We start from the raw sequence: 72,089 nt of genomic DNA, 5'->3' as shown, positions 1-72,089 counted from the left end.
CATCTATGGAAAAATAAAAGATGCTCGACAGCAAGACATGTTGACAGTTATGTGAAAATGTTTGACATTTTGAAATGAGGTACTTCAGTGGCATTAATTTTAATTTATTCCGATGTTTGTGTACAAAAATAATAATACACATAACTGCTAGATCCTAGTGCCACGTAACTTTGATAAAAAAAGTTGTCAGGCAAAACCGTGGATCTGTAAATACACAATCAAAAATTGAGGACCCTTCACTGTAAAAGACACACGCAGGGGCCCGAACACCGTTGTACAGCGTGAAGTCAAAGTACATCTGACGTATGGCTAGACAGGCCTCCAACGGCATGTCTGGTAGGAAGCTAATAACTGTGACATAATAAGACAACTGCGACAACAATTTGTCTGTCAGTTGACTTTCTCATTTTTTAAAATGAGACGTGCACACCGGCACCTCCAGATAATGGCATGAAATGTGTCACGGGATGTCAGCTAAAGAGGAAATTACAGGAAATGTAATCACGCCAGTAGCGAAGTGGAAGCCTCCCCTCTGCCATATGAAGCGTGTGTGTGTGTGTGTGTGTGTGTGTGTGTGTGTGTGTGTGTGTGTGTGTGTGTATATCATGTCACCGCCAGGATAATACAGGTGCCGTTCGTCTGGCGCCGGTTGAAAACAATCGTCTCCTCCCCCACCCTTGTGTAAATTCATTATTTAGGAAATGGGAAGAGCAGAAAATTACTGATCAAAGACGTACCAACTCTCTGACTTCTTCAAGCTGTTTGTCGACATTTAGAACCAGCTGCGTCTTCTCTTCTGAAAGGGGGAAGAAAACACACAGACACACACACACAAAAAACACAGCAACATATTGATCAGTCGACGGAGCAGCAGTGCTTCATGACAAAACCAAACTCCCCCGCAATGGAGAGAGAGAGAGAGAGAAAGGAAACAACACACGAGGACGCATTTGAAGATATATTTACACATTCTCTCAGCACGAAGAGCCCACATTTGATGTCTCTTATTTATTGGCGTGTACGAGAGGGCCTTTGTTGGGGCTGTGTTGAGGAGAGGCACTGAGACACCTCGTGCCTGACTCAAAGGGAGAGGGAGGTGTCAGCTTTGCTCGCTTGCCAGAAGTCTTGAGTCCCACTCAGGATGACTAAAGCGCTGTTCGGCGCCTCACCCCGTGGCTGCACTTCACATTACCCGTTGAAACTCATTAGGACTTGCCAATGTTCCTAAGAAGCCTCTGTGTGTGTGTGTGTGTGTGTGTGTGTGTGTGTGTGTGTGTGTGTGTGTGTGTGTGTGTGTGTGTGTGTGTGTGTGTAAATGGTGCATTTATATATATATATATATATAGCGCCTTTATCCAAGGCGCTTTACATAGATTGTGCATTACATTCACCCATTCACACACACATTCATACACCGATTGCGGCGGAAGCCATGCAAGGTACCAACCAGCACATCGGGAGCAATTTGGGGTTCAGTGTCTTGCCCAATACAAGGACACTTCGACATGTATAGACAGGAGGAGCCGGGATTCGAACCGCCGACCCATGGATCATTGGACGACCTGCTCTACCTCTTGAGCCACAGTCGCCCCAGTCGTGTGTGTGTGCGTGCGTGCGTGCGTGCGTGCGTGCGTGCGTGCGTGCGTGCGTGCGTGCGTGCGTGCGTGCGTGCGTGCGTGCGTGCGTGTGTACACTGTGTGCCCGTTCTGTGCTATGCTGAACATTGTTGTATGAGAGGTAACGTGAGTAGCATACTAGCGTTATAAGGTGCCACTTGATTGTTTAACAAATTAAGCCCCATTTTAGAAATTGTGAGAAGAGCAGATGCATTTTGATCTTGTACATCTATTTTAGCTGTTTTTGACAATTTTATGGACGCCATGGTAATGGATGACAGTTGAGTGATTAGGCGAGTCAATTTTAGTCATCAACATCTTATGCGATTGTTTTTGTCCGTTTATAGGTGCCTGTTTAATCTATATGGATGGATGTGTATGATTTTAAAAGAATGTTATGGTTCTATAATGATCTATATACTGTAGTCGACTGTCGACAATAGCGTTGCACGGCCCGGTCCGGGCACCTACAGTAGGGTACGATATAGCCTAGGTGGATTCGAATCCACGTCTAGATGGAGACGTGGATTCTTCTATACAGCATACAATGTTTTTCAGCTTCAGTCTGTTTACCTGTGTCACATAGTCAACTCTTGCATGAGAAGTTCAGAAAATACTAAAATAGATTGAAGAATTAAACTTTTATCAAACAAATAGCCATGTAGCCAAGAGCACTGAATATGGGCTTTAAAATTATTCGCATTTATCTCCATTAGTGTTGCATGTTGCTCATGCTTGTATATCTATGACTCACGAATGACACCAAATGTTTATTTTCATCTCAGCCCCAACAAAGATTTCGATATACAAGTACAGTTACAAACAGACTAAGAGGCCTAAAGGTACCGCTAGCTGTGCTATCCTCCCTGAACAAATTCAGCAGCTGCTGCTTGAATCCTTACTACTACCAAGAAAGTGGATATAACTCTGTCCAGTTCTTAGGTCTTTACACTGTCTCCCTCTCTATCAAATACTTTATCCGGCGTCCGTCACGTGACACGTTCCATATATCATGGCCAATAAAGAATCAATTAATTCCATAATCTGATCTGACCGCATCAAACCCTGTTACACTCAAGACACGCTCCATATATGGCCAGGACCGAATTCATTCCATATGTTGATCTGACCTCATAATGATCACTCAACCAGCTCAACAGAATGATTGATCTGCAGATCTGAACTCACGGACACCAGATTAATAGTTTAACTCCTGCTTCTTAACTGTGCCGTATTAAGAAGCTCTGTTGTTTCAGCCCTCAGGGCGTCTTACTGGTAATATGGATTATGGAGTGTGTTGTCCAACCTCAATGTGACATCATGGCATCAGGCGCAAACAAATCAGTCAGCTCCATATATGGGCACAAAAAGGACCAAGCCCATTATGGTGATATACTGATGACATCAGGATCTCCAATTCTCCATATGGGCATAAAAGGGACGGGGACTAAAAAGATACAGAGATCTCCATGGGCATATCGGTTGGATCCAAGGGGCCAGTGAGGCGCTCCAACGTTGAAGCACTGGGCCCTAGTGGTAAGAGGAAGGACTGCAGGCGGACCCGTGCTTTAACATACGTCACCATACGTCACCCCGGACCTCAAATTTGAGGTCCGGAGGAGGTACTTCCGGCAGTCTTCGGGGTGCTTCAAAACGCCACTGAGCAACTTCATCGAAATGAATAGCTTGGGGGCGGGGCTAGTGCTCCAGTTCGGTCTCTATCCTTTATATACTCTATGGTTGGATCGGTGGTGCGCCTCTAGCAGGCAAAAATATTCAGAAGGTTTCAAAAATATAGTAGCCCTAGTTGGTTTGTAAAGCCGTATAGCTTAGGGCCAAAATAGATTTCTGATCTTGTGAACCATCCAGACTTTTCAAGACTGCTTTCTGAACCCAGGGTCACAATACAACTCAACTTGGAGAAACAACAACATTCAGTTTGTATGTATGCACCACATATCCTGAACACCCTCTCAGAACACTGTGGCCAGGACTGCTACAACTCTTATTGACTCGTTATTCAAATGTGCTATACAAATAACCTTGTCGTGACCTATGGGTGGCGCCAGAGGGAAGGTCATGGACCACCAAAATAAGCAGGTGTCATCCTCAAGGAAGTATGAAGGTCAATCCGGAGATATCTTGTTTGGGTCTTTTCCCTTCAACTACCCTGAACTCCATAATCTGAAACTTTCCATAAGCCATGAAGTTCTGATTTAGAGAGAGATAGATAAAAAACAACAATTTATCTACATACATTACAAACAGTATGTTGTTTTTATTGATCTCTCTCTCTCTTTCTTCCAGATTGGATTATCAGCTGCAATATTGAATAATATAATAACAGTACAAAGGATAATCACTGTGATACATACAGTGTGATTACTAAAATGTTACTATATATTGCCAGGTTGGGTGTACAGCGAAAACGTATAAATTCAATCTATGCAAGAACAAAAACAAAGTTTGTGCCTCCAGGGAAATCATTAATTTACTTACACACAATCAATGACCACTTATCGTGACTAAATAATCACAATATAATGCATTATTTACATTTTGGACATCATTCCCAGATGTGACTGTTCAGCTGACAATAATTACTGGATCAGCTATCCATCACTGGTGAAACCTTTCTGTCCACCAAAGTTGGATAAATAATTACCAGCATTTTCAATAATTGAAAGGCAGACTTGACAAAACTTCCAGCTCAAAGACGAATCACAAGGCTATCAGTGGTGGGATAGCAACAACCAACGCAAGAAAAAAACAACAACAAACAACCAAGATCTTCATTTCTTAGACCTTGTGGGTCTACGTTGCCTTTTGCCAGTCCTCAAATTCATTTTTAAAACCTGTGTCCAACCTCACAGCCTACACGGTAAACAGCCAGAGGCGATTCTCTGCAAGGTGAGACGGTGCTCATTCTCTGTGCGGATTCGGGCCTGAGAGGTAGGGCCGTGAAATATGCATGGGTATTTACTGGGACTACAGCCCGCCGCACGGACGCATTGGATGGACAGATGGAGCAAGAGTTTTGTAAATAGGGTGCAGGACAGGTGAAAAATGAAAATAATATATATAAGGTTGGGCATGGCGAGTGAAGATTTTTTATTTCATCTGCACTCAATATTTATGCACTGATGATTGACAGGCTTCTCTCTTAGTCTTTTCCATACACATTCCTAACAAGAGGGGAGAGAATATTTACTTTCAGGTTTAAGGATGCGAATGGCATCGTATTGTTGTTCCAACCTTTCCTTTGACCATACATTTTTGGTAGAGGTGGGCATCAGAACAAAATTAATATCCAAACATGCATTAATTTGATTCTTGCAATGTTCCATGAATGTACTGTATACATGCAGTCAAAGACCGTCATGGGCATTTCATTTCTCATGATGCTCAGTTCATCATCAGTGCAGAATGCTACAGACATGCAAACAAATTACACAATGACCCTTTGTGTGTAGCTGTTGCCTCCGAGGGCTTTTGAGCCATGGGCAAAATTGAGACATCAGAATAGAAAGCAGAGAAAGCTCTTAATCAGCAAGATCATTTACATTTGAGTGCAAACTATTCTGCCGGTAGCAGAGGACACAGGACAATGATTTTTTGACAGTGATGGCTTTACTGGCTTTGTACGTACATTCATACAGTAGGTGCTTATTTGACACAGTGGGGTGACAGGAGACGACGTGGAATAGCTGCTCAAGAGAAGTTGAGCTATCGCATTTCTGCAAAATGACTATCGAGTATGGTGAAATTTGGAGGAAAGCTCAAGTGGGAGCCCAGCAGTCCACAAGCAGAAGGAGCCTGGTGTTTGTCCCAATTATGAGCAGTACTACCAAGCAGTGTACACATACACAGCTTGCAGAAAAGAGGCAACCTGCAGATTGCAAACAGCACTGTAGTACTGTAATTGTGCCGTGTAAACATGCGCTGGTCCCTACACAGTACTGCAAATGAAAACAAGTGTGCAAAACAAGGGGTGATGGTACGATTTGAATAGCCTGCATCTAATATGCCCTATTTTGGGAATGTTATTATATGTGAAATGAAAAATGACAGCTGTCATAATAATAATAATAATAATAATAATAATAATAATAATAATAATAATAATAATAATAATAATAATAATAATAATAAATAGAAAGAAAACTGCTGGTCAAACGCATGCTTTAACTACATTAGTGATGCAGCGTTTATTTCTGTAAGGGGATACTGTTCTTGACTGTAGTGTATCTCCATCTATGATGACTACTGTGACTGATCATCATAGAGCATGACAAAAAAAGACCAGACCATGCATTGTTAGAAGTCCAGTGGCAATCCAGTGGCAATCAAAGCATTGATTTCTGTTTGGTGTGTCATTTTGTGTCATTTTATAAGTCTGACACAAAGTATGCTGGTGAAAGTGACTTGGCTGAGGCACAAATGAAAAACAATCTAGGTATTATCTTATAAACAACAACAAAAGGTTATTGGGCGACAATCGAGTTTAACAGTCATGTTTGGTTCAAGTAAAAGAAAGCTCAAGTGACACTGACAGTATGAACCACTCTCAAATACAGGAGATCTAGTCTTGATCTGGCATGAACATAAGCCACACAAGAACTCAGAGCCCCTGGGCTTGGCTTTGGTCTTTCTTTCCTGCGGCTCAACTCAGACATGGTCATGATGCTGTGGATCTACAAGCTTCTTGATCCTCCCATGAACCTGGCCATGTTGTTTCACAGAGAGTACAAAGTTTAATAATCCACTGGCACTGACAATATATCACACCGGGAAACTTTGAGTCCCACTCACACATTAACTTGCTAATGTTGAAAATGCAAAGTAAGACTTTTGGGGACAAAAGATGCAAATACTAGGGGGTGAGGGGGAAAAAAAGTAATAAGTAATCAGTAACTAGTTACTAGTTACTTTTGGCAGGGAGTAATAAGTAGTGTAACTATATTACTTTTTTAAAGTAATAAGTAATACATTACTGTTTTGGGCTGAGCTCACACCTTTCATGCAATTCTCTGTGCTCGTTGGGTGTTGTGTCATGGCCGCCCAGCGGCCCAATGCATTTCCAATGGAGGTCACATGGTTTGACCCAACATTGTGTTGTGTGAGGGGGAGGGGCGGACGACTGCGCCCCTCCCCCTCACACAACACAATGTTGGGTCAAACCATGTGACCTCCATTGGAAATGCATTGGGCCGCTGGGCGGCCATGACACAACACCCAACGAGCACAGAGAATTGCATGAAAGGTGTGAGCTCAGCCTAAGAGTAACTTTGACAACACTGGTGATGGCCAACGCAACAACTGCAGCTTGAGAACTATAAAGAATGGTGGGAGAGCATAAACAAATAAATACACTTAAGATTACCTGAGATGCTTCAAGCAGGCCCCACAATTTCATAAAGCAAGAAACGGTATTCTGACCTTGTTTATATTTCCGATGTGGACACACCCTCCACACACCAACTAAGTCCCTAAAGTCTCTATCTATGACAGTCTGTCCATTTTTCACTGTTATTTATCTGTGGATAGCTTGTTGACACTTCAACCAGTCTGTCATGCCAGCTCAACATCAGCAACATTCAAGCCTCATTTATACATACAAACATGCGCCCTTTTTCTCCTTTTAGCATCATTGTATAATCGTAGTCGTACCACTGTACTATTTTTGCAAACTGTTATTATTCAATGAATCGATCAATAACAGGAGTACAGGGTAGCCTTCAAGCCACTGAAGCCAGTGACACACATCACAACCCAAAAACAGGACATCCATAGTTCTGTCCTACAGGATTTAGAGTGGTCTATGGCAGTGGTTCCCAAAGTGGGGTCCGGGGACCCCCAGGGGTACCTGAGGGAGTTCCAGGGGGGACCCAGCTAAATTATAGTTTGGAACCAACTGGACCATTATGGGTCTGTAACTCAGAGAGTGTACAAATGGAACCAAATTGACCCTAACAGGTCCATTTGGTTCCATTTGTACACTCTCAGAGTTAAATTAGCAGTGGTTTTACAATATAAATTGGGGTACCAGAGATAGAAATGCCATTAAATCGGGGGTCCGTAGCATAATGCGTGTGAAACGGGGGGTCCATGAAATTAATATGTTTCGGAATCACTGCTAGAGCCGTAGAAATCCACCTTTATCAAGGTCACTGGCATATGTTTTCAAATGGGGGGTCCGTGGCCTAATAAATGTCGATTTGGGGGTCCTTGACACGAAAAAGTTTGGGAACCACTGGTCTATGGTAAGAAGAAAGTGGGTTACAAGTACAACTACAGGCCAGGGGTAGTCTGAAATAAAGGACAGACCACATTGAGGAGTTTTTTAGTAATTTGCCATGTACGTGTTATTGGCCAGTAAACTGTTCTGTTTTGTGGTGTGATTGGAAGGCCACATCAAGACGAGGGATTCTCATACACAACAAACAACCAAGGAGGATTGAACTAAATAGTGAAAGTATAAACAGCTAGAAAATAAAACATGATGCACCTGGAAAACCAACTAAAAACAAGATCACACAATAACCTACACACATGATGCTTTTGTAAGATTATGCATAAGTGCCGATATGTTTGTTGACATTTAGCTACCCTGAATTTCAAAGTGACAAGGTGGTCTTTATTGTTACTAATATTTACAGCAACTGTCTTAACATGCTATAAAATGACATTCTTGGCAATCGTGGATAATCAAAATGGTAATAAATAACATTACATTATTCTATGTAAAAGTAACTTACATCTGCATATACAGTCTGTATATTATTTTTTTCTCTGATCTTCCTGAATAAATACAGAACTCAAAATGTACATTTGTTCTGAAATTAGACTTCTGAATACAGTAACAGGATAAACCATGCACGTCCCTAATATCGCAATATTGTGGACATGCTGGTTTGGTGAATTATTAACTCTTGTCATGGTACAATGAAAATGAAGAAATCTATATATTGATAGATAGCCGATCTGTCATAATAAATCAACATATATTCCCCCCACCCCCGATACAGTAACTACAGTAGCATACTGAGCTGTATGAATGTGATAATGAACATTAATTCGACAATAATCTTGTAGGACATAATTGTCATAAGACATGCGACGTTACCGCATCATAACAGTTATATAACCGTTATATGGGTGAAATAGGACGAATGCCTTATGCTGGTTTCCATTACATTACAGCTAAATTAGCTGTCCTTCATTACGACTTAATCATTCTTACCTCCAGCTAGTTTCGGGATTTTGCCGAGTTTATTGGTGAGTTCTGCAGTGAGAGTGCTGAAGTCCTGCTCGTATGTTTGAAAGTCTGAAGACATTTTGATGCGGACGTTTGAAACGTTTTAAACAGGTGGTTTGAGCTGCGTGACTGTTTGTTTGATAAGATGACAACCTAGATGACAACAAACACAAACGCTCAGATGGAGTCAACTTCCGGGTTGTGTTACAGTAAACCTTGCTCGGCGAGGACAGATTTTCCTTCAGGGAACATCACATGAATCGTGTTATTGCATAACGTGAGAGACTGAGTGCGTTTAAGATTTGTGGTAGCTCATGATAAATAATAATAATAATAATAATAATAATCATAATCATAATCATAATAAAAACTTTATTTTGTATTTTCAACATGAAGTAAAACAATACAATATCCAAAAAACAAATGCATTGGAAAATAATGCAATGACGTAGGCCTATATGGTAGATTCTGTACATAAAAAATATAACATTAAATATTTATAAAAAATATATATACTGGTGTGGTGTTTGGTAACACTATATTTTAAAATAATAAATTGGCCTCAGTGCCTCTATGTCAGTGGTTTTCATAGTGGGTTCCAGGGACCCCCAGTTTTGTAAAAATGTTAACAACAGTAAATTGTACGGGGAGCATATTTTCAAATGGGGATCCAGATACATTCTGGGATCCTTGACATTAAAAAATATATACACACACACACACACACAGGTTTATGGCAGTTATGTATGATTGTTGCTTTGCCGCCACCTACTGGATGGATGTGATATCTTCAAAATGCAAAGCAAACTACAGCCTCATTCATATTGTCCACCCAAAGTGATGCCACATTCACAAATCACAATACAGTCCATTGACCCATTCTAGAACCCTTCTACTATCTCCACTTATGTCCATGATGATGTTAATTGTGCAGATGCTGCCCTTTCATTTCCCCCTCGAGCCCATCCATGCAGGCCACAGTGCTTCCTTGGGTTCAATCCTTTTAGCATTGTATTTGTATTAAACGGTGTTTTTTTTGCAAACTGTTAATAAACTATATTCCTCCTTCCCATCTCATCCCATCACGCCCATCCTCTTTTTTTTCTCCCAAATCGAAACATTTCAAGCGATCCTAATCGATGTCTCCATTCCCGTCTTTCTTCTAACATACATTGCTTGTTACTTTCATCACTCGACGAGCTAGTTCTTGTTATTTTAGGTCCTTCTCACAGTTTGATGTTAATTGGCTCTTAGCTTAAATTTATATACTCTAGGGGGCTTTTAGCAATATTAATATCGGCCATGTTTTCGCCTCTGCAATCAACAACGTCCTTTCCGGTGTCCCAGCTCCGCCGATAATGTGGTTCCGTAGCTCACGATGCTCAGGATGAGAGAGGTTCCGCTTTTCGTCACCGAGGAGCTGAAAGCAAAAAGCAAGGAAGTGTCCATGCATCCAGGTTGGTTTATTTAAAGTGACAGCTTCGGGATTCATTCGTGAATCTGAACTTGTAGTCGTGCCAGTTGGCTTTTATTTACCTCGCAAGATGTAATACTTTATTCTCAGAATTCAATGGAGCGGTTTGGTCAGAAATCAATTGTTAAATCCATATGAAACTGCCGAGCAAGCTAGCCAGGATTCGCTAACTAGCTTAGCTGCTGTTTTTGCTTGCTGGTGCTGCTGCTGATGATGATCATGGGTGGTGGTGGTGAGTCAACAGGAGACAAAATAAATACTCGACTGATCTGGGTTTGATAGTCCAAGCGCCTCTTCTATGTTATGTATATGGATAGATTGCTACCATCTACACATAACCCTGGTCTGTGCAGTGCTAATGGTCTGAATGTACATGAGGATTCTTTAGCTGGAATCTGTCTCGACACAGTATAGTAAAGTGCTCCAGACAGTTCCATTAAAAAGTTCGTAACGGTCACATAAGTGTAATCCACATTGACGTCGCGGTTAGCGCTGTCAGCCTTAATATATTTCTAGGATTAGTGTTACAGTAGCAGCCAGCCCAATAGTAGCCAATGTTGTATGGGAAGGGGGTCTGGTTGGTCGGATTCTTTTCAGTAAGGATAATGTTTATGACGGGAAGTTAGGGTGGCTATATTTAAGCAAAACAAAACCTATTGTTTACCATACACCTTATTATGCTGTTGTTATATTGTAACTGTGATACTAAGGTAAATATAATAAACTGCTTTGTTATGACCTGATTTAATAGGCCACTGTCTGAACACATGTCATCAGCGTGACACATTAGGAATCATTTTGATATCTGCCTAATACCGAATCCGATGCATTTTGAAACCTTAAAATTAAAAAATGAGCGAAAAAAATAGCCGATCTACAAGCTGAGCTTGTATATCGGCTATGAAGTATGTGTAGTGGCCCTTCTGGACACGTAATTTTCGGCCAATACTAATATCATCATGACACTTATATCATGCTCTGTTCTCCTTTGCTTGTTGGTCTCTTAGATGGGGATCGTGCAGCGGTCACAGGGATAGTGCACCCCCAGGATTAGCGAGAGAGGATGCTACTTTTCACCACCGCAAAGAACAGTGGGACACGGAACGCCTCTATGACTCACAGCCCAGCCAGTCGCTGGGTGTTCAGAAGACGAGAGAGAAGATGTGCAACGCCTGCGTTGACTGTGCGAGCAGATAGCAGTGGAAGAGAGTAGTCAAAACGGTGTCATTACATTTCAGGAACTCGCCAAATAAAATACTAACCTTGTAAAAGGGGGGAAAAAAGCAATGAATTTCCTGTCAGCCATTGTGACTTTTGAGAACCTCCATGAGGTGCGGAGGTTGTGCCACTGGGGTCCGGTGATAGCGCTGTCTGTCATTGCGGTATGTTCCACCATGGCCATTCTAGATTCCATCATATGGTACTGGCCCCTGGACACTACGGGAGGAAGCATTAACTTCATTATGCTCATCAACTGGACCGTCCTCATCCTCTATAACTACTTCAATGCCATGTTCGTCGGACCCGGGTACATCCCTCTAGGATGGAAACCAGTAAGGCTCTCTCCTTGGAAAGAGATAACTTTTTGTTAGCATTAAGGCTGAGTTATACTATACCTGAAAATAGCTGACAATGACAACACATTGTGCACATGTATGTCTGCTGAAAATAATCTTGATTCTTGAACTGTAGGGTGCTTGTCGAAGGGACTATTCATATTTCAGACATTTGACTTGTTTCTTTCGCTCAACAGGAGAACCAACAAGAATTACAATACCTCCAGTTCTGCAGAGTGTGTCAAGGCTTCAAGTCTCCCAGGTCCCACCACTGTCGCAAGTGTAACAGGTAGATCAAACAAACGGGAAGCGAGGAACGCAGGCGTTGTTGCCTGGATCAACGACAGGTCTCCTCCAGGTCTGCTCAAGAGCGGCGCAACAACGCAAGCGTAAAAAAAAAGCGAAACAGTATCCAGGTCTGGTGAGTCGCGGGCGTGTGCACGAAACAAGCACGTGCGCAACAAATTCACGGGACCGCGCTCACATAAATACGCTTGCGTTGTCGCACCGCGACACTGCTCCCCAGTGCTCCGTGCAAAAACGCAGGTCTCATTGAAAATTATTAAATTAACGCTTCATGTTTGAAAGGCCCTTTAGGATGGATTAATGTTGACAAAATTCATCATGATTCACTAATTTCCTACTAACAAATGCTAATAATTAGTTGGTGTATGAGAAGAATGAAGAAAATATCCACTTACAATATGAATGTAACTGCCGTAGAGAGAAAATATAAGCATAAAATCGTGGTCAGGTGGGAAAAAAATCCAAGAGCAGATTATTAACCCTGGTGTCCCTATTTTGGATACATTTAAGAAAAATACAAATTTCTCTACAAGTAATTATATACTGTAATTATATACTGTATATACCGGTCGGCGGTTTGAATCCCGGCTCCTCCTGTCTACATGTCGAAGTGTCCTTGGGCAAGACACTGAACCCCAAATTGTTCCCGATGTGCTGGTTGGTACCTTGCATGGTTTCCGCCGCAATCGGTGTATGAATGGGTGAATGTAGTGCACAATCTATGTAAAGCGCCTTGGATAAAGGCGCTATATAAATGCACCATTTACCATTTAATGCTTCATATAAACAGCGTATTCCTCGCCTTTTTCCTGTCTTAGATGTGTGATGAAGATGGACCATCACTGCCCCTGGATCAACAACTGCTGCGGTCACCAGAATCACGCCTACTTCACCAGCTTTCTGCTGCTCGCTCCGATGGGCTGCTCCCACGGCGCCTTCATCTTCATCATGACCATGTACACACAGCTGTATGAGAGGGTCAGTAGAAAAAGACACATACCCACATAATCTATACGTATTGATATTCTATATTGTTGTGTCGTTGATTTTGTGACATTATTTTGTCCAGTTGAATGTTTAATGGACCACAATGGAAGCAAGCCTCTGGCTTTTTCATCCATTTGGCGTGTTTTTAACTGATTGTACTGCAAGTCTATACAGTATTCAATCAATTGATCTCTCTCACATAAACACACAGGCTAGAATTAGAATGAAAGACAGAACCTGTGTTCACGTGGCTCCTTTCAGGACGGTGTGTTGATGTGCAACAGTTGATTAACTTGATTTGTTACTTTTGAACCCCACTTTGGAGAGTTCAGAGTCTATGGGGACCGTTTACAAAAGACAGACTATAGACAGGTTTCTACTTGCGTACTTGCTACATGATTTTGCACTTGTAAGTCATTGAGGATAAGCCTAAATTGTAAAATGAAAAGTTGCGTGTCCTGGCTGTCACTTGCTTGGCAATCCTCATTAGATCTGAATCGGTACTTGTGATGATGTAACGGATGTGGATGGCCTAATTTATGCCTAGTGGTTTGCTAGCCATAAACTAGGCCACCCAGTCACCATTGTAGTGTTTACTACGAAATACTAAAAATGGTAAGTTTTCAGATTTTTTTTTAAAGGTTTTTCCAAAAGTTAAGTTTTTGTGTGTGCATTATCTGAAATTACCAATAAGTAATAACTTGTGATTTTATGTTTGGTCATTGTGGATAATGCTTTTCTAGGTGGCTTGCAGGCTTCTCTCGAGGTACAGTTTCTAGCCCCGCTGGAGTTGTTTGAAATTTAACATTGGATGTGCAAAGCCATTTGTCTATTCTATTTATATTTGTCTGATGTATGAAATACTGCATGGATACTTGACCAAACACCAATTATAACAACTTTGTGCATATGTTAAGTATAAACCAAGTCTGAAATTAGAGTAATTGCCTGTGTCAGCCCTGATCATACTGTAGTCATACATTACATTTATTGTGGTTTTCACTTTTCAGAGATTGGATGTTTTGAAGTGTTCTCTTTTCTATTTTGAGATGTGTGTAATGTGTATAACTTTGCAGAATCGTGTATGTACTAATATTTTGCTACAAAATGCTTCATCTTAAATCAATAGTGTTTTTATTGTATCAAATCTAATCATGGCTTATAGGCCTGATTGCAAACAGACTGTACAACCTGCTTGATTTGCTTCCACCAGATCTCCTTTGGCTGGAGCACTGTGAAGATAGACATGAGCGCTGTGCGGCGTTTCCAGCCTCTCATGCCATTCAGTGTACCCGCCTTTGCTGCCACGCTCTTTGCCTTAGGCTTGGCACTGGGTACCACCATCGCCGTTGGCATGCTGTTCTTCATACAGGTAAGCCTCTGTGGCCTCATTTACACTGCCAGCCAAATCCAGCCTGAATCAGATCTGAGCCACATCCAGATTGGAATCTGATTTGTTTAAATGAGTCATGTGACCATTTAAACCAATGAGATTTCAATCCTGATGTGGCACAGATCTGATCCAGGCTAGATTTGTCTGGCAGTGTAAATGAGGCCTAAAAGACCTCAGGCAGATTCTAAAAGATCGTCTAAATCCAGTTTTCTGTAAAAGTTTGTTTGTCAGTGTTTCTCAAACCTTATATTACCTTATACCCTCAACATTATATGTATTTGGCCGCGGAGCCCCATCTGAAAATATGTTGTTCAAGGCGGGACACCCAAAAGTAAAGAGTTTAGTTTTTAAAAAATCATGATGTTTTTTCAAAGATAGCAGATACACGGATGCTTTCCCGGTTTTAATGGGTTAAGCTGTGTGCACTGTGGAACCTATGATATTAAAAAATATATTCACTCCAAATGGGTATACCTTGCAGAGGAAAACTGCAATTCATTGGTAAAATGAATGTTTTATTTTATTTAGTAGGAAAGTTGCTTTGGATAATTCTTTTTAATCAGACTCTCCTCCACAGATGAAAGTCATTATTCGTAACAAGACCTCGATCGAAGCCTGGATTGAGGAAAAGGTGAGTTCCCCATGAGAACCTGAGAACCTGCTGAATCATGCAGACACATATCTGCTTAATCCCTGTATTCATAGTTGACAGGAGTCCCCCAGGGCTCTATATCTGGCATCCTTACTTTTCCCCTCTACACCAAATCTCTGTAGAAATGTAAAATAGATAGTCTTTTTAAACTATTTGTGCACGACACAATTATTATTAAAAAAAATACAAAACAGCACTCGTGAAATTCCATACTGGATGGCAACTTCCCTTCCACCATTTGCTTTCCTTCTTATTAACAAATGTCCTGTGTCTTCCCTGTACTCTTTGTTCCTCCCTCCTCTCATGCCCCCTCCGTCTTTCCCTTCTGTCTACAAGTTCTGAGTCGCGACGACTGATTTCAGTCATTTGGATTCCACAGAATGGAAGTATGTTAAGCAGCGAAAATAGCCGATCTACAACCTCTCAATGCATCGCAGACTGAAACGCATTGAAAGCTTGTAGATCGGCTATTTTTGCTTGTAGACAGGCTATTTTTGGTTATTGATTTAAGGTTAGAGCATTTGATGTGGTCAAACTAGCAAAATGTTCAGAAGCATCTTCCATAAAATCTTAATAGTCTTGAATATTTCATATAAAAGCAAAAGTTTTAAAAAAACACTAAAGGTGGTTGCACACCGGCCGCGTTTTTCGGAAAACCGATGGAGAAACGCCGCTAAAAATCCGAATTCGCATCCGATTCGCGCCCGGTGTGTGGAGACCTTTACTGTGATTTCTTCACCTTCAGTATGTAGAACAGCAGGAGCAATATCTGATATTAGCCTCCCCCAACACTGTGTGTGTGTGTGTAGGGGGGGGGCTCATTTCACACTGTTTCACAAATCGCACATTAGGACTCTCATATTGGGTCATACAAACGTTTACAGGCCTTCGAGATTTGATTTATCTTTAATCCATGCGTCTCGTCCCGCAGGCCAAAGATAGAATCCAGTACTACCAAACAGGGGAGGAGTTTATCTTCCCGTACGACCTGGGCAGCCGCTGGGAGAACATCAAGCAAGTCTTCACCTGGTCGGGGACGCCCAGAGGGGACGGCAAGTCGTGGCCTGTCCACCCCAAGTGTCACCAGCACACCTTAACCGTAGGTTGACTTTTATGTGGCCTGGGTTTGGATCTGGAGCACAAACTATTTGCCTTTTTTTTTACTATTTTGAAAAACATTTTAAAATTGTTCAACTAGCTGATCTACATCGACACGTGGTGAGCTTGTAGATTAGCTATTTGAACCATTTTAAAAGGTTTTTCAAAATAGTAAAAAATGACAAATAAGTTTAGGGATAAGGGGTAAGGGGTGGCGCAAGATTTAGCCATAAATGTCTACACTGATAAACTTGAATTCAACTTTAGTTTAATGTGGTCTGATTATACAGTGTGGGATTATACTACGTTTGTGGTGCCCACCCTTGTGGACAAGGCAATTTGAATATAAAATGTAACTTATCCGAAATTATTATTATTATATTATATTAGAAAACAATGGATGCACAATGTTGAGATTTTAGACGACCGTCATTTTGATCAATACCATCAATATGTTTGGTTTCAGTGCAGCATGAGGTATTTGTGTTTCCACCAGTGGGGTTCACCTATTCTGTAAGTGCGATGCATTATTAATAGTGCCCGTCCCGATTAATAAATGAACACTGCTGTTTCTTTCCATGGGCGTGTCTCGAACCAGGCAATAGTTCACGGTCAGATAGTGAATCGCATGCTCTGTGTTCTAAGTATAGAGGGTATGCGTGTGACATTCATCATCATACCCGGCAGTTATGTGGCAACGCCTACTGGGTGGCAAAACTTTCTGGCCTATCTGATTGCGTTAAACGATGTTAAACTCACTTTGCCACACGATTTGCCACTCGATTTGCCATTCACTTTACACACAACACTTTCAAAATAGTAACCCAGGGTGCCCACTTTTTACATTCTTTTTTTTTTTACATATGTTTTTTTTTATAAAAACCAAAAAAGAAAAAAAAAAGACGTCCACAGACGTCTTGGGCACGACATAGCAGGATTTCCCAGGACGTCTGTGGACGTCTTGGGCACACAAATTGTTAATGCTGATCTCTGTGATCTGTCTTTACAATGCTATTTACTGAACATGTTGTTTCCCTCCGAGCAGATTGAACAACTGAAGCAGAAAGCTGACAAGCGAGTTAGAAGTGTAAGTAACTGCTGTGTTTGTACTGTACCACACGAGGGCAGTGCTGAGTAGAGTTCAGTGGAAGTGTGGGAAGCTTTGTATATAAGTGTGTATATTGTGAAAATACTTTTATATAGAACCTGTGTAATTTAGCAGTGAAAGAATATTAAAATGCAGCTATTAGGTATTATAGTTACTTATAGCTGCATTTTAATATTATTTGGCTCCTACATATTTGTATGTATTTTTTCATATAATTTCATCTTATGTTTTTCTTGTGCAGTACGCAGTAGTATTGGTAAATACTTTGATTAGATATTATGTTCATTGTACTATTTTTAACAAAATATATCTTCTATAAATAATCCTAAAATAGCTACTTAAAAAATAAAACAAGACAATACTGTATGGAATGCAAGGCTACACGATAAAATCTGTTATGGCCACTGATATGTAACCTTATTTTTTTAAGGAACATATCTATAATCATGTGTTGATGTCCATTTCGCCCATTTTATACTGTATTTTTTTCATTAAAACCTATCATTTACATTAGTTGGATTAACCGTTGCAACCCTAGAGCAGTAGAATAAGCAGGTGTTTGTGTTTTGGGACTTCACCAGCAGGTCCAGTACCGTGCGGTGGAGGACTACAATGGAGCCTGTTGTCCCGTCAGTAAGGGTATCCACACGTTCTTTAGGACCCCCTGCACAGAGGAGCCCAGGATCCCACTCTGCAAGGGGGACACCATCCTGGCCACGCGAGGAACCAAGTAAGTCCACTAGAGGAGACCATGGAGTGTGTGTGTGTGTGTGTGTGTGTGTGTGTGTGTGTGTGTGTGTGTGTGTGTGTGTGTGTGTGTGTGTGTGTGTGTGTGTGTGTGTGTGTGTGTGTGTGTGTGTGTGTGTGTGTGTGTGTGTGTGTGTGTGTGTGTGTGTGTGTGTGTGTGTGTGTGTGTGTGTGTGTGTGTGTGTGTGTGTTGTTATTTACCCCCCTCCCCAGGTATTAAAAATGTTGTCCAGGTAGCTCAGTCGGAAGATCTCTCGCCTTTGGACCATAAGTTCTATCCTGGCCACCGCCAACTCGGCGTATGAGTAGCACGGCGTTGGGTGCGGCAAGTTGTGTGGGAAGTACTGGGGGGTGATGGTAGGTGTGGTACTGATGCTCCACCTCAGCAATCCATCTCCCAGGGGTCTAGTGCATTGTAACGGGGATAGCTGATAAATAGAAAAGACATCTCCTAGTATCGGGACTGGTTGGCTTTTTTCTTGCAATGAATCATCACAGAACCAATTTTAAAGAAGTACGGGATGATTATAAGAAATGTGTTGATAGGTCTGAAATATTTAGAATGATTTTGTGTCCGTATGACAGCGAGCTAATTGCTGCTTTTCTTTGCTGCTTTTCTCCCCTGCAGATGGTGGATGTACGGAGATAAAGTTTTGACTGATGATCAAACTACAGGTATAAACTGAATAATGAGATCAAATAAGAAGATTTTTTTTGTTTTAATTCCTAATTTATTATGCACATTTTTAAACAATTGACAATTGGTTCATAGCGATTTTTCGGTTCATAAACGTTTTCATGAAAGATCAGGAATGTTTGGATTGGAGTTATTACATACTCTACAGTACATATTTGATGTGTGACTATTAAAATCTTTAACTTATCCTGAACTCTATATCATAACATTTATATCATAACATTAAGTGGAGTGTAGGTGGGTATTTTATTGAATTTCACCTGAAACTGCATGGTACTGATACAAACTTCCATGAATGAAAAGACTTGACTTGTCTTTTCTCTGTTTTTCTGGTCATCAGCTGGGGAGCGGATAAGAGGATGGTTCCCAAGGAGATGTGTGGAGAAGTGCCATTACGACACAGCTGCTAATGAATCAGCCATTACCAGCGACAAGAAAATAGATTAATAGATTTCAGACAGGCTTCACATGGACCAGGGGAGTTAAACCAAACCAAAACCATTACCTTAGAGCTTAGAGTGACGACTGCGCCAGAGGTTGACCTCTCCAGAAGCTGTCCTTCATTCAACCTCACTCCTTCACGTTTTACCTTCAATGTATGACTATTTATTGGAGAATTCCTCATGCAACCCAACTTCATGTGTCGACTCACACTGGTTATCACAACATTAACCAGAAAGTAAATAGTAGGCTTGAGCGGCTTATTGTCCGTATCAGCTGAGCAACGAGGACGTCTATCCCCTTTACAATGTCAGGAAGATGGATAGCTGAGGTGGAGCAGCCATACCTACCCATCAGCTCCCAGTACTTAACTAACATTAGTTAACCCAAGCCGTGCCTGTCAGCCGCTGAGTTGGCGGTGCCCGGGATCAAACCCAGAACCTTACGATTCAAAGGTGAGCGATCTACCCAAACACATTAACCAGCTCACTGCTTCATAAGACAGACTAAAGTGTACCGTATGGCACAACCTGTGATCTTAGCACTACTAATGCCTATAACCCTACTGATGGCCTGGCAGGGGAACGTGGGTTTGGTATCACTCCCCTGATGACGTGTGAAACCCCAGCAAAGAGTCTTAATTCCTAGGAGCTGCCACAAGGCTTTTTATGTGACTTAATTTTTATTGGATGACTTTTTACTTGAATGCGTCGTTTTTACTTGTGTTGATGTCCATTTCGCTGATTATTATGCAATGCCTCTGCCCAATGAGGGCTTCGTCATGCAACTCTTTGTACAGTACAAAGACAACAACATTTGGGTTTTCTTTTTGTTATTTTTGTAAAAACAGAATGTCGCCCTCAAATGATATGAAGATTAAAAACCAATCCTATCATATTAAGCACCGTTTGATTTATTTAACAATCGTAATGGATTGTTTCATTTTTAGTGTCGATGACTTTAGTGCCTTGTGCCTTCCATTCACTACACATATTCCCATTATTACCATAATAGACTGTATATAGACAAATTCAGAAACGGGTCTCATGGTCGCAGCTTACGTATTCCCTGTAGGCGGACTCGACGTAGCTGCAGGGTTTAAACCCTCACCAGGCGCATCTCTTCTACTACAGTGAATGGTAGAGTGACTGATGTTAGTCTGCCTCAAACGTTACTCTTTTACCTGCTTTTTACTAACGCTAACATTACAAAGATGCCCAGAACATCGAGATGAACCTGTGTAGTTTATATCCACCGCGGTAGCTGAGACCAGAGCCATTGAGTAATGGTTGAGACGAAGCAGTGAAAGGTCCTGAAACATACATAACGTCAGTCTTACCCAATATCCAATCTTTCTGTTTTATGAACACAAGGCTGCCGTACTTTATACCTCATACTTTAAATGCTTAGTATGAGGTTTATTCACTGTAGTAGAAGAGATGCGCCTGGTGAGGGTTTAAACCCCGCAGCTACGTCGAGTCCGCCTACAGGAAATACGTAAGCTGCGACCATGAGACCCGTTTTTGAATTCGTCTATAGCCTGGTAAACCCCTACACCCCCTTGAAAACATTTCATTCATAAAATGAAATCTTTTTTCAAGGGGAGGGGTTTACCAGGCTATAATATATATGCACTAATGGCACTATATCATATCAAAGTCATGTATTTAGATGACTTTGACTTGTCAATGAGAGGTCATACCCTTGATTGCAAAGTGATCCCACAATGTGCAGTCATACATAGTGTTGTAGCTGGTAGCAGCAATGGGTTTGGACTGGAGAAGGTGAAGAAAGTGATGTCCATTTTTACACTCTTAAGTAAGGTCCATTTTTACACTCTTGAGTAACGACTTGAACGAACACTGGCGAAATAAAAAAATAGACAATATACAAGCTTTACATACTTGTAGATTGGCTATTTTCACTATTTCTGAAAAATAAATTAGGGAAAAAGGGATTACAGTAAGTGGCTAAATTAATGACTAGCTGCTATGTTCTACAATCTACATAATACTACCGCCCCCTTTTTGGCCATTGTTGGCATACCCATGAATAAAACCTGAAAACTAGTAACCTGAAGTTTGGGATTAACCTTTAGAGATTATGAAAATCATGGCACCAAAATCTGCATCATATCAAATCACAATTGTTCATATAAAATGTTATTTAGGCCATACTTTTTATATTAACTATTAGTCCCATTTTAATGATCAGTCTCACTTGGTGGCCATACTAACACAGAATATTAAATTAGATGCATTTGGTTCATAAATGATGTCTACATGTTTGAAAATCTACTGGTGGTGACAAGAACCCTCACTCACTCATGCAAAGTTTCAAAGACCACTCCATTGAATTCCAGTATAAAATAAAAGTTATGAAAAGTATAATATTGATAATATGCTAAGCAATATTCAGGGATTTACTTTGTTGGCCTGCTTGCAGTGTGAAGTGCTGTGCATATGATATTTGGTGCTGATATAGCCCCAAGGACACACACACACACACACACACACACACACTCGAAAGGTCAAAAAAACAGGATGGGTAGCCTACCCACTACCCAGGGCTGTGTGACGACAAGTCTTGTCAAATATATAGTTGGGAAGATACTGGCCCATCTAGCTTAGCCTCGGAAACCCAGACGTTTTTATTTCAGACTGAACTTAACTTAAGGTGACATTAGATGTCATGTTAAATAGTAAATGGTGCATTTATATAGATTTAACATGACGTTATGGCCGGTTTGGGGAACAAATGAAGGGAAATGTGAGAGTTTTAAGAGAAGTGACAGATTTTATTAACAAAAATGGAATAAAAAAAAATGCAGTTTCCAACAAACAATAATGCAGGGAAACATACTACCAAACTTAATGCAAGGCAAAGAAAGAAATCACACCCGTGTGAAGCGAGGGGCGCTCTTAAATCATCATACATCATCTCATCCTGTTTGTGTTTACACAAACACTCAAAAATGGCCATTCAATGCCAATGGCATTCAATGTTTTTACGCAAACCCTCAAAGCTGGACATAGGAGGGGATAGCGCCCCTCTAAAATAAACCAAATAGCTGTTGAGGACAGAAGAGAAAGACCATTGTGTAGGGTGGATCTTCATACCGTTTGGGACGCTGGCCAGGAGCCTGCAATGTCCCTGATGTGCCATCCACCTCCAGCCAGGAATCATCAAACACTGCAAGACAAAGCAGACATACCCACACGCTGGCAAAGGCTGTAGGGCCATCACAATAAATTTAAAAAAATAGCAAATGCAAAATATATTCTGGGATTTAATCCCTTGGCCTATACTGGAAGCATGCATGCAAACTGCTCTTGTGCAAGTAATCTCATCATGGTTCAATTTTATTTGTCAGCAATACCAATTAATTAAGTGTGTTAAATATGATCTGTGTTCAAAACTAAACTGCATAACATTTATATCAAAACTAACATAGGTGCATGACTATGACACATTCACTATCAACATACAGCAGTCTAATTTGATCATCGTCACAGTGGGCTTATTCTCAGACTATTCAAAGCATTTTTCCCCTCTGTGTGGATCCGCTGGTGTCTATTCAAAACACCTAACTGACTGAAATTCTTCTCACACTGTTTGCATTTGAACGGTTTCTCTCCAGTGTGCAGACGCTGGTGTGATTTCAGAGTACCTAGCTGGCTGAAACTCTTGTCACACTGTTTGCAATGGAAGGGCCTTTCTCCAGTGTGGAGACGCTGGTGTGTCTTGAGGACACCGAGCTGACTGAATCTCCTGTCACATTGTTTACATTGGAATGGTTTCTCTCCCGTGTGGAGCTGCTGATGTCTCTTCAGACTGTCAAGCCGGCTGAAACACTTGTCACACTGTTTGCAGTGGAAGGGCTTTTCTCCGGTGTGAAGGCGCTCGTGTTTCTTCAGGTGAACAAACTGACTGAAGTTCTTGTCACATTGTTTGCAGTGGAAAGGTTTATTTCCTGTGTGGACACGCTGGTGCCTGTTCAGGTTACTCAACTTACTGAAACTCTTGTCGCACTGGTTACAGGAGAAAGGTTTTTCCCCGGTGAGGACACACTGGTGTTTCTCCAGGTGGCTGAAACTCTTGTCGCACTGTTTGCAGATTTGGGCTTTCTTTCCTGTGTAAGTCAGCTGAGTTAAAGTCTTGTTAAAAGGTAGACTGTAGGATCTCGGTTCGTCCGTGTCTCCTTGTTTCTGGCTGGCTACGGAGAATGTGAGCTGCTGACAGGGTTGGATCTGTCCACTCAGCATTTGGCAGTAGAGGTCATCTGTCTTCAGTCCTTCATATGGAGCAAAGTGGGTCCCAACAGGGAGCTCAGAGTATCCATAGTAAAACACGCCTAAACCTGTATCTGGGATGTGTGGCTGTCTAATATCAAATCTCTGAGGCAGAGTCTTATTGACTCTGTGCTCCAGTACTTCCGGTTCTGTGTAATCAAGTCTGGGTAGTTTTCGCAGCATTCTGTCACTGGGATACACCGCTACGGTTTCTATATGACCACGAGACAGATGAAGAGTCCACTCCTCATCGTCCTTCCCCTCCGGAACTTCCTCCTCACTTGGACTCGGTAATAACACTTTCCCCTGACTTGTCTCCCTTGACCTGTCCATCGTCATAAAATCTGGAGCCACAGATTTCAGGCCCATGGAGAGCTTAAATAAATGGTTCTTCATGGTGTTCAGATATCGTATTTTCACAGTGGAGGCCAGCTGGTTCCACTCTGTGGTAGGAAAATAAGTCCTGAGCTCTTCAAAGACATCCTTTTCCTCTAAATAATTCATGTTAACTGGTTTGCACTGTTTTCTTGTCTCTGTTGCCTCGTTATAAGAATTGTCTATCTACTTATCTGTTTAATTACACATTATATCCATCTTCAACACCATAAATAGGCTGATTTAGTCTAATGGTCACACATAATACAAACTGTTACCTTGCATGCTTAACAGCACCGATTTGCGCATGCATGCTTTCAGTTGATCCAGTGCTAACAGCAAGTGGAACTAGAAATGCACTCTGTCGAGGTGCAAAGTTGCGCAAGCAGAGGTACATAAGATTGTTAATTCAGAAATTCAGTAGTATTTTAAGCATTTGTATGACATACTGAAGGTTGGTAGTTCAAGGGCAAAAAGTATACTATACTACTATAATATTTCAGCCTATATAAAGACTGATAGATGTCCTTTTCTGCTAAATTAAAATATTATTATTTATTTTCATATTTGTTTCACTTGGCACTTTACAGGAAACCCCTCTCAAGTTTTGAATGGTACTTGAGTCTCTAATTTAGTAATCAAAAATGCCTCAAGTTTACCTTCTTTTAAGTTGCCTCCTTCTCTAGAGATTTGAACTTTCTCAAGACCAGTGTGCCAGTAGGCCGATGAGGTCAGGTCAGGGGATGTTTTCACAATCTGTGGGTTTTCAAAAAAAATCTAAGAGCTAATCACAGCAATGGTGGGGGTGGTTTTGAACGACAGTTTTCCAACCTCCGCACGCACCCTGTAGTTGAAAGTCTTGACCATACAGCTGACCTTGAACTGTATTTCACTGTATTGTCACTTCACTTTGTGTTTTTGTCTTTTTCTTTGCACTATAGATGTTTGTTTATGTCCTGACTGAGAGTGCTCTGAGCAAAATAAATTTCATTGTATTTATACTCTGTATCTATACATATGACAAATACACCTGAACCTGAACCTGAACCATCCATCTATTCAGGAGCAACCTGGATGTCACACCGCTGCACAGGGGTGGCAGTGGCTCAGGGTTAGAGTGGCTGGTAGAACGGCCGGATGGGAACCACGAGGTTCCACAAGGTTCCGATGTCGGGCTCCCCAGAGTTAGTGTCGAAGTGTCCTTGAGCAAGACTCTGAGTCTGAACCCCTAATTGCTCCCGATGTGCAGGTTGGTGCCTTGCATGTGGTTTCCTCCACCATCTGTGTATGACTGTGTGTGAATATAGGTGAATGTAATGCATAATCTATGTCAAGTGCTTTGGATAAAAGCACTATATAAGTGCACCATTTACAAAGTAAAAAACAAAAAAATCTATTCAATCAGGCAGTGCTGAATTTGTTGTATTACTGCATAGGTTTATAGTCTTTAACTTTAAACAGGAGTTTGTAACCCTGCATCCGCCATTTTTGTTTCTTTCAAGAGTAGCTCCGCACACTATAGCAACCTCTGTGTGGAACTGTGATTAACAGGTGCCAATCATCATATTATTGTTTGAAATTGGTTAGTACCTGCTCATGTAATCATACATTGTTTTTATTTCACAGGAAGTCATTAAGAAAACTTTTAGGGACTTTTGATATTTTTAAATATACAGGTATACACGATGTATTTATTGTATCTTTTGGCATCTATTGTCAACTACATGTACCTATTATGACCCCACGGCTATGCTCTAAATATGTGTAAACATATCTTTGCTTTTAGCTGGTCTTTGATATACCGAAATGGGTGTTTCTGTATTTCTGTATTTGTTTGAAGCATTAGCGTTTGAAGCACCAGTATGCTACTTACTGCTGATGAGTCAAAAATGAAAACTTGTAGTTTCTCGGGATGAGAAGAGAGGGAGAGGACAAGAGAGAGGGAGGGTGACTGTTTTATTTTCACATGCACATCACATAGGGTGAGGATTTATCCAATGAACGGTCAAGAGAAACAAGGCAATGCTTTTATTAGTTTATTTCTTAAATCAGGCTGTTTGGCTATTTTTACAGATACTGTACATACTGTAGACATCTGTACAAACAATAACAAAAAAGAAAATAGCTTGATAAGAGCGATAAGAACTGTCGCCTTGACAGTTTTCTTCCTAGAGATTATGTTGATAAAAAAAATCATCTTTTGACTAGTTCCTGTCAGGGTTCTCGACAGTGGATCATCCATTTCCATCTGTTCCTGTCCTCTGCGTCTTGTTTTTGCATAGTACTGTATATTTGTATGTAATGATTAAATTAAATATGATGAATTGAATATGAAGTACCCCAATGGAAACAAGCCATATATATGCCTTATTGGGTTTTAATCCTGAGTCTTGACCTTGTATTGAACAGTGCTTTCCTGTGCTTTTTTCTGCAAACTGTTAATAAAGTATTCAATCAGTCAATTCCTCTGTCACCTTCCTTCCTCCCTTCCTTTTCTCCTATTGCCAGGCAGTTCCATCTTCACCATCCACCTCCCACTATACCCATCGCTCCTCTGCACATGTCCAAACCATCTCGGCCTCTCTTACCTCTCTTACTTTACCCCCCGAACCTTCAAACCTGGGCTGTCCCTCTAATGTGGTCATTCCTGATGTTGTCACTCATGGTAACATCTTCAGTCCTGCCACCTCTAGTCCTTTACACATTTCCTTTCACTTTCTGTCAAATCTTGGCACACACTAGTTGACCCCAAATATGGTATATTACTTTTTAAATAGACCTCTACTCCTTACATCCTCACCATTCCACTTCCCTCCATCTCACGCACGCATATTTAGTGTGGTTGCCCAAAGGGCAACCAGACTATTGTAATTGTAATCCGTCTTACTCCTGCTGACTTCCATTCCTCTTCTCTCCAGTACATACCTATACCTTTCTGAACTCTCCTCAACCTGGCCCCTCTCCTCTCACAACATATCACAATGTCTTACCGTGTATACAATACAGTCCAACTCCACGGTGACTCCTGCCTGGTCTCATCTGTCAACCTGCCCAGGGAGACCTGATCCGATCGCACAGCTTCCCACACTGGCCTCATACATATCCTGCACCACTCTGACGTATATTTGTCACTGCATCCTTCCAATCTTCCCATCTGTCATATGACATAGAGCTTTTGAGCTTGCTGAGATACGGTGCCTATGCATTATGGAACCTGTAGGTCAATATTAATATCAAAATCATGTGCTTTGAATAGGTCTTCTGAGAGATCACTGGTTGTTTTTGGTGCATCTTTCTGTTGTCCCTTTAAGTTCTTGTCTCCAGAGTTGGGATCTTGTCCTTCTGACCCTAAACCACCATATTTCTGGTTTAGGTGAACGAGGATTGCTGCATCTACTGAGGGGTCTTTGACATTAGACACCATGGTGGGCTTGCATGGTCTTCGGGTGAAAGGGTCTAAATGTTGGTTTTTGACGTGTGCTTCAGTAGTTGCGTTGTTCAGAGTCTTTTCTGACAACGCATTGTTCCAATTTCTGTTCCGCTTATTGATATTGCTGATGGCATGAATGCTGCTTTTGGTGGTCCTCTGCCTTTCCAGTGCATCAGCTATTATCTCCAGCTCATTCAGTTCATCCTGGATCACTTTCGCTGTATCACTGTCTCCTCTGTCTTCTGCTTTGGCCTTATCTGTGAGGAGCTGAGTTTTCTTCTTGGCATAATTTTGTGGAGCCTTACGGAATCTGTCCTTCTCTTTCACAATATCTTCTATGTCTTTGTCATTCAATTTATAGTGCATAGCCTCTATGATGGACTGCTCCTTTTTTGTGATATGGTGAAGAGTTGGGAGTTGCATCCCGACGACCGTCATTGCCTCTTTCCACTTTCTAAACTCACTTTCTGTGAACTCTTGATTTGACACAAACTCAAGTCTGAAGACGCGCGTGTCGCCTCCATGCCGTAGTCTCAAGCCTTTGTTCGTTTTTGTTGATCCAAGCTCGTAAACTTTAGATGTCTCTACCACATCCATTATTTCAGAAATCCTGTAAGCTGGTTTACTACTACTGCTCCCAATGCCTATCCGAACAAAGCAACCAGTTACAGTCTTGGCAAAGAAGGGCATGTGGCACCAAAGTTGCAGCTTGTGTCTGGACAGGCGGATTCTGTTGAGTTCATCTGGGAGTGATACCGGTTGAGACTTTGGAGTCTGCTCTTTTTTACCATTGGATGAAGACGAGCTTGAACTCTGGTCACTCTTTATAGATAATTTGTCATCCTCCTCTTCATCTTCAGAATACACCTCGCTGGTCTTCAGAATCCCACCCTTAGCCAGACGTTCAGTAGTTCTGTCTTTCTTCTTGTCACGTTCAGCTTTTAGGTCCTCCATGGCCAGGGACTTTTTGTCAGGTTTTTCGTCAGGTTTGGACGGTCTCTCCTTGTGCTGTGTCATGACGACCACTTGTGTGTCTTGGAGCTGAGATGTCTTCCCGTTTTCTTTCTCTTCTTCTTCCTGCTGCTTTGTCTTCTCCTTTTTCCTTTTCTTGTCAGCCTTCACCTTTTTTGCTATTTCAAACCGCGTCTTCAGCACCTTTCTCTTCTCAAATCGGTTGAACAGCTCCATTTCCCTTTCCTTCTGCGTCATCTTCTCCAGCCAAGCTCTGTCCTCCTCATCTCCCATCATGTCATCACCGTAACCATCCTGGAACACTTCCTCTGAGTCTGACTTGGATCTGTTGCTGCTCTCAGAGTCCGACACCTCGCTCTCCTCCAGCACAGAACTCTTAGCTGAACTGTCTCCATCGGAGCTACCAGACTCTGCTGCTTTATTCACTGTATTGTTTTCTGTGTTCGACCCTTTCTGTTGCTTAACCTTACGCTTCCTCTTCCCTTTGGTGCCAGTGGCGGTCCACTCTTCACTATCCGCTGTCTCAGAGTATATAGCAGCAGCAGCAGGCCTAGTTACTGACTCTTCCTGTTCACTTGGGTCAATTCTCTTCCTCTTTGCCAATGACAAAAGCGCCTGATCTAAGTTACTGTCGCCAGCACTGTCTCTGTCAGAGTCGGAGTCAATCGGGTCACAACAAGCCATGATTAGCTAGAAAGTTGTTTTGTCTTCGTGGTTCTTGATCTGTCGTCCTGAGATGAAATTTACATGGAAGCATGCATACTTCATCTACAACACCTTATATGCTGTTCTGGTGTGATGTCACACGCAACACGAACTGTTACCTGGATACAGGTGATGTACAGGAGTGCCCAATATGTCACATGTGGGTTTTTTTGCTCAATGGTGGGGGAAACAAAATAAACCGTTTTCTCCATTTCAAAGAGTTGTTATTGTGGCTTTCTGTAGGTTAAATAAATGTAAAACATCCACAATCCAACTTTTATTATACCTATATCCTATATTAAAATTCTCCTTATGGAGTGTGTTGCCTACATGGGCATATACTGATGACAACGGGGATCTCCATATACGGGCATAAAAGGGGCAAGGTCTGATAGATAATTTGGAGTTATGGTAGATCTGTTAGTTTGGTGGATGGAATTGTCAATGTTCCCTTTGGCCCAGACCGTGTTCCTTATAGGTCATATTTTGTCATCTTGCCCTTTTATCATCAGTTTACTCCTAGCCTACTGCCTGTTTACTCCGGGTTGTTCTCCTTATCCTATTTATGTCATGTCACCATCCACATGCCTAATTATCTCAGACCTATATTATCCTATATTATTTTATCATATTTATATTATGGATTTCCTGACGCCACATTCAGATTTAATATCTTGTTGACTCCTTATTCAGTCTCCATACTGTCTGCCTGTAGCCACAAAACTCGCATACTGAGAGGTCTATTTTGATATAAGACTGCATGCATTTGACCTTGGTGTCTAGTGAGAAAGAAGATAGGAGTATTTATCTCTGTCGAGAGTTTACAGCTAGCAGGGAAAGAATGTTATCTTCAGGTTGCCATAGCAACGCCAGCCTCTGTGCTTTCCCGGTTTATGGCCCTCAATGACGGAACCAAGGGAGCTGGCATGATACCAGTCTCATCATCCATGTGCTGGTCCAATGAGCGCTTGACAACCAGTGCCAGCGTGGCATAGTGCGGAAATTAACTGTCTAATCAGCCAATGAAAGTTTATCAACAACTGACGTGATCAACAGTATTAATGCCTGTGACATGAATTGTCCGGGAGAGACGACCCTGTGCTTTTTGGTGGCACAGGGATTAAGATTATGTAATTTGGCTGTATGTGAGTATCTGTTCTGTCTCTCAGATCTGGAAAATGAATCGACTAAACCATAATGTTTCTGACTGGACAATCATTCTTCTGGTGGACTCATCTTTTTAATTGAGTACTTAAGGTATTTTTCTAAAAGAGTATTTCCTGCTTAAAGTAATCCTGTTAAAGCTAATTGTGAACTTGGTCATCTAAAAGATTTGGTAACCATTTGTTACCATTGTGGTTCTGAGTATTTATTGGTACTCTTTGATTACTTTCTTACAAGTATTTTTACAGTTATAGCTCTGTGCAGCTCAGTAATTCAGTTATACAGTCCTTTATATCATTGGTGAATCATTAATTGTCCCTTCTGCATTTTATATGCAACTAATTGGTTTTATCTTAATTATAATTCCAACCAATTGGTCTTCGAGCCTTCCCTTATCTGTTATCTACATATTTATGTATCAAGGTCTGTCAAATATCCGGTTAAAAGGGGCAAGGTCTGAAAAATATCCGGTTATTTTAAATGTACTGCTTTAGTTTCCTTGCTGTAGAGTGTAGAAGAATGACGACTACACATCCCAATCCCGTCTAACACATTGACAATGCATTCCCATGGTGTGGCACCACACCTGACCAGCCCCTATATTATGTGTGCCTGCCACAGGCACAGACATAAACACAGAGACTGATGAGAATGAACTGTTAACGATTTTGAACAAAAATGTGAAAATATTAAAATGTACAAAGTGGGCTGTATTTGTCTGTAGATACATTCAGCTTTGTTGGTGGTTTACTGTTAGACGGATGTTAGGTTCCGTCTAACGGATGTTCTTAGTTTACTCATGACTATTTATGTATTTGATGTATTACCTTGTGTTGCCTAAATTGTACATTGTAAAAACCCAACTTTGAACCTGGTGGTTGAGTTTGACAACTAAGAAAAGAATGTAGGAATGTTTCAATCGGTAGGCTACCCCTTGAATGTATTTTTAATCAAAGCAATACAAAAACATTTGACAGTTTTAACCCCATATAGTGCCTGTACCGTTAATATTGAGACATGCTTGGATAGTTGGATCAGATGATAATGGAACTGCCATTGTATCATAAAACATTACCAATATTGACCACTAGGTGTCAGTAGAAGGCCTCCACAGATGGTGGGTTGAAGAAACCAAAAGCCAGTCTGATTCTGGCTTTGAAGGGTCAAAGAACAAAAGACCTACTGCTAACACCTACTGTACAGTGAATCTATGTTTCCCGGTGGAAAAGCACATCATTAACCACTTAGAAATAAACCATTCTTTTGTCTACACATCAAATAGTGAAGACAGCCGAGCCGATCTACAAGCTCAGAATGCATCTTGAGGTTCATGTGGTAAATGCATATGCAGTATATTGAAGTATAACATTATTTGCACTACATTACAAACCCATAGACACAAATACAGGCAAACAGAATAACCCTGATAATATAGTCCTTTTATTAGCAATTAACAAAACATAGCTTAGGCCTATATAGTAAATGAATGAATAATGTGTACATGATTAACTAGAGAACCCCCACCCCTTGTCATGCATACTATTCCACATGCAAAATGCTAATTTCCTCTATGATCAATGCATTACAAAAACACTTTATATCATGTCAAAGCAATAAATTGTGCTTCCCGGTGGCTGTTGTGTGACTGGTTCAATTTAGTCTGGTGGGTCGTGGCTTGAATTCAAAGTGTCCCAGATGCTGCCTGCATTTTAAAGTGTCTTAACTTGAGCTGGTTCACACTTTCTTTGGTTTTACTTTTAACCCACGATAGGAAGCCCTTTTACAAGTATACATCTGTTCCATTTCAAAAGTATACACGAACCAAGGGGAATGGTCACACTCCTATTTGAGTGTGATAATAAAAAAAAGAAAAAGAAAACTATGTCGAGTGTTGATTGGCATTACATTAAAACCTTTCAACTTTAGTTGAAACGTTCAACAAAACCAAGAATTCAGAGCATGTAACATCCTGTGCTTATATTTGCTTAACCCTGCCATAAAACCACGGTTTCACAGAAAGATGTGATTGATTGATTGATTGATTGATTGATTGATTGATTGATTGATTGATTGATTGATTGATGTCACTGTTCCATGATTCAGCTTTGAAAGCAGTGTTGTCTGCCGGTGATGCTGAGGTGATGCTGATTCACAATGACAAACAGGTTAGGGGTTCAGCCTAGCTCTAGCTTGCTCAAGAGCACCAGACACCACCAACAACAACAACAATAACGACATACACGGCTGGTTGATGGGTGTGTTGCATGACATCAAACTCGGGAATTTCTTGTCTGTCACAGAATAATCTCTGCAACCACCTCTACAAAAATACGACATAGAAGATATACGTATTACGCACTGTAGCCTGCTGGGAAATCTGCTCACGTCTTTCCTTCACACACGCACACAAGCACGCACGCACGCACACACGCACTCACAAACATGCATACATGTAATAGTCCCACGCCATCGTCAATACAAGATTGTTTAAGATAAAAAACGTGTTGAACATGAGTATCGCTCATTTGGTCATTCTTCTTCCTTCCCTCCCTCTCTCTCCTTCGCCTCGTCCTCGTCCTCGTCTTCGTCTCCGTGGTGGTGGCGTGCGAGGAGGGTGTGGTGGCAGCTGGATGGCCCTTTTGGCTCCGACCGATCCCTCGCCGGTCTGCTATCGTCGGCCACGTCTGAAGAGAAAAGGAATTTCAATGTCAGAGGTTCAGCTGACCATGCGCCTGTCCAGGTGCATATAGAACGTAAAATCAAGATTGTTCATTAAAACTCCCAAGAGCTGTACAGCACCCACCAACAGCTGTAGGCATACGATGGCTCTCCTCGCTCTCCTCCTCCTCTTCTTCAGAAGAGAGCTCGTCTTTGTCTTCAGAGCCACAGGAACTCATGCCCAGTGCCAGCAGGTGCTTCTGCGCCATCATCTGCACGGCTGTCCACAAAATCACAATCAGAATCGTCTTTATTGTCACATCACAGTTTAAGTAAGAAAGTGGGTGAAATTAGTTTTTGGTGCATAATTCCCATTGTGTTATTTTTTCCAAGAAAACAAAGAAAGGGAGGAAGAGAGAGGGGAGGGATTAGGAGGTCAAGGCAAGAAAGAACATTTAGAAGCTCGTTCCACACACAAACAGCACACTCGTGGCCCGGGCGGCAAGTGTAGCGGTCCGGGCACCTAGGCTGCTAAGCCTAGTTCGACTCCCGATCCCGACGACCTTTGCCGCGTGTCAACCCCCCCATCTCTCTCCCCATTTCCTGTCACCATACTGTACAGTACACTATCCAATAAATGCCTGAAAAGCCTGAAAAATATCTTTTTAAAAAACAGCACAGGTCTCTCTTAGCTAATTTCACAAATGGCACAGACGTAGGGTCTCTCTTATCTTATTTACAACCAAGGGGTCTCTTCTCCCACGAGAAAAAGAGACCCCTAGAGAATCCGCAAGTTAAGAGATCAGTAATGATTAATAACTAAGCTGCCGTAAGTGATAAGTGAAAACTATAGTGTTAAATATCTATATATTCTTTATATTCCCATAGCAATCATGGTTGTGTTTGTTCAAGATGGAGTGCCGTGATTTTTTTCCACCCTAAAACATGATCATCAGGTCTTATTGTTATATAAGGAGGTATAATTTTTTCAAAAAAAGTGTACAGTATTTGTTAAAATGTTGTTTTTATGTGGGCCGCCCACCAGTTCATTAAGTATGCCTGGTTTGCCTGGTGGGTGGTGATGGATCACTGGTGATCCACCTGAACTTAAGCCACACCCACAGCTGTAGTTGTATGATAAAGGGGGAGGGGTTAGGGGAGGGGCTGATAGTGTGATGTCACTGTATTACTGTTTATTTCATTGGCCTGTTTGACTGTCAAGGGTTCAGCCTCCAGGAGGAAACCTTAAATACAAAGTTAATACACCATTGCACATAAAAACGACTCCAGGGTGTCTAATGAAGTACTGTCACCTAATAGACACATGAAAAACTGGAAAAATACAAAAATTGTGGCATTCCATCTTTCAATAACAGGGGACTCTCTTGTCTTTACAGCTCTCTAGTAAATCTCGTAAACAATTTCATCCAAGATGAGGAGACCCCTCTTACTGTTTTAATAAAAAATATCACTTACTGTACAACACCTTTAATTAACGTCTAATGTTTTGGGGAATATTCAAGGATTTGTTTGACATTCTTTCCTGATCATCACAAGAGCAACATCCTGTCCCGGAACACTAATGACCTTCATTCACTGTACTCTTATATTTTTATACTTTTTCTCTTATCTTGTGGTGTATGCTATATTTGTGTTCGAAGAGCAACGCACCGAGAACGTACTTGACAAATAATCAAGTGGTTAAAATATAGATTTTAACTTAAGGTGGATGTGTGTGCTTCACTTTTCACTACACCTGGACTAGTCTCACGGCACAATAGTGTGCCTCCCTCAGCACACCGTTTGGGAACCACTGTACACTGTGGAGTTTTGGAAGGGTACTCTTCACAAACACGTGAAAGTGGTCCAGTCAACAGGCAGCTTATCTAATTGGTTAGAAAAGTTAAGGCATTTCCTTCCACGTAGCAACCCTGTCATCATCACCACCTCCCTCTGTTGCTGTGCTGACTCATTCTGGAACATTTTCTTATATGCACCACACACACACCCACACGCTCAGGCCCACATGCACCCGTTCGCACACGCACGCACGCACGCACGCACGCACGCACAAACACACACACACGCACACACACACACACACACACCCTACTGCTACAAGGTCACTCTATCCTGTGCTAGGAGGGAGCAGTAAAGTGCACATTGCATAAGCATGCATTTCAATTTTAGCTGCATTTAGCTGTCTCATGTCTAGAATACGTGTAGTGGTAGCAGGGATGCAGACTATACCACAAGTATCTCTTTCTGTTATGAGTTTCCCTGAGCTTATATTCCAAGATCACCTATGTTACTATACCGGCGGTATAAGAACGCACATTAAGAACACGATGGCATCCACATCCATGTTGAAAATGTCACGACGCCTGGCTGCCTGGCTGCATCATCACAGTAGTTACACCACCTCTTCTCTTTATGGTCCAAAATGAGATTATGAAATTAAAAACCCAGGCTTTTTTTTACCATAATGATGAGGAAGGATATGTTGTTGCACTGAACGTGGCTGTGTGTGTGTGTGTGTGTGTGTGTGTGTGTGTGTGTGTGTGTGTGTGTGTGTGTGTGTGTGTGTGTGTGTGTGTTGTGTGTGCACGTGCGTGTGCGTGCGTGCGTGCGTGCGTGCGTGCGTGCGTGCGTGCGTGCGTGCGTGCTCAGGTGGACATGTGTTTTTCCATAAAATGATTACTGGATATACTCAGTGACCGTATGTTTTTATTTTCTAGGTATATGTATACGTGTGTAACTACAGTACTCTGCAGCTGTGTGCTCATTCTATAATCCAGGATGATCCAGCATAGACTCACAGCTGTCGATCCACGGCCCTAATCTCAGCGCATGACCACACACACACACACACACACACACACACACACACACACACACACACACACACACACACACACACACTGCAGACCTTTTTTGGATGGACAAAGTCCAAATGGAATCTGGTCATACAGTCACAACAGAACATGATCTCACAAACACTGTCATTTCCGGTCGCCTGTTAGACACACACGTGTGCACGTACAGTATACTGTAGGCCTATGCACGCACGCACGCACGCACGCACACACACACACACACACACACACACACACACACACACACACACACACACACAACCTTACAGCCACAACAGAATATGATCTCACAAATGCTGTCATTTCCTGTCACCTGTTACATAATAAAAAGAAGGAAAAAAATGAAATGAACATGCACAGACCATAGCACTTCTACAAGCTCACAACATGTTGTGCTGCAACATGTTGTGAGCTTGTAGATCGTCTCTTTTCAGTGTGTGACAGCAGAATGCAACTCTGCTCAGGCATAACTATAATCCCAACCCTTAAACCTAAATCTTTTAACCATAAAACAACCATTTCTCTTGTGAGGACCAGGGAAAATGGTCCTCACAATGTCTATTCATCAAATTCTACTAGACTTGTCTAGTAGAATTTTTGCCCTCAAAAGACATTTTGCCGTCAAAAGTATCCTCTACAAGTACATGCACATGAACATGCACATACACATGCGCACGCACACACACGCACGCACGCGCGCACGCACGCACGTGCACGCACGCGCACACACACACACACACACACACACACGCACACACGCTCACTCGAGGTGGTGTTTGTACCTTTAAGTGAAGGTGGCTGATACACCGACATGTTGACTAGCTTGGCCGCCAAAGATTCACCATCTCCCAAAACCCACTGTGAAAGACAACAAGAGGAAGACAACGGTGTGATGGAACTGAGCTGAAAACAAAAGGAGGTTATTGGAGGTTAAAGGAGGTATATACTGTCTGTGTTACAGGTTGCAGTCCTATATGACTGAAGAAGTTCAAATGACCGAAAGCTTGCATTCAATTTGTGATACTTGCGCACAGTTCTGAGCGGATGTAAGAAATGTAATTTCCCTTCACAAACAATCTCTCTGACTATACCGGTATTTTTTTAAATTCCACTGCTCTTTATTTAAACCATTAAGACCTGAGGCCGATTCTACAAAATAATGCCTTCCTAATTAATGCCTGCCTAAAATGACACAGATGCTTTCCCAGTTTAATGGGTAAAACAAAAAATCTGCCTACTGTATAAACTTCTTGCTGATGCATAAAAGATGAGTTGTAAAGGAAAAGGCAAGCCTGCTATTTTTTTATCTCCATCTTAGCTCATGTGTATCGCCTTGTTTACATTCTGAAAGCTTTCGCCATCGCTTCATTAAATTGTTCCGGGAAATGCCCAAGTTCATCACAATGATGAATTATGCTGACCAAAGAAACAGTACAGCTCTGGGACTTGTGTGAACACTTTTTGGGGGGACAATAGAGTTCTGCCACTTCTGGATATGAGCTATATTTGTTTTGGCAAGATGGACTATTTATACTTCCAGTAGGTGAAATGCATTTTTCAGTCTTATATGGCTGCATATATTAGCATTCTATACAGAATGCGAATATATGCACAAAACATCCACATATATATGGATGTGGATGTTTTGTTTGGATGGAGGAAAGCATCAGGAGTGATATGTGACAGAAGGGTACCAGCAAGAGTGAGGGGGAAGACGTATAACCCTACCCCCCTTAGACAGCACTTCCTAGACTTATATAGCATTTGAAATAGACTTATAGCATGTCATGTAGACAGCACAATAAGTGCATTGTATGTAGTCATAGCACTTCATAGTATATATGTACAGCATAGTATAGCATATATGTGTAGTTTATATGTATAGTGTCATTATATAGATATGTTCTAGTTATAGTTTATATGTATAGTGTCATTATATAGATATGTTCTAGTCACGTTCTTAGCTTACGCATGTTTCGCGATGAATGCATTTTTACATATGTGATGTATTCCCATGCTTTTTGTTCTTGCTTATTGTAAATCGCTCTGGATTAAGAGCGTCTGCTAAATGCCTAAATTGTAAATTGTAAATTGTATAAGATGGTAGTACGGCTTGGAAACGGAGGCACTGACGAAAAGACAGGAGAGGTGGCACGCAGTATTGAGGATGCTACTGTACAACTCTCATTTGGAGTAAAATGGCAGGACAAGATCATAAATGACTACATTTAGAGGATCAGCCGACGTTAGAAGGTTTGGCTTTAAAGCATCCACCCCGATTGGAATTAGCCAAAAGAAATGTGGAGGTACTCATGATACAAACAACAGTTCAAATGAATGCAAATGAATCACACAAAATAAACGCTTCCGGTGTGTTAGGAGTCGGACCATAAGAAAATAAAATCACACCCGTGTGAACTGAGTGGTGCAACTACACATTTATTGTTATAGTTACTGTACATTAAAAACAGTTTTTGGTTGCTAACCATAGCAACCATGCTCGTTTTTTTGGTACGAACAAACACGGGTACACGGGTACAAAGCCAGTTGTTGGAGTGGTTTACACCACTCAAAAAAATATATAATTGTGATGTCGGAAGAAAGGACACCCAGAATGAACTGAATGACATACATTTTAGTCACAAGCCTTGGATTTGAGATGACGTAATGTTACGTCAATTGTGGTCAATATATTAATAATAAAAGGAATGGTTTGGGACATACACTGTCTATTTTGCATTGATGGTCATATCTGTGTTTGTTCCTACCCCCCATTTCCAGTGTGTCACACACACGCTACCATCGCAGCTGTTCCCGCGCGGGTAAGGACCCCATGTCCTCCATGCCAGTGGCCGGCGGGGCGACCGGAGGGAATGGCACACAAGAACATGGAGGAGGATGCGGACGAGGGAGGCTGGAGGAGCTAGAGGGGATGAGGGAGGAGCTAGCCAAGAGAAAGGAGGAGCTAGAGAGGAGAAAGGAGGAGCTAGCATTGATGGAGGCGGAGCTAAAGAGGATAGAGAAGGAGCTAACGATGATGGAGGAGGAGCTAGCGAGGAAAGAGGAGGAGTACAGCCAGATTCTCAGAATTGAGGAGGAGCTTGGACAACACGACAATGATTGTAGTGACTGACCCTCCTGAGTTAGTATGTTTTTGGCCAGATGGCTGGGGTTAACGGTAGGCCTACTGTAAGTGATATTTTTTGGTTAAAAGGTTAAAGAAAGGAGTAGTTCAACCAAAACAATAACTTATTTTCTATGAAGCCTTGAATTCATGGAGATTTTTGAGGGGTGCTATTGAGGGTCGTTAGCCCCTACAATGCATGGCTCACCGAAATTACATCATGTGGCAGTCTATTGACTTTTAATATTTGTTTACTTTAGAGCACTTTTAACAAAAAACATTTGGACTTTAATGTTTGTTTAGTGGACTAAATGCTGACGTGAGACGTCATATGGTCGATATAAATGCAACTGGTAAGTAATTCCGTTTCATACAATAACACAATGCACTCACGTCTCGTGGAGGACGATGAGGATGATGATGGTGGCAGACTGTCAGCAACACCACTAAAGCACGAGAAAGAAATTGACCTTCTTGGACAGTATGACAGAGGAAATGATCGGGAACCATCAACCACAGTTGGCACCCCTCACTTCACACAAGTGTGATTTTATTTGTATTTATTTTTTTGTCACATACCTAACCTAAGCCATCAAAGTATTGGCTTAGGAATGCAACCGGTCATCAAATTATTAAAAACAATTCAAGGCTTCATCGGGTAATTGCATACTACTCCTACTCCTAAAGCACTATATTCAGATAGTAATCATTTCTATAGAATGTTTTCTCAGTAAAAGGGGTCCACCGTCTCTTCTCTAGCTCTTTAGTATCACACCTGTGTGAAGTGAGGGTTCTCTAATCATCGTACATCATCATACATCATCATCAAGAATGGTGGTCCCTTATTGGCCAAGGGTTCCCCACTGACATACATACCATTTTTTGAGTGGTGTAAACCACTCCTACAACTGGCTTTGTTAGTTTACGTGTCTGTCCGTACCAAAAACAATTAGCATGGTTGCTATGGTCACCCAGTTCACACGGGTGTGATTTCAGCTTTGTTAGGTTATGTGTCTGTTCGTACCAAAAAAATGAGCATGGTTGCTATGGTCACCCAGTTCACACGGGTGTGATTTCATTACGTCAGACATTACGTCAGACCACAGCTGATCAGTCTATATAAGACCTTACACCACTCAGTTCACACGGGTGTGATTTTTAATGTTTGTTCAGGCAACACAAACATTAGTTCTCCGTTCATTGTCAATGGCATTTTTGAGTGGTGTAAACCACTCCTACAACTGGCTTTTGTGTGCAGAAAAAAATGAGCATGGTTGCTATGTTCAAAATAATTTCTGACGTAATTAAATCACACCCGGGTGAACTGGATGACCGTAGCAACCATGGTCATTTTTTCTGCACAAAAAAAGCCAGTTGTGAAATCACATCCGGGTGTGATTTCATTACGTCAGATCAGAGCTGATCAGGCTATATAATACCTTCATTACGTCAGACATTACGTCAGACCACAGCTGATCATGCTATATAAAACCTTACACCACTCAGTTCACACGGGTGTGATTTTTGTTCAGGCAACACAAACATTAGTTCTCTGTTCATTGTCAATGGCATTTTTAATGTTTGTTCAGACAACACAAACATTAGTTCTCTGTTCATTGTCAATGGCATTTTTAATGTTTGTTCAGGCAACACAAACATTAGTTCTCTGTTCATTGTCAATGGCATTTTTAATGTTTGTTCAGGCAACACAAACATTAGTTCTCTGTTCATTGTCAATGGCATTTTTAATGTTTGTTCAGGCAACACAAACATTAGTTCTCCGTTCATTGTCAATGGCATTTTTAATGTTTGTTCAGGCAACACAAACATTAGTTCTCTGTTCATTGTCAATGGCATTTTTAATGTTTGTTCAGGCAACACAAACATTAGTTCTCCGTTCATTGTCAATGGCATTTTTAATGTTTGTTCAGGCAACACAAACATTAGTTCTCTGTTCATTGTCAATGGCATTTTTAATGTTTGTTCAGGCAACACAAACATTAGTTCTCTGTTCATTGTCAATGGCATTTTTAATGTTTGTTCAGACAACACAAACATTAGTTCTCTGTTCATTGTCAATGGCATTTTTAATGTTTGTTCAGACAACACAAACATTAGTTCTCTGTTCATTGTCAATGGCATTTCTAATGTTTGTTCAGCTGTATATAGGACCTCAATAATCAGAAAATACTGCTCGTTTGTGTCATAATTTCCAATTACTTCACTTGTTTACACTGTATCCTGATTGGATACATTTTTTATCCAATACATTTTTTACCAAAGAGCTGGAGAGACAGGGAGAACCTCTATAGCAATATAGCGAGTACTATGATAATATAGAGCTATTTAACCAAATACCACTTACCCTACCTCTGTACACTACAGACTCAAGTACACATGCAGTTCTTCCTTACTTACCGTAGTTAACTTTGTTTTCAAATATGATGCTTTGTATGGTCCCGTTAATATTAACCTTGCAGCAATATTTTAAAAAGATGCATCATTAGTCCTCATGTCATGATAGGATTATTAAGGCCAGGCAATTTTCTCAATTTGCAGAATGGTCGGATTTTGTCCCCTCTGCAATTTTCTCAATTTGTAGAATGGTCGGATTTTGTCCCCTCTCATTGCGTTATGCCAACTTGCCAAGTCCATGGATGGACTTTTAATGTTTGGTAAAACAAATTACCAGGTGCCCCTCACTTTTTTGAGGGTCGCTAGCCCCTACTATATTCAGGTATAGTGCAAACAATTAAATGCCATTGACAATGAATGGAGAATTTACATCATATGTGTCTGAGCAAATCAGTATATTTTTGTCCCACACATTCCTATTGACAATTCCTATATGTAGACGAGCAAATTGGCTAATTATATCCTACACAAAGATTACATTCCCATTGACAATGAATAGAGGATGTACGATGATAAGAGCGCCCCTCACTTCACACGGGTGTGATTTATTCCCTTCTAAACCAAATCTCTTCAACAAAAATAACCTAATCTAAAGCTCTGCTAAGCTCGCCTGTTTTCACCAAATGTGCTTCTATAGTAGGTTATGACATTCCCAAAATAGGGAGGCTACAACAACTTGCCTTTATTCCTTCCTTGCCTTAGGCAGAACTCGTACCATAAATAGAGCTGAAACATTAGGCCTGGGTTTTTAAGGGCCCTGGGCTGGATAGAGGCCCTCAAAGGAGCCATGTTTTTCTTGTTTAACATGTGTCGATGTGTGATGGTGTCCTGGGGCGCAAAACAGCTAATCTGAGCTGGACCTACTGGTTCAAACTGAACAGAGAGCTGAAGATAAACATGCTTTAACCTCCTTCTGAACTCCTTGCTGTGGGAGTTGTGTCGTACCTGCTGAGGTTCTTCATCAGGGGATGGGTCTGTCTCTGTCAGCCTGAACAATGTGGCTGGTGTCGGTCTCCTCCGCCGAATCTAAGAGAAGAGAGAGAGATAGCTATGTTGAATATTAAAAGGGCTGGCATTATAAGCTGAGGCTTCTGCCAAACACTCCCTTTTGGTCAACAAAAATATATATACCCTGAATACATTGTATAAGGTGTGTTTATTTTAAATGACCAATAAACTTGAACTTGAAACTTGAAAGAAACAGTCAGCATCACCTACGCTCTTCACTATTACACTACAATGTGTGTTTGTGTCTCTCTGAGATAGATAAATCATCTTGAGAGTTTGAATGTAATTTCAAGACAATAGTTTGACCTCCTCCCCACCTCGACTTGACTTTTTGAAAGTGAATAAAGTGTGGATGCACAGAACATTTACACTATGAATGTGGAATAATAACACAGTACGTAAGGTATTGGAATCCATGGCAGCCATGACCTGCATACAAACTCTAAGAACAATCTGGACTGGCGTGTCTGGACTGTGTGTCCTCATATCTTGTTCCTATCTAATGCCTTGTGAATTACAGGGGACCTCTAAGCCAGACGACAGCTCTGCATCTGAGGAAAGCCATATCCTCACCTACAAATTAATCCCTCCATGGCCTTGCCCCACTGTATCTGTTTGACCTCCTCAAGGACTACACTCCTGAGCGGAACCTGAGATCCTCGGACCATCCGCTAAAAAGCTCTGCGATAGAGCCTTCTTTGTGGCAGCCCCTGCCCTTTGGAACTCTCTCCCCCTGGAGAATCGCCAGATGCCTACATTGGACTCTTTCAAGTCGGCACTGAAGAGACATTTGTTCACTCAGGCTTTTAGCAATTAGTTTGTTGTTTGTATTTTTTCTGTATTGTAAAGCATCCTTGGGTTTCTTGAAAGGCGCTATATAAATTCAAGTTATTATTATCATTATTATTATATCGTTATTTACTGTCCATATCGGTCCCAAATGGGGATTATCCCATCCAAAATAACCTCCTGGTGTACGGGTGACACCAGCATGGACACGACTGAATTACAGTACTCTTCTTGTATACCAGTTACTGATTTATTCCAAATGGGTTCCCAGATTGCTGATTTATTAATCCTTTTGATCAAAGCCCCAATGTGATCGTTTTACCATATCAACATGGGGTATGTATGCTGTGCTCTACTCTATACTGTACTCACAGTACAGCTTGCACTCAGTTTAAGCATTGGAAATAGCAATACAGTTTTTCTACTCCAGTGTTTTCAAACATTAGCAACACTAGCCCTTACCCGTTGTGGAATACTTGCGTTTTCGCATTTTTTATTCACTAATAAATTAATTATTAATTTATAATTTGTTAAATTGGAAAATGGGCTTCGTTAAGACCTCCATATTATTATGGTCAATGCCTGTGTGAAAAGTGGGAGTGATTGGTGCAGGCAGTGAGGAGCTACGGCAGTGTTTCTGACACACAGACATTCAGATTCATTGTCAGAATTATTGTCAGAATTATAGTATGATGATGATGATGATGATTATAGTATGATGATGATATAGTATGATGATAAACAACCCTTTTACAACAACACAGAAAATACAAATGCAAAAAATGCATATTTACCCTATATTGTCAAGTCCTTGTATCAAGAGCTCAAGTCGATCAACTCAACTTTCCTGCATTACCATCTATTATATTTAGACATATGGCAGTTGTTACCTTTGGATCACTCATAATCTATGTTATGAAGAAGGTTTTAGTTCCACACATTTTGGCCAAACACTAAATAATGATTGCGACTGCAGGTCGCAGTTACTATAGAAATGTGCAGGAAGCATGTAATGCAGGAAGCATGTAATGCTTGCATCCGTCACATCACGCTCTTCATGTAATGCTGATGCTGCACACACACAACACACAGGGGCACACGCCACACACAACACACAGGGGCACACGCCACACACAACACACAGGGGCACACGCCACACACAACACACAGGGGCACACGCCACACACAACACACAGGGGCACACGCCACACACAACACACGGGCGACACATGTTTTGCCACTACACACTGCCACCGCCCACTCCAGAAAGTGTCAGCTACAACAGTGGAGAGCTAAGCGTCTATTCCTTCTAAATCTCTGTATATAAATATAGCTAACTCGTCGAATCTCTTATACATCAATATTGTTTTTATAAAATAGTTGGTTTGTGTCTAAGTATTAAGATTATAAAGATCGCCTTTGTCTTTGCTGACTGGCACTCAAAAGGCACTCAAATGAGATGTTAACGTCCTGTAAGTAGACTTAATCATTACAAGTGGCTCTTATTTTGATGAGGAAGTTTCTGCACAGGAAGTCCGTTTCGGTTGTAAACAGCTACGATGGATGAGCTGTCAAAGTGCTAGTCGCCACGTTAGTGACCATAGGCTATTTACAATATGAAAACCATGCATGATCTGTTACTTAAACAATGTAGGTTACACACGTTGGAATTAAACATGGAACCTTCAGCATTAGGTGAGTAATTCATTGTATATGTGTTGGACGTTTGTGGTTGTGCTAATGATAAACGGACACCTGCTGCTAGTGGGATCCTCCTGCTGCTTAATGACACTGTGCAGCTTTGCATCTTTGTATCTTTTGCATCTGCCCGTGTGAAAGCAGCATACCATTGTGGCAGGATACGTACAGGTGCTCGTTTGAGTAGTAGCCAAAAATAATAATGTGCCCCCTTGCTTATATGAGACTATTTAAAATGAAACTTCTATGACAGTGCTGACATAATCCAAAAATAATAATGTGCCCCCTGCTTATATGAGACAATTTAAAATGAAACTTCTATGACAGTGCTGACATAATGAAGTGACATTATTCCAGGAGAGTGGCTCAGCCCTGCGGTCGCTCTCGCCTATATTAAGGCGTCTTACTGGTAATACTGATTTATATCCAAGACAAGAGATATATGGTAGAAGACAGATGTAGAGCTTAAACTATACTTGCCCTTGACTAAGAATTGTTTGATCTATTGTTGATGTTGACATCACAACTGAGAACTTCATTGTGTGTGTGTGTGTGTGTGTGTGTGTGTGTGTGTGTGTGTGTGTGTGTGTGTGTGTGTGTGTGTGTGTGTGTGTGTGTGTGTGTGCGTGTGTGTGTGTGTGTGTGTGTGTGTGTGTGTGTGTGTGTGTGTGTGTGTGTGTGTGTGTTCGTGCGTGTGTGTGTGCGTGCATGCGTGTGTGCGTGCGTGCAGAAATTGCATTACAGTTTCCACTGGTTCCTCTGGTGTTTGTGCCAACAGCCATAATGCAAAGCAGAGGGTGGCAGCCAGGGTGGCAGCCTTACTGCTGCAGCCTGCTGCCCATTCTCAGTCTCAGTATAGAGGGCTATAGAACAATTCACCCAAAATGTAATCGAGAAGCAAATTCTCGATTCTCGAAGCAAAAAGCTGTTCAATCTATCTATATATCTAAAACACTGAGGGGTTCCTACGTCAAGGGAACAAACAACCACATCTCCACGGCAACCACATTCACTGCCTACCTACAGCAGTGCTGTATTCAAAGGAAATGTCCATAGCCCTTATACAAGTGTAAAGGTTTACCCTTATGGGAGTTAAATTGATGCTTGCTGTGTTTGAGGTCAAAATGTACATTTGCAAAGATACAGTAGATCACAGAATATACTGTAGATACAGTCTATTGTAGCTACAGTGTACAATAGATACAATACACTATATTGCATCACAATATTGCATGTAGATACAGTCAGAATGTAGTAGATCCAGTAAGTTGCAGTATATATTTGTAAATACAATATTGTAGCTACAGAATCATTCATTTTATTTTATTTTATTTTAAAAGAAAGGTAATTGGATGGTAGAATACAACAAAGTCCAGGACGTATTTCCATTGTGGTCCTCCTCTCACGGAGAACACAATCCAAATGAGAACCAGTTAGCTATAATGAATAAAAACCAATTCACATAACAAAACATTACTTCAACTGTCCATTTTAGATGTATCTCCCACCAGTTCTAAAGATAGTGATAGAATTGTTGTCTTCTCATTGCAGGTGCTGTTTAGCCTACACAAGGTTGCATGCAACTCTCTCTGCTGTTAGTCATTCCGAGTCCCTCTGAGAGCATAAACGAAACACTTTAACTGCAGTAGTTGGCGCTAAAAGAATCCCTGAGCGAGCGAAGCTAACCGCCTCGACTTATACGGAACGGAAACTTCTTTGGCTAACAGGGTGGTTTCAAATCAGTCTCAAAATGAAAGAATTCGCACAGGGTGATTCACAAATGCACACGTTCTTTAGTGGCACTTTTGACAACCTAGATTGGCTAGAATGTTGTCAACCTAGATTGGCCCTGCTTACAGTTGAACTGCATTCCCCCTTATTTTCATTGAGTCACAACTCAGATCTCGCTCATTTTTTAAATGTCAAAGTGCTGTGTAACCGACGAAATTCAAGCTTTCATTTGGTATATAGATCATGCGTGTATTGCGTTATCGGTATCAAGCGAAAAGGAAAGTTCGGGAAATCGGATAAAACCCTGTTTGCTGCGCATGAGGTGATGCAACTCAAATGGAATCGCACACAATTCCTGGCACAAGTCATATAACTTCTTTGACTAGACAATTATATAAACACAAGGAAGTGACAGGCACTCACTTCTGCTGATTATAGGAAAATTACAAAGAGATGCGTAGGAGATTAAGGAGAGATGAAGCACCCTGACTGTGGACATCTCCATTGCAGGCACACGCTGCGCGCCGCTCTATACCAAACGAATTTGGCATCACGGCTTAGGGGTGCTTTTAAACTCCACTATGCACCTTCCCAAATGTGTGTGACCAAAATAGCCATTTTGGGGAAAGCGTGCCAACACGCCCATGACCACACCTCTAGGTGCCAATACCGGTGTCGTGTCGGCATAATGGATAGCGGGTGACGCTAGACCAAAATACCATTTAGGGACAGGGCAAGCTCCTATACTCGTAATTTTCGGGCAGCGGTGGACAGCATCGCGGGTAACTGCAGGAACGAAAATAGAGCCCTTAGTGTTTTGCCAATACCCTTGCGGCACACCAATGGGCCATGGCCCATCGGTTGGCAACCACTGATCCAGATAGAGGTTATTCCCAGCGTCATGACAGCACCCCTCTGTGATCCTTTTTAACAGACTGCAGATGGATTAAGTCTCACAAGCAAACCATTATCATCATCGCTGTCAACAACACAACCGCATTGTGAGAGATGAAAGTAATAACCTCCATCAAAATAGATTGCCTGTGGGGTTTGCGCAAGAACCTGTGAGATCAATTTTGCCTTTGTTTTTCATTAGATTTAAACGTGGTGTCCTGTTATCCTGGCACCAGGACATTTAGTACCAGCCGTACTTGTTTTCATGACACTGTATTTACTTGACCCGTACCATGTTTGTTGACTATGGTTTTCCATGAAATTACTTGCTTTTACTTTGGAAGTCTCTGTGTATGAAAAGAGCAACTGTTAATGTGAAAACTGCAAAACACAGGAGAGTACGGGGTGGGTTTATTGAGATGCAACACACCTTTTCTCAGTCATGAAGCGACTGCGCCATAGACCAGTACTGACCTTATAGGAATATGCGCTTTAAACCATCTTAGATCATCTTTGGATAAAGGCGCTATAGAAATGTGGACCATTTACCATTTATTTCATGTTTATTATTGAACCAAAAGGCTTTGTGATCAGTATATGCTATGCTATCATGTCCAATTTAAAACAGTATGGGACGTCAATGGAAAGATCTGCTTTGCATCATATTTTTGAGCGGTGCCTCTGCTCCATTACGCAGCTATGTGTGTCCGTATGTGTACGTGTATGTGTACGTGTATGTGTACGTGTATGTGTACGTGTATGTGTACGTGTATGTGTATGTGTACGTGTATGTGTACGTGTATGTGTATGTGTATGTGTATGTGTACGTGTATGTGTACGTGTATGTGTATGTGTCTGGGTACGTGAGCACGGAAAGCTGCAACACGGTAATCTGTCATTTCTCGACCATTTTGGACGCGGGAAGGCTCGCGGGAACCGGCCCGCCCCCCCTGGCCGCGTCCCTGGTGGTCTGGATGTTCTTGTTTCAGGGACCCCCCGGGGACCCCTACACGCGGGAAGGCTTGCGGGAACCGGCCCGGCTCGCGGGAACCGGCCCGCCCCCCCTAACGTCCCTGGTGGTCTGGATGTTCTTGTTTCAGGGACCCCCCGGGGACCCCCACACAGTAACTCTGTCATTTCTCGACCGTTTCAGACATGGGGTGGCTCGCCGGAACCGTGATTTTAATTGACCTTCTCCTATACTCACTTCCTCACGTAATCACACGCAGTACAAAGAAAGAATGCAAGAGGGGCGTGAGAAAAAAGACCTGCTTGATTGCCTTCACAGCTCAAGGCGGGATCACATCCACACATACATCCTTAACAGCTCAAGGCGGGATCACATCCACACATACATCCTAGATGTAGATTCCTGCAGGTTCAATGTCTTCCTGTGTGTGAAGGAGAGAGAATGAACCATAGCAACACGGGTTATGCAACTACCTACAATGGCAATGCACACTTTGTATGAAGCTCATCATGCCTATAATGCATAATACAAATATTTATAATGTATTAGAATCTGCTTAAAACACTGTATACGAATATGCTGTATAATAGGCAAGCTCATAATGCTTTATAACTTTAATAATTGCACATTAACTATCAATGATGACATATAAGTATAAATGCCTTATAATCTACTTATAACACTGTATAATTTACAGTTATAAGCATTCATGAGTATATGCTTTTGGCCGGATAATAAATAGTCCATCCATCCATCCATCCTTCCATTCATCTTCAACCGCTTATCTAGAGTCGGGTCGCCAGGGTCATAGTGTATAATATGATCATTTTATAATGCACTAATCAGCACTGTCATGCCTTAGTGTGATTATAAGTCACTGTGGTGCATTAAGACATAAATTAAACAACAGTGTTCTGCCTATACACATCATTACTTTGCATTCTAACGGCTTAAAATGGATTAGACATGGGCTACATCATGAAGTGGCTTTATTGCTAACTTTGCCGTGTTTTTCAACCAATCAGACAGCACCGTCGCCTCGAGCAATGGGATAGAAGAGGTAGGCCAGTGGACCCTTTTCACAAGTGGATATTTTGACAGGCAAACGCAGCTGAAGGTAATACCAGGGAAGGAATGTCATGGAGGCCATGAAGGCCATGGCCGCTGTCGCTGATTTCTCCTATGCTTCTTTTCTGTCTTGTTGAGATTCTGAATTCTGAAATAAAAAGCTGTATTTATTTATTTCACTGATCGTTGTACTGTGTATACACTGACTACACAAAAGTGACCATGTCCCTAGAACGATGAAATTACAGGCCTTTTAAGGACCATAGATAATAGGTAAGTACCATAGATAATAGGTTAAGTACCATAGTAATAAGATTAATTGTGGGCATGTTTTATTTGGGCTTTTATTTGGGTTTATGTGTGCCAGCATGAAGCTAACTGCAGAGAAGAGCTGTCTAAGCTGGCACACAGTAACATACATGAAACACACCCACAACTGTTGTTATTTCTTTTCTCAGCATGCGTTTAACTGTGAGGTGAATTATATGTGGTGAGAATTCTGAAATGCATTCAATTCTCTTTCTATTTTTGTCATGCGTTATGGTAATATGGCCTTATAGTGAACTGCTATAAGCCGTCCGTGGCTAACAGTGTAGGTGTGAAATGTGTGTGGGCAGCTAATCTCCATGATGGAGACACTTCATTTGTTTCAGCAACACTCTGCTTGGCTTCCTCATGCATAGTAAAAAATAATGAAAATATGGAGTCTTCATTTAACTCTGAAAGTGTACACATAGATCTGCCATGATCTATGTGTTAAAATAACACTCTGGATTTTACTCTGTGCACATCATTTATTTGCACAATGGCTATAATAATACATGCATTATGTGGCTATAATTTAGATTCCAATACACTGTAAATTATGAAGCAATTAGTCGTGCATAAATCATATTGTGGAACCTTAAACTAGACTTGATCTCTCCGAAAGTCATAAGTTGTTGAGAGTTGTTTCTTTCTTTATTTGCATAGGAAATTGGGTAGATACAGGAATTTATATTATAAGACGGAAACTCATTACTGTATAGCAGTTACAAGTGATAACTTGCTGCGAGTCACGTTGTATGCTATAATGTGCCATCTGTATGTGACCCCACATCACCTACGAGCTGAGTTTGTGTTAATAAACACAATGTCAGCGTTGTAGTGGACACTGGCATCGTAGATCGGGGGGGCGGCGGTGGCTCAGGGGTAGAGTGGCTGGATGGCAACCGCAAGGTTGCCAGTTCGAACCCGGGCTCCCCCAGAGTTAGCGTCGAAGTGTCCTTGAGCAAGACACTGAACCCCTAATTGCTCCTGATGTGCAGGTTGGTACCTTGCATGGTTTCCTCCGGCATCGGTGTGTGAATGTGTGTGTGAATGGGTGAATGTAATGCACAATCTATGTAAAGCGCCTTGGATAAAGGCGCTATATAAATGCACCATTTACCATTTACCATTTAGATCGTACCACACCACGTTCATCAGCACTTGAGCGGTAAATTATGAGAGAAGTGGAGTTTTTCCTCAGAATTTCCATGAGATTTCCATTTTCCCCTCAAAAGCTCTATTCTCTAACCATTAGTCATAATTATGGGGACAGGACAATATTGGATCCAGCTCCCCAGTGGTGGAAAGTAACATTAGACAAGTAGTAGGCTTAAGTTAAGTAGTATTTTGAGGCACTTTTACTTAGTTGAGTATTTCAAAATGTCTGCATAATGAGTACTTTCTCTTTTGACTTGTAACAGTGTTTTTACATTGCAGTATTGATACTTTTAGTAAGTAAGTAAAATATGTGAGTACTTTTTCCACCAGTGCAACTCCCTTTGGAAGTGACTTGGCTGTGTGGTGGTCACAGAGTGTTCTTGGCACAGGCCAAGACAAATGTATATTTCACTTCACAACCCTGACAGCTCAGTATATCATTACTGTTGACCATAAACCTTGTATCTCCATATTTCCATAATTTTGTGTTATTTTATTTATTCCTTTTAAACAATTTCAGCTATAAGGCCAAACTATAGGGACAGCAGGTTGGAATTGTATAAGTCTGTCTGTGAATGTTTATAAATATTTACCAATATAAAGTATTAACAAGAACTTATTTGACTAAATAATAACTGGTTCCATTAGAACACTTTTTTTCATTTCCAGAACATTTACGGTTTTGGACATACAGTACAAGGACTTCTGCCCAATAGTGACTTTATTATTCATGCCATTTGTCTCTCAATTCAGTCACAATTAATCCTCTCTCTTTATTATATCTAATTTATGTCCTTATTTTCCTCAGTTTTCCTCTTTTTCACATGCATTCTGCTTGGTCATATAGTGTTCTCTCAAATAAACAGGGACCGACACTCCTGGCCTTAAGCCAAAGGCATAGAGAATCAGCCACAGCTTGTCTGACCTGTATATGACAACCATGTGACCTTCCTCTCCTGGCTGAGTTGGTTCTCATCCCCTCAAGCAGGCGGTACAAACCACCTAACACGAAATTAAACAGGACAAAAACTCCACTGTGCCTGATTCCATTACACGGCTGAACTGGCTCATGAGGTGAGGATTTAGTTGTTTTATATATTTTTCTGATTATTCTTTTATATACAGGATTTATCTACAATGTCTGCTCCATGTTTGTATGTAGCTATATGTGTTGTCAAATTGTTACATGCGTTTCCTCAGTTCACTTGTATGTAGTTATTCCAGTTCACTTGTATGTAGTTATTCCAGTTCACTTGTGTTTTGTCAGTTTGCCAGTACGTTTCTAACATACTTTGTATGTGTTGTCACAATGGTGCATGTGTTTTCTCAATTTGCCTGTGTCATGTCAATTTGCAGTGCCTTGGACTCTCCCTACATTACTCTTTTAGGTGGCAATAAAGATACTGAACTGAATTGAACTTGATGAGGTAATTAGATTCATCTCAGGGATAGTGGGATGAAAAACATAACATAAACAGTTAAACACATATCAAATTATCTGATAAAGTGAGATAAGCACTTTATCTACTAAAGTGATTATCTTATCTCTCTATTTACAGATAAGTGTTTATGACATGTTTTATTCCCACTATAGTGGCAGGACTCTTAAGGATGGTGGTGTTGTGGTCAGTTGGTCTGTCCATGAACTACATTTGGTACCAAACAACTGGAAAGCTACTGGCTGGATGGAACTGCTGTGTAGTATGTACCTCCATGCTCCACTGATGGGGTCAGCGACATTATTGCAACGGCACATTATTCTGTGTTGGTCCGACTCACCCCATTACTCACCCTAACTCTAACCATACGCGAAGCCACGCTGTCCGACTAATGCGCCATTGCAATTACGAGTGGATCCCCCACTGACGGTGACCCTGAATGGCCCAGAATGGCCCATTGCACACACAATATCTCAACATCTAATGGGCAGATTGATTGAAAACACAGGACTAGTGTCAGCTGGATGACTCTGCTGGTACTCAAAGCATCATCAGTGCCCATACCCGAGGCGGGGTTGGCGAAATGGCCTTTCTGTGTGGAGTTTGCATGTTCTCTGTGTGTCATAGGGTAGACACCCTCACACAAAAACATCCTAATAATAATGCTGGTCTCTAAACTGCCTCCCCCTGGCCAGCAGGGGCGCCTGATGGAGAAGGAAGCATGAGTTCAAGTCCGTTGCTCTCCCCAGGTTGGCGGAGGGTGTGTAGAGCCCAGGATCACATTAGATAATTTGTCAATTTCATTACTCTCAAGATAGTCAAGACAGTCAGTAACTACAAATGATTTCCAGCACTTTAGAGCTTATAAATAGCAGGTGAACGGGCCCTCAATAATTTTGAGGTAATAGATTTATCTTGTGGGAAGCAGAGAAAGAAGGAAATTGACAGAATATTTCATAATCTAATTAGAAACCTAACATAGAAAGAATTTGACACACCGCTGCTGTTTTGTTCTACATTCGCTGGCAGATATATCACAGACGTCTTCAAGCTCTGCCTTTTCTATAGTCTATTGTTTCTGCATACCCATTTAGGACGGAAACCCCTTTTGGTGTTTTTAACCTTCAAGACGGGAACCCCTTTTGAGTTCTTGTTGCTCTATACAGTATATAGCACTAGCAGCATAACATTTTTGTAATTTTTGAATAAATATTTGAAGCTATTCAGAAAACTTAGGTCAGGATTTAGAAGGTGTTTTTAGAATCGGCCTCAGTCCAAAATGGGTTGAAATAGACCAACACTGCCCCCATAAGAAAACAACAGCTCTTCTTCAAACGTATAGGCTAAAGAAGTAACCATTATAGCATGGCTTGATGAATCATTGCCTACTACAGAATAGTGCAGCACATACTGTACATAACCAGAACTGGTCTGCCAGCCATCTTCCCGGCTCCTCCTGTCCTGTCGAAGTGTCCGTGGGCAAGACACTAAACCCTACATTGCCTCCAATGAGTAGGTCGATGCAAGCTTGCCACCATTGGTGTGTGAACGTGGGAAGTAAGGATGCTGGCGTCCGACTGTTCGCTGCTTCACCTCCCAATGTATGAACCATTGTAAAGCACTTTGAGCACTTGGAAAAGCACTATAAAAATGCAATTAATTTAGAGTTAAACGCTAATTTCATCCACTGTTTTACACCTGTAAACCTATGATGTGACAATAAAGATGATTCTGATGTGACATCCTTGACCAGTCATGTGCTAATCACCCTTTCAGCGCTCAAAGTGACCTTGGAGTCCAATTTATACTTTTTGCAGTATGACCTAAAACAACAGATTCTCAGCCAAATGACATGATGAAATACAACCAAAACATTTTGCGTTATTAATCTGTTATTTTTGGTGATAAGTATAAATAGGCTTCATGAACAACAGCTTAATGAATATGAAATAATGTCATTCAACAGGCTGAAATCAGGTAATCATTTGGCAGCTTTCAACAAAGCCTGATAGTCTAGGTGTTACGTACGTATGTTTCCTTGTCACTGCCAAGAACTGTTCAACATACAAATATACCAGAAGGCACTGGAGCAGCTCAGACGATTTAGGCCCTTCTTTTATTTGTAACAGGGTGCAGGTAAAAAGCGACAACGTTTCGATGTGTCAAATACATCTTCGTCAGGTCAGGTGACCTGACGAAGATGTAATTGACACATCGAAACGCCTAAATCGTCTGAGCTGCTCCAGTGCCTTCTTGTTCGCATTATGTCCTGCTCCTGAGATGCACCAGATTGGCCTGCTATAGGCTAGAGGCGCGGCTGGAACTCCCTTCTACATACAAATATACCACTTTCAGGGCATAGGGGTGATTCCTAATGTTTGGAATTTCGCCCCTCGGATCCCTAAAAAAAGCAAACGAGCCGTTGGCTCCAGGCTAGCATGGTGCCAAATGGGGCCCAGAGCCATGCTGGCGCAAGTCGGTCTGTAAACAACAGATGTGTGAAAAAATATTTTCCCATCTAGATTTAATTTTCTTTTTTTTACATTCCAGGCATTCTGGCGAAGCAGACGGGGAGATATAAGAATTCCTGACAGGGCACCTCGTTCGGACTTTGGCTCCTCTGGAGATGTTCTCCCTTCAGAGCAGCTGGCCCATTACGGAGATGATGTGGAGGTCATTTTCCAAGAACACATCTGGGGTGCCTAGGGGCAGGGAGGGGTATCTTCAGTTCCCATTGCACTTGGAATTATCATGCATCTAATTTCTCATTTGTCCCAATTCTTTGCCCAGTTTCCATTTAGACTATCAATATGTATCTCTGACAGGGACAAAATGAATGTATTTTCTAGCTTTCCTATTAAAAATGCAGATGGCTGAGCTGTTGAATTTCAGAACAAATATTAACATCCTTTGAAAAGATGGCATTTGCTCAAGAAATCAGGCTCCTGTTTTTGTCTATGCGTAGGCCTAATTACACTGTTTATTATGGTAAATGGTGCATTTATATAGCGCCTTTATCCAAGGCGCTTTACATAGATTGTGCATTACATTCACCCATTCACAGTTCACACACACATTCATACACCGATTGCGGCGGAAGCCATGCAAGGTACCAACCAGCACATCGGGAGCAATTTGGGGTTCAGTGTCTTGCCCAAGGACACTTCGACATGTAGCCAGGAGGAGCCGGGATTCGAACCGCCGACCCATGGATCATTGGACGACCTGATCTACCTCTTGAGCCACAGTCTCTCCCATTCTTCTTTTGCTCATTCCAATGTGTACTAGGACACTACTAAGCCGCATGGGGAAGGTACAAGGCAAGGTAGGTAATGCATAGTAGGCAGCATAGTAGAATGCCCATTACTCATTTTTAGCCAAATTTTGGGGGTTCAGTTGATCTCCTTCTGCTGTTATGCCAATGTGCAACACTAGTCTAGAGAAGTAGAGCCTTTGGCTCAAATGAAACAGCTACAATGGACATCGTATGTACTCTGTATGCAAATAATGTGCTACTAATATGGACAGGCAAATCCTATCACGCGAACATGCAGGCAAATCCTATCACGCCAGTATGGATAGGCAAATTATATTGTTGCTGTCGCCTGTCGGTCACAAACCTCATATCGCACGTTTGTTTTTTTGTAAATGAATGCCCTACTTCATCATACTACAGTGTCACGCAAAAATAGCTCACAAAGTCACAATGCGTTGCATTATTTTAGCTTTTTGTTGTGAAATCGTTAAACGTGTGTCTGTGAGTTTTATAAATATTGACTAAATAAATAAATGTGGAACATACAAGACATACAAGGTTCCCATGAAGAGAGTGACGATATTGACAGTCACTGCAGGCACATCCTAGAGTAGACAACCACATGACTCCTCTGATACACAGAGAGTCACCAGCTGCTTCTTTTCACCTGAAAACACACTGACACACTGAGCACTTTCACTGCTGAGTGTTGGTTCTTGCTAGTTTTCACCAACTAGTCAGCTTGTTAACAAGTTCAGGGGTTCTCAACCCGTGGGTCGCGAGTCTCGCGACCCCTCGGGGGGTCGCCAAATTATTTTAGGGGGTCCCCAAATTATTTTCAAAAAATATATATATATATATATATATATATATTTTTTTTTTCACGATTTTTCAAAAATAGCAGACCTACAAGCTCGTAGCGCGCCACTCGGTGGCGCGCTATGAGCTTGTAGATCTGCTATTTTTAAATAGCTAAATTATAACAATGCTTAAAACACCAAAAGGGGTTCCCGCCCCAAAATGGTTGAAGGTTATTGTAGCAGTCAATTTATATTGGGGGTCGGGAGGGGGCGGGGCGGGGGTCCCGAGACGTTGCCAAAGCATTTTTGGGGGTCCCCGGCCAAAAACGTTGAGAACCCCTGAACTAGTTGACTACTACACAACCACTAGTTGACACTGTTAGGTAGTAGTCGACTTAAAATGGTAACAAAAAAGTCAAAGTCAAATTTTTCCTTTTTTAAATACTAACGTCCTTGCTCCCTTCTTTGGCCTCATTTACACTGGCAGGCAAATCTAGCATGAATCAGATCAGGATTGAAATCTCATTGGTTTAAATGGTCACATGACTCATTTAAACAAATCAGATTCCAATCTGGATGTGGCTCAGATCTGATTCAGGCTGGATTTGGCTGGCAGTGTAAATGAGGCCTTAGTCCTTTGTTCAGGGTTGACTGCAGGTGTGGTGGTCTGCAAAACATAACGGGAAACTGGCAGACTCGCATTTCTTAACATGTTCTATACGACTCTAAATTATAGATCTGCTTTGGAGTGACTTCCATAATGTATCTGACATTAGGAGATTTAATGTCCTTGCGTCCAATGGCACTTATATCAGAACAAGAAGGCACTGGAGCAGCTCAGACGATTTAGGCCCTTATTTTATTTGTAACAGGGTGCAGGTAAAAAGCGAACGTTTCGATGTGTCAATTACATCTTCGTCAGGTCATAGGCACTTATATCAGTTATGTGTTCTATGACTATAATGCTTGCACACACGGACTGGTCTGAATGTTTTGCCTTATACATACTGGAGATTTCAATGACAGGAAATCAATCAAATATTACAGAGCTCATAAGGCGGCAACACGACAAGCTCACAACAGATCTCATTGCGACACATAGTAAGCTTGTAGATCTTTTACACTATTTCTTTTAGGATTATTTTGTCAAAAATGACATAATGACATGAATGCCAGGTGTATCCTCTGACTGTCATTTCAAGAGGTATTTTGTCCAAAAGCTGCCTCCTAATTCATAGAAGAGCTGAACTATGCCATGCTGTTCCATGCTGTGTGCGGACCTGGTCTGCATAATAATTCAATGAAGTTCCCAAAAACTCTGGTGAAGGTCAGTAGCACAGCTTGCTTTGGCTTGGAGCCAAAGCAAAATTCCCTATAGCTACGGACACAACAACAGCAGATATGATGCAATTTGTTTGTGTTTTTCATTGAGAGAGCAGCAGCAGAGAGAGCAGCAGAGACCAAGGACCACAATGGAAATAAGCATGTGTCTGTGCCATGTGTTTTCCTTTAAACTTAAACCCATTTAGACCTGAGTACGATTCTACAAATGTCTTCTAAATCCTGACAGTTTTCTGAAAAACCCATGTTTCTATATCAGTCGTTCTCAAACATTTTAATGTCAAGGACCTCCAAAATGATATGTAATTGGCCGTCGGCCCCCATCTGAAAATATGTTACCCTCCCCCAGAAGCAAAGATTTGAGTTAAAAACATTCGCTCTGAAAGAATATATTCAAATTCAAAGATTTGCACCACTTTTTCATGATTTTTCAAAAATAGCAGATCTACAAGCTCGTAGCGCGGCACTTAGTGCCGCGCTATGAGCTTGTAGATCTGCTATTTTTCAATTGCTAAAGCATTGTTTACGGCCCTATGTGGCCTCATATTGTGTTAACCCTCCTGAGTGATTTCTGTGATTGCTGTGGCCTACATGGGCTGTGTGCTTAATAAGGTAACTTTATTTACTGAGTGTTTAAAGTCCAGACTAAGCTATTTCGTAGTTGCATTTCAAAACATTTCTTGAGTGTATCACTTTCAATAGGAAAGCATTGGTAGGGGTGTACTGCCATTTCCTTTGAGATCCATTTTTGACTCTGTTTATATTTAGTTAGGGAGCCTAGATTGTAATTTTTGTTTGGACGGCGGTAGCTTAACTCTTTTTCCTTTTCAGGTAGGGTGGAGAGTTTTGTTTGTTGTTTTAGCCTTGGCCACCCTGAAGATATAGGCTTTCCCTATTTATACTTTGATACTTATGTTTCTGTAACCTCAAGAAATAACCTGTGAGAAATAAGAAATGTAAAACTCTTTTTGGTTAACTGTCTGTGTTACTCCTTAAGCCTCTAGACTCCATATAAGGTCGTAACAAGCATAACCAAATGCTTTAAACACCAAACGGGGTTCCTGTACAGAATGGTTTAAAGGGGAAAACCACTCATTTTCAACATTGAACTATGTCATTACCTTAGAGTTGAAATAATAACCCCCCCCCCTCCCTTTTTGAACGCGTGTGTCGTCCGAAACCAAGCAGCCTTGAGTGGAAGTGGCTTATAAAGCCACTTCCCCTATGGGGTGCCCCAGGGCTCAATCCTTGGGCCATTCTTTTTGCACTTTATTTACTCCCCCTAGGGTCAATTTTACGCAAACATGGCATGTCCTTCCATTTTTATGCTGACGACTCCCAAATCTACCTCCCCATCAAGCGAGACAGTACCACCCCTCCAAGCCAACTCCTGGAATGTCTGGATGACATTAAAGCCTGGATGGCTTTACATTTTTTAAATTTGAATGAGAGCAAAACAGAGATTATAATTTTTAAACCCAGTCTTGCTGCAAATATGTCCGAAGTGGACCTCGGCCCCCTGGCCCACCGTAACCAACCTTGGTGTAAGAATGGACAGTGACTTTTTAATGGATAAACAGGTGAATTTAGTTTTAAAATCAGCTTTTTTCCAGCTCAGGATTTTAGCTAAGGTGAAGCCTTTTTTAACTTTTTTTGATTTTGAAAAAGTCATACATGCTTTTATCACTACCCGCCTGGATTACTGCAATGCACTTTATGTTGGGGCTAGCCAGGGCTGCATTTATAGATTGCAACTAGTGCAAAATGCTGCTGCACGCCTTCTGACAGGCACAAGAAGGCGTGACCACATTTCCCCCATTTTAGCTTCACTGCACTGGCTCCCTGTATGTTTTAGGATCAAGTTTAAGATTTTATTGTTTGTTTTTAAATCCCTTAATGAGCTAGCACCTCCTTATATTTCAGATCTTTTAAAATTGTATGTCCCAGAAAGATCATTGAGATCAGCAAACAAACTTCTGCTGGAGGTCCCTAAGTCAAAACTGAGACTTAGGGGAGATCGTGCCTTTTCTGTAGCTGCCCCTAAACTGTGGAATGAACTCCCCCTCTTAGTAAAACTGTCCCCCTCTATCCCTATTTTTAAATCCCGTCTTAAAACACTTTTTTATTCCCAAGCTTTTACCCCAGAGTGAGTTATTTTTTATTTATTTTATTCTATTTTATTTTTATCTTTTGTTTTATTGTTTGTTTTGTTTTTCTCCACCCTGTTGTATATTTGTATCTCTATAATATGTTTTTGACTATTTTGTGCACTTTTATTTGTGTTTTTTGTTATGTTATGTAAAGCACTTTGGTCAACTTTTTAAATGTGCTCTATAAATAAAGTTGGATTGGATTGGATTGAAAGCCCTCAAGGGCGAGTCTGTGCCGATCTAAACTCGATTGCCTTGTGCAGCCCTGCTCTCTGTCCGCATGGAAACCGCGACCTACAAATGTAAGAACCACCACAAATAAATGATAAATAAACTGCTCCTAAACAATCTTCATCTGATGCAGAATAGACTCTCCAACTGATGTTTACAAGGGCTCTTTATTTACAAAACACCATGGATCTGATGGATGTAGATGAAATGTCCTTTTTGACAGTCACTCTGTAATTCCTTTTAAATGTCCATATTAATGAAATCCACATGTAACACAAACATACACACGATGCAATGCAATATAACAGGTAACACAATGGCATGATGGTAACCATGGCAACGAATGGTGTCTGTTTCCTGTTCTGCACAAGGAGTTTTTTATAGCCAGCACCCTAATCAGGGGAACTTGATTCAGCTGGAGGGGCACTTCCTGACGAGGGAACCTCCCGAGAGCACTTCAAGTCAAGGGACTTCAAAAAGGGGGATAGGCTTGCAAAGTACATCTTCATGATGTCACAGATAACATGACCTCAAGGTCTAGACCTCCAGTTCTAGGCTACATAGAAGGGGGGACTTTTTATTATTTCCACACAACAACTCTAAGGTATATTAATGACATAGTTCAATGTTGAAAATGAGTGGTATTCCCCTTTAACATCAATTAAATCAAGTAAAATCAGATCAAGAGACAGGAGAGGCGGGAGAGAGCTGCAGGAAGGATTTTGTAACTATGTGCTCTTACCAGGTGAGCCATCTGATGAAACAATGGTGCTATTAATGAAAGTAATTTGAGGCCAACCTCCACACACACACACACACACACACACACACACACACACACACACACACACACACACACACACATATACACACACACACACACACACACACACACACAGTGAAGATGCCTTGTCGGTTTCTGGAGCCATTAAAAACAGAAACCACCACTAAAGCTGAGCTCAGCTTAATCCCAGTCTCTGGACAGAGCTAGGCAGACAGTCCAGAAAGTCGCACACACTCACCATGACTATACTTAGTCCTATATGCCGACCTGCTTTCACACCATCTACCCCTGCAAGGCTGTGAAATGCTATGCTGCAGCCACAGTCATATATCTCACGGTACACAACAACTTATACACAAACTAATAACCACAAACCAACACAGTACAATCTTCAGTGTTAATGCAAGTCCAAAGAGTGTGCACATTCTTTTACACTCTTCTACATTCTTCTGGGGATTTTCCTGTGAATGAGGACATTTAGAGGCCACTTACGGCTCCTTTTGAAACTTCTATTTGGAGAGCGCATCGAATGAATTAATTTCATTCCCTGAACACATTTTAGGTATCCTGAAATGAGGGCAGCATATAAAAAAAGAACACTCTTCTCACTGCCAAAAAATAGCTTCAAAATAAACAGGGCAGACTGAGTCATTGGGTCACTTTGCCTCACAGGTGAAAAAGCACTGTGGAACTGTTGCAGTCGAGCACACACAGACACGTACAAACATACCACAAACCCCAAAGGCTGAAACCCTATTGATTCAGTCAGACCTGCTTTTTGTGCTTCTGCAGTTCTGCTGTGGTTTTGCATATTCCTGTGAGATGATAAATGATAGGCATACGACAAATCTGGCCCCAATTGGGATGATAGATGTGCTCTAAATAGGCACCATATCAAGATGAAACTGTGCACACACTCCCTGGATGCCAGAGCAAAGTCTCTGCTCCAAATGTTTCATATGGGCCTGTTATTGACCATATGCAAGCCACGGCCATCTTGCCATCTATCTATAAATGCACCAAGTCTCTACGTGTGTAACTGTGTATGTACAGTAGGTATGTCTGTAATCCACGTATAGGGATTACAGGGATTATAGAGATTAGTAACTCGAAAACAGTTCACCCCACCAACTTCAAATTTGACACACGCGTTCCACACCATCACAGGGAGTGCAGTGCCTGACCTTGAGTCGGTGGTATACACTGTTGTCCAGAAACACCACAAAAGGCTCTGGTCAGGCTCTGCCAGCTAGCGGAACTAACACCTGTAGAATTCCCAGCCTCTGCTTCAGCCAATTGATTGCCATGGCAACCCCACACCTGCCATTTGATTACTTAAACAGTCCACTTTTCACAGTCAGGTTGCACTCTTCAGACAGACAGACAGATAGAGATCTCCATATGGGACACAGATCGTTCCCAAGTAGGTCGGTAGCCGACGGGCACAGGTCTAGTTAAGTTAATGGCAGGGTGGTAACTAGCCGCAATTTGCCATCGACAGCCCATACATCCAAACAGAAAAGTCCTATCTGATTGTATTAAACAACATCAAACTCACCAAAATTGCAGCTTATACGAAAATCTTGAATTATCCTCTTTCTATCTGCAAGTGTTTGTTTCATAAAAATCCACTGAAGACAGATGACAGATGATTATTTTTCCGAGTGTTTGAGTTTGCTAGTGCTCGTTGGATATCACTCAAAGTCAACGGCCCTGCGTACCACCTGTTTTGAATTTGCACATAATGCAGGAGGCAGCAGGGTGTTGCTTTACTGAAAACGAGTGCTTCCAAACTCTGATGGAAAGATGGCCTCTGATGTCAATAGCGCTACCAGGAGGCCGATTTTTGCAAAACACATCTTTTGATATTACTCCTACATATTCTGTCCAAACATCACGCAGATTGGTACACATGATCTTTATAGTCATGTGATCAAGACGGGTCTGTCGGATTTTTCATATTCCATCCTGATTGGCTAAGATTGGCATCTAAAGTTTCAGGAGTGGCCCGTTCCCACTACGTTGAGGAACAAATGCTTTTCACATTAGCCCTGTTATAGCACCACTAGCCTAGGAGGCAGATTTTTGCAAAACACACTATTATATTTCTCCTACAGATTTTGTACAAATATCACACATTATCAATTCAAGTGATCAAGACGGATTTTTCGTTCGTTTTTCCTATTCCATCCCGATTGGCGAAAAGTCGGTAGTTGCATCCCCCAGTTCACACAGGTGTGATTTTAATTAAGCTGTAGAAACAGGTTCCCAAATGTTTATTTTATTTTATTTTTATTTTTAGTTTAACAGTAGAGTAGCCTGTAGCCTATACTAATTGGTGTTGGTGGCAATAAAGGTTTTTAGGCTATAAAGATTTGGCAATAGGCCTAAATCTCTCACACACACACACACACACACACACACACACACACACACACACACACACACACACACACTTCTCAAACTACTTTGCGCTCACCATCGCCACCTGTGCCGGGTCCAGCTGGTGGTAGGCTGGTGGTAGGCTGGCGGAACTTTCGGAAGGAATGGAGAACTGGATCCTCCTGGTACTCTCTCTCTCCTCCTTGACCGCCTGTTTATTTTATTTTATTTTATTTTAAGTTTAACAGTAGAGTAGCCTGTAGCCTATACTAATTGGTGTTGGTGGCAAACATGTTTTTAGGCTATATAAAGATTTGGCAATAGGCCTAAATGTAGCTTCATAAAACATTGTTGGTTATGTTATAATGTTCAACACCTGAATCCCTGCTTTGCCAACACAGCCTACAGGTCTCACCCTTTGCATTATTATTTTATATCACTCGTATACAGACAGTCTTAATAGGCCTACTACTAGCATGACAATATTCTCTCACACGCACAGCCACACACACACACACACACACACACACACACACACACACACACACACACACACTTCTCAAACGACTTTGCGCTCACCATCTCCACCTGTCCCGGGTCCAGCTGGGTCGGTGGTATGGAGGAAGGAACGGAGAACTGGATCCTCCTGGTACTCTCTCTCTCCTCCTTGACCGCCTCTCTCTCCATCACCTCCGTCTCAGCGGGGAGCAGCGGCTCCATGGCTCCAGCCCGGTTCTCCCTCTCTTCGGCCAAAACGCGCAGATGGCTACCGGACGTTCCCTCGGATGCCGCGGACGAACACTATATTCTCTTTCAGTCCAAAATATCGAAGTCAAATAATAACGGTAATATCGCGGTACAGTAAATGTTAACCTTGTTGCGAGCAACAGGCTACCTTGCTTAGCAGCAGGTCCCGCTGGGAGCCGTTGCTGGTTCGGTTCTGGTTCACCTGGTGTTGTGGTCTGCACCGTCCCTTGAGCCCTAGCGGTCCGCTAGTAAGCCTACTCTGTGTGGCTGCCTGACAGTTTCAGGTCCACTCTGCACGCTTCAAATCTCTCTCTCTCTCTCGCTCTCTCTCTCTCTCTCTCTCTCCCTCCCTCCCTCCCTCTCTCTCTCTCTCTCTCTCTCACTCTCTCTCTCTCTCTCTCTCTCATCCACCTCATAGTGTGTGTGTGTATCTATGACATACATAGGCTATATATATATATATATATATATATATATATATGTGTGTGTCTACTATACACACACTATACACACACATATAATTATTATTCTTTTATAGGGCGTAAAATGTGTGCTAATTAGGGCCCAGTTAGGGCCCAGGTAGGGCCGGGCCTTAACCGAATCCATGCCAGACCCGCAATTTCTCGGGATTCGTAATGCAACCTCCTTTGTCATTTCAAATCTTGGGTTTGTTTAATGTAATTTAATCCAGAATTTATAGTATTTTATTTACCGTTTTTAGCATCCATCGTTAGCCTCCGGTGGCTCCCGCCTCCCATGGTGTGTATAGTCATCGAATATCCAAAATGTCCTCGTGCATGCGCACGCACGTGATCTGAAGTATTTTAGGGCTCAGATTGAGATAATGGACCATGTTTAGAGCTTAATAAAACATGAATTCGAGGTCGCGCTATGCATAATAATAGTTCGAGCGGCAGATCATGGCCATGAGCGAGCCTGGCGCGACAATGGAGGGCAATCACTTCTGGGTCGGCCGGATGAGGGCTCTTCTTCTTTGCTTATGTCGCACATTTCTCTGCAGGCACTGGGTAATGGGAGGGAATGTGTTCAGAGTTGCTGGCCGGCTCCATATATGCAAATCTAGGTGATGATCCAGTCTTCTCCATGTATATGGCTATTCAGGGTTTGATGAGGTCAGTGTCGTGATCTTCATATATTGAGATGGTCATATGGAGCGTGTCATGAGGCATGACGGACTGACGGCCATATATGGAGCATGCCACGAGGCGTGATGGACGGACTGACTGACAGGTATTAGCGTGACTGACAGGTTTTGCACAAGGCAATTCATCCAAACGCCATCCCAGATGGTCACAATGTTGGCACAACAGGTTGTGACCTTCCACATAGCACATGATGACCATTAAGCAGCTGATCGACAGGCCAATTGTCTGAATCCCCTGAGGCTTCGTACACACATAAAGAACAAAATGTTCTGTGCTCTGCCTGTGTTTCATGGCCGCCCCAATGTTTTTCCAATGGAAGTCATGTGGTTTGACCAAACACTTGTGTTTGATTGCCCCCCTCCCCCAAATCAGAACAGTTGTTCTTTATGTGTGTACGAAGCCTCAGAAACCATCTTGTCTTGCCTTCTTTCCTCACACACTTCCATCAAAACGAAGAGGTCCCAAAAAGTGTATGCTGAATAAAGTCCAGAATAAATGTGTGTGCTATCCCATAGCCTGGAGGGATTTATTGCCCTGTAAGGACATAATGGTAATTTTCATTGAACAATATGCAGAACGTGTTGAGTCTTGACCCACAAGACCCTGCACAAGAAATATAACACCTATCGGCCTAATTAGCTATACACAGACATACAGACAGACAGACGTGCGCGCACGCACACGCACACACACGCGCGCGCACACACATACACACACACACACACACACACACACACACACACACACACACACACACACACACACACACACACACACACACACACACACACGCACACACACACACTGAGTAACCCCTTATGTCTCCTTGCCCAACCTCAACTGACCAGAGTTGCAATGCGATAATGGAAGCCATCGTTCTCACGATAATAAAAATCTAAATATTATTTAAAAAACAATCTTGCTTAAAATAAATCTGCCTAATGATGATGTCACTGGTTGACGGGTTTCTGAACTGCCCACAGCCCTCCTATGAGACAAAGACTGAGTATTAAAAAAAATGGTGGTATTTTATCATGAACATTAGTGAGGACCAATTATATGAAGGTAGGTTGAAAAGTGGTGAAGTGGTCCTTTAATAAAACAATCAAAGAAAATCTCAAATGTAAATTCAACACCCTTCGGGGGAAATGAATATACAAGCAAAATAAATTCCTATCAGGTTCTAATCTAGAATCTAAAATCAACTCAAGTGGCACACTAGGCAGACAGTAGTCAGTCTGACACGCGTTGTCTGGCACTTAGCGCCATCTAGCGTTAAAAAGATGTGTTTCATCTTGTGGGGAAATGCTTCATTAAAGGACCACTTCACCACTTTTCAATTTACCTTCATATAATTGGTCCTCGCGAATGTTCATTATAAAATGCCCCAATTTTTTTCTACTCTGTCTATGTCTCATGGGAGGGCTGTGGGCAGTTCAGAAACCCATCCACCAGTGACATCATCGAAGGGGAATCCAAGCAAATAAAAACTGCAGACTTACTATTCCTGAAAAGTTGCAATAGGATAATAGAAGCCATCGTTCTGATGATAATACAAATCTAAATATATATATTTCTTAAATCTTGTTTAAAAAAAAATCTGCCTAACAATGATGTCACTGGTGGACGGTTTCTGAACTTCCCACAGCCCTCCTATAGTGAGGACCAATTGTATGAAGATAGGTTGAAAAGTGGTGAAGTGGTCCTTTAAAGCTGTTTCAATCTTTGCAAAAATGAATCAAATCAGTCTCACATTTTTTCTAACATATAGATCTAAATTTAATTTCTAACATTTGTGTGGCTTTCTAACTGTATGAGCATGCAATTCAATTTTCCGTAATTCAGTTCAGTTCGCATGGGCTTTATTGGCATTTTAAACATACGTTTACATAAATAGAATAAAGAATGCATGCACTACCTTTTAATCACCAGCAGATGTCCCTCTCGTCCTGCTTGATAAACATAGTTTTTCAGAAACACCATCTTTATGTTGACTCAAACACATTTACCGCCTGAAATTGAATGATAGAGCACATGCATGAAATTGAAAACATATATGACCAACCCCAGACCAGGTGCTAAAGTATTTATTTAACTTGCCTGGAGTTCAATGACTTCCTGAATCCTATAGCCTACAACATCATCTGATCATCGAACTGAAAAGGGAATATATTAGTTTACCTCAGTAACGTTAAACATTTCATTCAACAGCACAGCTATTGAGTATTGACTGACATTAAGAATTCCTGAAGTGGCATTTAGTTATGATCTGAACACCCCACAACCACATATAGTCAAAGAAACTAGGCAAATTCTAATGTCCACTTCCACGAGTCCCACAATAGCCTACACCCTACAGCCTAGTCCTATAATTCAAATATTGGCCTAAATAACTATCCAGCCATATTGCACAAAAAAGGCAAATAAATTGGACTTACATAACATTTGACTTTTTAACCAGTGAATTTGATAGCAGCCATAAATCAAATGTCAGTTAGCCTACAATACATAAACCAGTAAAATTAGCCCATCACTTTTGTAAATATACATGCCTATAAAGTTTAGAGACAGGAAGGTTTCATGAAATAATCGAGGAAGGGAGGTTCATATAGCCAATATATATCACAAGAAAAATACCCTTTTTACTCTGAGTCTGCAGCATGTAACATTTTAAATAACATGCACTTTAAAATAATGTGTGATTGTGAGTAGGCTACAGGGTGTATAGGCTGCATGTGAGGTTATGGAGCTATAGTCACCTGAATCCGTTGTAGTATTCAACTTGTTCACATATCATTGATCATGCATGATTTCATTGATCGCTCTCCAATTCCCTGCACCAACTATCGGGCACAGACCCACATTAACAGACGCAAGAAATAATTCCTAAATTGGAATAATTGTGTTATGTGGATGATTACGATTCACCAGCCACAGTAGGCCTACCGACCTGCACTGAATGTTTTTTTTTTATAGGCTAGCTAGCCCTATATGTTCAAATGTCACCCTGGCCTGCATATAGTGAATGATCGATCGAAATGCATCTAGGCCTGTAGGCCTACTATTTGTTTTCTAGGCGGCGCGGCGGCCTTATAGCCTACACATGTGCACAATGTATGTTCAATATTCTTCAACTACACCACTATAGGCCATATCTAGCCAAATATTAGACTACGTTTTAAACAACTTTACTCCCCAGTGGAACAGTACTATAGCAGACTCAGTGGGTGCACCCGGACAGGAGTCGAGATGTCATTTTAACTATATAGGTCTATACACTGGCACTGAATGACAAGTTGCGACCAACAAAGATCATCATTAACATGAAGCCCATGCAGTTTCATGTGTCCTCTTGCGTCATGCGGTAAACAAGACGATCTGCAATGCATGTTTTTGTTTGACTATATAGGACATGCCCAAAATAAGTGTTTAATTAAGTTAATATCGCCTACATTTTGTGTTACATGAATAGTATGAGCTATGTAACATAGTAGTATGAGTTCAGCTATGTGACATGTCACATAGTGCAGGTCATTCTATAAGTCCGTTGCTTTCAAAATTGGTGACACAGAGCAGAGGCACCATGCTGGACTATGTGATCCCTCGAGATTGTGTTCAATGTAATAATGTAGGATTGCCATTGGACTTGATAGGCTATAGTCAAATCCGCAGTGTTAAATTCTGTGGTAGGCCTATAGTATAGTCATGCACGCAGACCGCATTTTCCACCACTGTTAGAGAAACGTGCCCCCCTCCCTGCAACCGCCGCCTTGTCCGCATCTTTTCTGTCTTTTATCTGCGTCCTGTCTGCGTGCCACCTTTGGCACGGCAGTGACCGGGCCCTGGCGGGCACGCGCGCCCCAATGCCAGCAGCCTGCATGGCGCGGTCATCGCCAAGTCTCAGAGCACGGCGCTCTGCTCGGCCCAGTTAAATTGACTCGTTTAGGCAATTGCACCCTGTTCCTCATGGCAGGTCCCTTTATTTATTCTCCTTTGTGTCTGAACAGCTATACAGTACATGTGACCACAGATCATGTTTATCTCATGCAGCATGATGCAGGATGTGTATAGCTATATCCGACCCCACGTGTTCCATGTGGAGTGGAACCTTATTCGCATGTAACTCGGGGAATGGGCTATTGGTGCATGATCAATTGCCTATATGAGATTAACCTTTTTATAGAGGCGTTTAACAAGAACGCTTATCTCCTCTCCGTTTTTTGCTGTTCTTCTCTCCTTCCTATTCCATGTTGTCTTTGTGGCTGCGCGGTGACAGATGGCGGGTCTCTCTCCCCCGGGGAGCCAATCTCTCTGTCAATCAGCCGCTCTCATGTGATGGCTCTTGCCAATGACGTGCCAGCCATATGGCCTGGCATCAGAGCTGGTATGTAACCCACCCAATCCTGCCTCTGAGATGCCACACTGGCTCCACGCGTTTGGGTTCGGGATAGCAGCGAACCACACACACGCAGAACAGAATAGTATAGTGTAGTGTCCTTGTGAAGAGCTGGTGGTTGAGATGGCCACCCGGAGAGACGCGATGGTGTAAACAACATCACCGAACACCGCCACGGAGGTAGGTTGGATTATATAGACCGATCATTTTCATTTACCGACGGCGTTATGGGATTTATCATTCTTTGTAGTTTATTTATGAAACGTGCATTGATTTGGAAGTCTATTTGATTGTGACGGAAAGAGCCAGCATGCGGTAACTCAACCACTACAGGCGCAAATTTGGTCTCCGATCTCCTCTTTGGAATAAGGCTGCTTTTTCTCCGATCAGGCTGTGATCAATATGATGGATTTGTATTCCAGCCTGCACGGAACTCCGAATCCGGCGTCTCGGACGAGATCGACCCACGTCACCCATATCAATCGGCATTATCAGCATATTAGATTAGACAGATTTAAAGAAATCTTAAAATTGAGATTGATCTGATTATGAGCAATTGAGCATCCTGCCTGTCCACATCTCAGGGTTTAACGAATAATTGCATACGTCGCCGTTCATGACTTCAGGTATATGATGAAGGTCGAAATATAAGAATTCACATAAAATTGCCATGTGGAATATGAATGTTAATACATGTTAATCATGTACATGTAACGCGCGTTGCGTGCGTGTGCGTGCGTGTGTGTGCGTGTGTGTGTGTGTGTGAGAGAGAGAGAGAGATAGAGAGAGAGAGAAGAGAGGGAGAGAGAGAGAGAGAGAGAAGGGGGAGCGCGCCTATTTGCGAACCGTGGGGGTAGAATTCTCCATAGAGGCTAATTGACAAGGTATTGGTTGGCGTTAATTACATTCTGCTTATAAGATTAGAAAAAAAATACACCCTCGCACTCCACATGAACAGCTGAGGTCTGTGCCACCAAAGCTTTTGTTGTTTTAAAAAAAGGCTTTATAATTTACATCGGGTCATTATATGGCTAATGTAGCTTATATAGCCTAATAATTAATTGATTTGGGCTATCATAAACATATAATGATATGTCGGCCAATTTCATATTTTGTACAATGAATCAAAACAGCAAATAAATTATCCACATTTGGGCATGAGCATTTTTAAAATATATATAAATATATGGTGTGTAGCCTATATTAATTAGCATATCACCTACAATCGGCCTATTTTTTCCAAAATGGAGAGGGGCAGCCATGCGTCACCTTTATAAGGAACCCACTATCTCCAAGGTTTGTTTGCTTTAGAAGAAGAAAAAATATATAAAGTCCATACAAGTCAGTGTAGATCTATATCATCTTCATTTATGTCCTGCATAATAATGCATAATAATGCATAATAATGCATAATAACGCATGCATGGCACATGGTTTCGATGGAGATCGTGTAGGTGTATATATATGCATTCAGGACGTGTCCTGGCTGTGTTGGAATGCAGCCAGATTATTAGTTCGGGGGCCAGAGAGAGGAGGGGGGGCGGAGAGGCTACCCGCAACCTAATGCGCCCCATGGGGCCCGCATGACGCGGTCTGTGGAGCGACCTGCTGCGATGGCTCAGGAGACAAGTCAACTCATTTTCATTTTAGACATAAAGCAATGTCCCTTGATCGCAAGAATAAGATATATAGGAACTGGACAATATTCTACTCATCAGTCATCACAAGGACAAAAGATATCCAGCTCAATGTAACCCATACGTTCAGTATAAAGCCATATGCTCTGGTTTAAAAATAATAATAAATGGACTAGAAAGGAAAGGGGGAAAGGTGAATTAGGCCTAGGCCTACTGCAATTTGTTTTTTATTATGCATGGCCTTGCAGGCCTTTTAGTTTGACTTTATCAGAGACAAAGAGAAGCAATGAGACAGTCTGTGTGGCGGGGGCCTACAGTAAAAGTCATCGAGACCAGAGCATATCGCCAGGTTTTGACAGCCCACCATCACCATGGTGGCACTGTCTAAAAACAAGCAGCTGAACAGTTGTGTGTTTGTTTCTTCTCGCAGTATTCCAGCCAGCCGCCATGTTGAGCCGGTTGTTCAGCGAGGTGCTGCCGGACGTCCAGCGGCTCGCGGCGGGCTGGGTGGACGAAAGCGAGGGCGAGGACTCCAAGGCCGCCAAGGAGGACGAGCCCGGCGGCGGCTGTCACCTGGGAGACGACGAGCTGGACGACACGGAGACGCGCGGCACGAGCAGCCGCGCCGAGTCCGAGATGGGCATGGACGACGACGACGACGAGGAGGACGCCGATGAGCTGGAGGAAGAGGAGGAGGAGGAGGGCTGTGACGGCGACGGCGGCCAAGACAAGCCGAAGAAGCGCGGGCCGAAGAAGCGGCAGATGACCGCGGCGCGCATGGAGCGCTCCAA

The 72,089-nt window shown here is 41.8% G+C and overlaps 5 protein-coding genes across 7 annotated transcripts in view; 2 read left to right on the top strand and 3 right to left on the bottom strand.

Moving 5' to 3' along the window:
• vti1a (vesicle transport through interaction with t-SNAREs 1A) overlaps positions 1-9,088 on the bottom strand; it is a 170,010-nt gene extending 160,922 nt beyond the window's left edge. For both annotated transcript variants that reach the window (XM_079493261.1, XM_079493260.1), the window contains exons 1-2: positions 8,860-9,088; positions 738-796 (exon numbers count right to left, since the gene is read on the bottom strand). In XM_079493261.1, coding sequence (XP_079349387.1) covers positions 738-796; positions 8,860-8,953 — 153 coding nt within the window. In that variant the 5' untranslated portion in view covers positions 8,954-9,088. The remainder of the gene's footprint in view (positions 1-737; positions 797-8,859) is intronic.
• A 1,095-nt stretch (positions 9,089-10,183) lies between these two features.
• On the top strand, positions 10,184-20,234 carry zdhhc6 (zDHHC palmitoyltransferase 6). Of its 2 annotated transcripts, none has more exons than XM_079492636.1 (11): positions 10,184-10,331; positions 11,356-11,901; positions 12,102-12,193; positions 13,029-13,188; positions 14,411-14,569; positions 15,168-15,221; positions 16,174-16,341; positions 17,386-17,427; positions 18,030-18,178; positions 18,824-18,870; positions 19,233-20,234. In XM_079492636.1, the coding sequence occupies exons 2-11, from the start codon at positions 11,635-11,637 to the stop codon at positions 19,337-19,339; spliced, it is 1,245 nt and encodes a 414-aa protein (XP_079348762.1). In that variant the 5' UTR covers positions 10,184-10,331; positions 11,356-11,634; the 3' UTR covers positions 19,340-20,234. The 2 variants fall into 2 exon arrangements, with proteins under 2 accessions (XP_079348762.1, XP_079348763.1); XM_079492637.1 differs by lacking the exon at positions 10,184-10,331 and adding an exon at positions 10,338-10,580.
• A 6,971-nt stretch (positions 20,235-27,205) lies between these two features.
• Positions 27,206-29,086, bottom strand: LOC306914982 (RNA polymerase-associated protein RTF1 homolog; the record flags this gene model as incomplete). The annotated part of the gene is made up of 1 exon (XM_079492223.1): positions 27,206-29,086. One exon carries the CDS (start codon positions 29,084-29,086, stop codon positions 27,206-27,208), a length of 1,881 nt encoding a protein of 626 aa, XP_079348349.1.
• A 3,714-nt stretch (positions 29,087-32,800) lies between these two features.
• On the bottom strand, positions 32,801-64,310 carry LOC306914981 (uncharacterized protein; the record flags this gene model as incomplete). The annotated part of the gene is made up of 6 exons (XM_079492222.1): positions 63,932-64,310; positions 63,450-63,563; positions 42,290-42,370; positions 36,588-36,663; positions 33,075-33,209; positions 32,801-32,955 (listed from the first exon to the last, which is right to left on the bottom strand). Exons 1-6 carry the CDS (start codon positions 64,070-64,072, stop codon positions 32,801-32,803), a joined length of 702 nt encoding a protein of 233 aa, XP_079348348.1. The 5' UTR covers positions 64,073-64,310.
• A 7,435-nt stretch (positions 64,311-71,745) lies between these two features.
• Positions 71,746-72,089, top strand: part of LOC306914804 (neurogenic differentiation factor 2-like) — a gene marked incomplete at its 5' end in the record, with an annotated part of 1,213 nt that continues 869 nt past the window's right edge. Inside the window, one exon of the mRNA XM_079492005.1 lies at positions 71,746-72,089. This exon is cut by the window's right edge and continues 869 nt beyond it. Coding sequence (XP_079348131.1) covers positions 71,746-72,089 — 344 coding nt within the window.

The sequence above is a fragment of the Electrona antarctica genome (assembly GCF_951216825.1).
Source record: "Electrona antarctica genome assembly, chromosome: 22".
NCBI lineage: Eukaryota > Metazoa > Chordata > Actinopteri > Myctophiformes > Myctophidae > Electrona > Electrona antarctica.
Note: the sequence above shows the minus strand (reverse complement) of the source record. Positions and strands in the feature narration are given on the sequence as shown.

What these genes read in the sequence shown, in the direction of transcription:
- zdhhc6 (XM_079492636.1), top strand. Translation starts at nt 11,635, where the DNA reads ATGAATTTCCTGTCAGCCATTGTGACTTTTGAGAACCTCCATGAGGTG. An exon ending in GTCACCAGCACACCTTAACC is followed by an intron (nt 16,342 to 17,385) that starts GTAGGTTGACTT and finishes CCCTCCGAGCAG; the next exon opens with ATTGAACAACTGAAGCAGAA. An exon ending in CTGACAAGCGAGTTAGAAGT is followed by an intron (nt 17,428 to 18,029) that starts GTAAGTAACTGC and finishes GGACTTCACCAG; the next exon opens with CAGGTCCAGTACCGTGCGGT.